The sequence below is a fragment of the Simochromis diagramma genome, unplaced genomic scaffold (genome assembly GCF_900408965.1).
Source record: "Simochromis diagramma unplaced genomic scaffold, fSimDia1.1 OVJJ01000304.1, whole genome shotgun sequence".
In the NCBI taxonomy this organism is placed as follows: Eukaryota; Metazoa; Chordata; class Actinopteri; order Cichliformes; family Cichlidae; genus Simochromis; species Simochromis diagramma.
In genome coordinates, this window is record NW_024387030.1 from 21,054,286 (window position 1) to 21,114,462 (window position 60,177).

Sequence of the window (60,177 nt, forward strand, 5' to 3'; positions counted from 1 at the left end):
CTGTATTTATTCTTTTAAAACTGTATTTATTTTTTTAAAACTGTATTTATTTTTTTAAAACTGTATTTATTCTTGTAGAGGCTGGTGAGAAACAGTATTTCATTTCAGGCTGAGTAACACCATACGAAATGACAATAAACTTCTTGAGTCTTGAGTCTTGAAATTAAGTTAGACTTGTGTTTTTAAACGAACCACCCTATGTTGTGTAGCTTTCTGGATTTTATACTTATTGGACTACATACTTATTTACTATATAGGCTATACAGTACATAAAATCCAAATTTGCATGTTTTATATAACTGAAATGTTTAATTATATGGGCTAAAGAAAATAAGAAAGTTATAGAGTATATTTATATGAACCATGTGTATACTTACTGCATTTGATGTATTTTGACAATATATAATGCATATTACAGAATGTAACACCTGCATGTGTGTAAAAGCCTTTGATTTTGCTACCACATTCAATTTCCATGCTACCCTCATACCAGCCTAAGAAAATTTCTCTGGATCTGCCCCTGGAGAAGAATGTTCACTATTAGTGCTATATGGATTGATATTGCTACTATAGATGCTTAAGGCTGAGCTCATTTTAAATATTTCATACTCCTAATCAATTCCTCATATTCTATTATTTCAGTGCCTGTAGTGGCTGTTTTGTGAGGACCACATAACTCTGAAAAACAGCTGTTAAATATTTCATTATTGGTCTACTGGAAAACGGAACTTTACTTTGATGATCTGCATTCTTTCTTGTATTCTCTGTTAAACAGCACCAGAGTGAGACCTCTTCACTTTCTACTCTTCTCTGACGTGTGAGCTGACGTCGAGCTGGTGCCACGTCATCAGTCACTCCGTAACTAACAACATCAAACATGGCGGCGTCTGTCCGGGAGAAGCAGACAGGTTTGTTAAAATGTTTTCTTTCCTTCGTTAGCATTATATCAGGCGAAAGACAGCAGCGCTGACGGTCTGTGGAGAGGTCCACCAACCCGAAGTCTGACTGAGATACCATTCCCCCTCTTAAATAGCTGACAAACTAAACTACGTGCTAAACTAACAGGGGCTGAGCTACTTCATTAATGTTCCTGTTTCACTATTTATAGCGGAACTCGTTCATTTTTCCTATATTTACAGACACGTTAACTTGTCAACCACACTGTTAAATTATTTACCCAAAGTTAACTCGTCGTCCTGTCAGCTATCAGTGCTGCTAGCTCTACTACGGTAGAAATAGCTACGGATAGCTAGCCTCCTGCTAACTGTGAAGAAAGCCTTCAGCTATTTCTAGTTTCTAGCTGGATGAATCCTCTCGTCATCATGTGATTATACTCTTATGGTTTCAGTAAGCTTTGTTGTTTGGATCAGTTTATTGTTGTATTGCTTTTTAATATTATTTATTAATATTAAATATTGGATGGACAGGAGAATGTGGATGTCTTATTCTTGCATATACGTTTTTTTTATTCAAGTACATTTATTGAATATTTTTGTGGGCAGTCTGGTCAGTGAATAAAGAGATTTATCAATGTGTGATCTAGAGCTGCAGTGATTAGTGGGATTATCAAATCGATAGCTGGCAAAAAATAAAGCTAGCTGTTTACTGCAGTCCCAGAGGACCGCATCAGTAGTCTAGTTTCAAGTTAATAAATATTTTGTCTATGAAATGCTCAGAGAAATGTTTCCACACACTAAAATCACATCCTACAGAATTTCGTTTTTATTCAAAAGTGCAACAGTTAGTCAATTATGATTATCATAGCAGATAGTCATTATTGATATTTTTAAGAAACAAATGTGACAAATAAAGCCTAAAATGCAAACATTTTAGGCTTTATTTTGTCATATGGCATGCCATATCCCAAGGCTCGTTTCATTATTTTAAAAAAAAGCATGTTAAACCCTTGACATATTTGTTGAGATGTCTAAAACAACATTTTGATTACAGAAACAACTGCTTCTCAGTTAAGCTAGTATTAATGGAGCAGTATTTATTAGCCATGTGGATACTGATCTGGTTGTGTGTGCCCTAATGTAAAAGTTTCTGTGTTGCATTTCTGCAGTCGCTTTGAAGCGAATGTTGAACTTCAATGCACCTCCTCTGAAGAACACTGCAGCTGAGCCAGTATGGAAGGTAAGTCACTTTGACAGTGCAGTAACTCAACAGGTGTCAAGGAAAAACATCCAGCCTGAAATCATGACTTAAATACTGAGACTCATACTCGCCGTGCATAAAAGCTCAATGTCTTCAGAAAATGCAGTGTGCTGCATTGTGTGTTAAATCTTATTTAGGATTAACTCAGCCTCTTAAAATCCACATCCTGTGTTTCTAAGAGGAGTTGAAGGGACAGTGTACGTGCTTACTGTGTAATGAAGAATGTCATGCTTTTCAAGGTGAAGTCAAAGTTTAATAAATAAATACATAATAATTCTATAGTTCACATAGGCCATGTAGTCAACCTAAGCCACAATGCTGGTAAATCAGCTGATGTCAGTGCCAGCCCACATCCCCAACTCATTCTTTCATGCTGTTAATCAGTGTATGTATGTATCAGTAGTTCACCCTCAGATCTGCATTCCACTAGCAATCACTGCTTTCACATGCCAGACTTTTCACACAGTGAAAGCAGTCACATAAATAAGTGTTGTGTGGTTTATCAGTAAGACTTTGTATTTGTGATTTCTGCCTGGGTCAGAAAAAGTCTTTTGATCTCTGCCTTTTCTGCAGGTGTTAATATATGACCGGTTTGGCCAAGACATCATCTCCCCACTGCTGTCTGTCAAAGAGCTCCGAGACATGGGCATCACTCTGCATCTGTAGGACACACACACACACACACACACACATAGAGCTGTTTTAAGAGAACAGCAAAACAAAATATTACATAATCAAAAATAATCATAATCATCGGTAATCACCACAAAGCCAGCTGGTCACATGCTCCTCTCAGAGAAGGCACTGGAGAGTCACCTCAGCTGTTTACCTCTGTTGGTTTTGGCACCAAAACTTTCACACACTTTTTCTGAAATCAGTTGTGTATAACAAAAAACTTGCTGTTATATAATCATTATAGAAATTCATAAATAGATTCAAAATATGAATGAATTAATACATTTCTTCAGTTGAATCTGTGAAAATGCCAATAATAATTGCTACAAATGTTTCATTTTCCTAGCAAAATATAAAGAAACAAGAGTTTTGCACAACATTGTAGCAGTTGATTATGGGGCAGCTGTTTCACAAATTTTACTTTTGTTTTGTTTTGCAGTTTTTAACAGAGAAAAATTTGTGTGTGTGTGTGTGTGTGTGTGTGTGTGTGTGTGTGTGTGTGTGTGTGTGTGTGTGTGTGTGTGTGTGTGTGTGTGTGTGTGTGTGTGTTCAGGCTGCTTCATTCAGACAGAGATCCTATTCCAGATGTTCCTGCTATTTATTTCGTCATGCCCACAGAGGAGAACATCGACAGGATTTGTCAGGTGATCGCACACAGTAACTCATTAAGCTGCACTCAGCTCTTTGCCTGAGTGCGTTTATCTACTCTGGGAATTACAGAAGAGTTCCTTTCAGAAGTTGCAGGACCAAAACCATGAGCTAAAAGATGCTAAAAGCTCAAATCATTTTTCAGTTATCTCGTTTAATTTTCATCTGTCATTAAAGTTTGGTAAAAACATTGACAATCCCAGCTTTATTCGTTTATTCGTCTGCCTTTCTGGAGCTTGACCTTTCCTTTTTATTGAGAAATGATTTATCATTTTTCTGTGTTTGTGTCATCTGTGAGGAAAGCTCACAGCTTTCCTTCTCAAATTTAAGCCCAAGTTTCTGTGTTTTTGTGATTTGATGAGTTCATTAACCTCCTAATGCCTCTTGAACTCTTTAATTGCATGAATCTTTAATTTCTCTTTGCTATTTGGGTTGATTGTGCAAAATGTAATATTGTGGTCTAGACATCCCAAAATGTGATGTCCACATATGTGGACGACAGGTTCTTAGAGGTTAAAAATGCAGCAGCAAAATATTGTTATTATCATTTATCATCTTTTAGCAACTGATGATACTCAGCATCCCACACTGGAATATTTTCTGGATTTTTGTTGTCAGAATACTCTAATACAGAATTTTCTTGCAATAAAGAACCAAGTACTGCTGCTTGGTGTGGAGGGAAAACAGAACTTGATGAATTGATCCCGATTCTTAAAGGATGTCTTGGTTCTGTTGTGTCATGTCATTTTTTTAAATTGTGGCACATATAGTGTGGACACTTAGGGATGATCTTGAGCTCAACATTTTTGTTGATTATTTAATGATCCAATAATCAGTACTTGTCAGACTGAGATATTTTGGCCTACTACGCACTAATTTTTAGAAATGCAGTGTTCATCATATTCGCAATCTCATCATTGTATTAAAATAATATTAAATATTAACTGTAATTTCATGTCTGTTCTCTGTGTGTGTAGGACTTGAGGAACCAGCTGTATGAGTCATACTATCTGAACTTCATCTCTGCCATCAGTAGAAGTAAATTGGAGGACATTGCCAGTGCCGCATTGGCTGCTAACGCTGTTACCCAAGTCACCAAGGTTACGTTCTTTCTGTGTTTATGAAGCACTCCTTTTTGGTGCAGTGACAACTAAATAAATGTTTAAAATGCAAAAATATTTCAATAAGGCAATGACAATTTATTAAATAACAAAAAAATTAGCAACATTTGACAAATGTAAATATTAAAAGGTTTATTTGATTTTTTTTACTTTTGCTTTTATTACTATCATTATTATTATTATTGCTAGATTGTGGTCATTATTTTTGCTTCCTTCTCTTTGCAACCTTGCGGGATAATTTATATCAGCTCAGTAACACAGGTTTTGTAATAGATTCACCGAGCAGGTGTAATATTATTGTGTTCAGCACTAATTAATCAGGCTGATATCTGTTTGTGTTTCAGGTGTTTGATCAGTATCTAAACTTTATCACTTTGGAAGATGATATGTTCATCCTCTGCCATCAAAATAAGGAGCTCATTTCCTACCATGGTAAAACAAAGACACACACACAAACACACACACACACACCTTTCTGTCTTTGTGATCTAAATCTACAGTTTCCCGTTATTTCTACAACTCTGATTTTCCTCTGACAGAGTGATTGGAACAGATACTCTTTTGTCACAAAAAACATTCATGAAGTTTGGTTCTTTTATGACTTTATTATGGGTTAGCAGAAAAAAGTGATCACATCTGCTGGGTCAAAAATATACATACAGCAACATGAATTAGCAATTTTGGTGACTTAGAAAGTTGTCAGTGAAATGAGCTTCATAGCATAGCCTCTTAACTTCTTGTGAGTGATTATGAGTGACTACAACTGGTGACTTCTCTGAGGCCAGTTAAATAGGGCTCATTGGATACAAATGCCCACAAACGCTACAATGGGGACAGTCAAAGGAGCTCAGCATGGATCTGAAAAAGCAAATTATTGACTTGAACAAGTCAGGAAAGTCACTTGGGGCCATTCCAAAGCAGCTGCAGGTCCCAAAAGCAACAGTGCAAACAATTGTTTGTAAGTATAAAGTGCATGGCACTGTTTTGTCACTGCCACGATCAGGAAGAAAACGCAAGCTATCATCTGCTGCTGAGGGAAAAATGGTCTGGAGGGTGAAGAGTCAACCGAGAATCACCAAAAAGCAGATCTGCCAAGAATTAGAAGCTGCTGGAACACAGGTGTCATTGTCCACAGTCAAACGTGTTTTGCATCCCATGGACTGAGAGGCTGCCGTGCAAGAAGGAAGCCCTTGCTCCAAAAGCAGCACCTTAAGGCTCGACTGAAGTTTGCTGCTGATCACATGGACAAAGATAAGACCTTCTGGAGGAAAGTTCTGTGGTCAGACGAAACAAAAATCTAGCTTTTTGGCCACAATGCCCAGCAATATGTTTGGAGGAGAAAAGGTGAGGCCTTTAACCCCAAGAACACCATGCCTACAATCAAGCATGGTGGTGGTAGTTTTATCCTGTGGGGCTTTTTTGCTGCCAGTGGAACTGGTGCTTTACAGAGAGTAAATGGGATAATGAAGAAGGAGGATTACCTTCAAATTCTTCAACATAACCTAAAATCATCAGCCCGAAGGTTGGGTCTTGGGCGCAGTTGGGTGTTCCAACAGGACAGTGACCCCAAACACGCATCAGAAGTGGTAAAGGAATGGCTAAATCAGGCTAGAATAAGGGTTTTAGAATGGCCTTCCCAAAGTCCTGACTTAAACCCCATTGAAAACATGTGGCAAGCCATCAAATTTAACTGAACTGCACCAATTCTGTCAAGAGGAGTGGTCAAAGATTCAACCAGAAGCTTGTGGATGGCTACCAAAAGCGCCTAATTGAAGTGAAAATGGCTAAGGGACATGTAACCAAATATTAGCACTGCTGTATGTATATTTTTGACCCAGCAGATGTGATCACTTTTTTCTGTTAACCCATAATAAAGTCATAAGAGAACCAAACTTCAGGAATGTTTTTTGTGACAAAGTAGTATCTGTTCCAATCACTCTATCAGAGGAAAATCAGAGTTGTAGAAATAACAGGAAACTCAAGAGAGCCTTGATATTATGTTCTTTACAAGTGCATGTAAACTTTTTTTTTTTTTTTTTATAAATTTTATTTTCAGTCACAGCAGCATGTTAACAACAAAACATTGAACATACAGTAGTTTGCTGTTCAGTATTTACAATACCCCAAAAGATAACAGAAATAGAGAAGGAAAAAACAAACAAAGAAACCCCTACAAAACAACAAAAAACAAACAAACAACAACAAACAAATATAAAAATAAAATGTATAAGGGACATTCAGCGTACAGTTAACTATGATAGTGATATAGAGATATGGCATCCGGTCATGATAAGGTGGTCATTTTAAATGTTTCCATGTACATCAGGAATGGCTGCCATGCCTTAAGAAATTTGGCGGTTGAACCTGCCAGTGTATATCTCATCTTTTCTAAATGTAAAAACCTCATGAGCTCCGCAAGCCACTGTTCATGTGTGGGAGGAGCTTCCTGCTTCCATCTTAAAAGTATAAGGCGCCTTGCGATAAGTGAAGCAAAGGCAATAGAATTCGAATAGCATTTTGGCAAAGTGATGTCTTGAGGTATCACCCCAAAGATAGCCGTTAGAGCAGAAGGATCATATTTAACGTTATACATCTCTGACAGAGTGTTAAATATAGACACCCAATAGGTATGAAGATTGGGGCATGTCCAAAAGGTATGAAGGAGCGAACCTGTTTCTGCTTTACATCTGTTACACAGAGGGTCAGCTCCTGGATAGAACTTGGCTAACTTTTCCTTGGAGATATGTAATCGGTGTAGGACCTTAAATTGAAGGAGCCCATGCCTGGCACATATCGAAGAAGAGTGTACCCTCTGGAGAAAAGATTGCCAGAGCTCATCTGTTATAGTCATCCCAAGGTCTTTCTCCCACTGTGCTTTAAGGATGAAGAGAGAAGGAGATTGAAGATCTAATAGTATAGCATAGATTTCTTTAATCGCCCCTCTCTTATGAACGTTTATATTAATAATTTTATCCAAAGAAGTTTCCTCAGGTAGTTCCGGAAATGAAGGAAATCGACTCTTTACAAAGTGACGAATTTGTAAATAGCGGAAAAAATGTTGCCGAGGAACATTAAACTGCTTCAGGAGCTGCGTGAATGAGGCAAAAATCCCATCTACAAAAAGGTCTTTGATATTTCTAAGGCCATTACTTTCCCATATTTTAAAGGCAGAGTCCATCATGGAGGGTGGGAACATATGATTTGAGCAGATAGGTGCTTTAATTGACATTAAGTGTAACCCCAACCTTTTCCTACATTGCACCCAGATTCTGAGCGAGTCATACAACAAAGGGTTACGTTTATAGGTGTATAGTTCTAATGGGAGAGCTGAACTCAACAAAGCTGATAGGCAAATTTTGCCACAATTGGATGACTCAATTTGGAGCCAAGCTGGAGTCTCTGTAGTAACATTACTCATCCAGTACAGCATATTACGAATATTTGCTGCCCAATAATAAGACTGAAAGTTTGGCAAGGCTAATCCACCCATTGGCCTAGTCCTCTGCATGAAATCTTTACGAATTCGTGGACTTTTGCCATTCCAAATAAATGCAGAGATATGCTTATTCAGTGTTATAAAATACTTATTGGGTAAGTAGCATGGGATACATTAGTGCATGTAAACTTTTGACCACAACTGTAAGTTGAAGCTTAAAACCAAATCTGAAGCGTCAAACAGCATTTTGATGTTGTGAGGTTTTTAGATGTATATTATTGTTTTCTGATAAAAAAATTTTTTTGTATTTATTCATGAAACATTTTATTGAGTCACGTTTCAAAGTGCTTCACGGAAGAAGCTAAATAGGAAGATCAGAAAATCAAGTGACAATATAAGAGATAAAAGTATATGATAGTGATGTACACACACAAAGAAGTCCTTCAAAAGTACTTGGCAATCCATAGTTTTCATGCCAGACTTAGTGGGCAAAACAGTTCAGCAGTTCTTTATTCTCCAGCCCTACTATAGGAACTTTTTTCTAAAAGTCCAAGTCAACAAAATGTAAGATTTACGTGTGGCAGTTTGTTTAATCTAGCTATGTAGCACTTACCTGTGTTTTAATGATCAACAATTTAATGCTCCTCACCCCCCACGTGGTGGCATTATTTCATCCAAATATACATTTACAGAAACCAGAGAGCTCCAGTACAGCACCCACAGCCTGAGGACAAGATGTTTTGACAACATAATTTTTCCCCTCCCTTTCCAAACCAGTGAGCACTGTCAGTAGCAGATGTCACAGCCACAGCAATTGTTTTTTCTCCAGCACAGTTTGCAGCAAATTGCAGACCGCAAACCTTAGTAAATTGGGTTTGTGCGATTCATTTATACTGTTCTTCCAAAAACTTTTGCCCTCTCAAGCGGAAACACATGTATGGAAATACATGGAATTAAAGTACAAAATACAATGTGTTGCTTTAGGAAATTCTGACAGGACCTTTTTTTGGTCATCATTTTTGTGGGTCTTGTTTTTTTGAGTTATTATGATAAAAGCAGCCAGGAGATGACAGCAAAGTAGAACAGAGCAGGGTAAGGGCAAATACTACAAATAACCCGGAGCACATTAGAACCTGGACCGCTGTGTTCACTTCATGGCATATACATCACCTGCTTGGCACACTGAGCTAAACAATGACCCTAACACTAAAAGAGGGTTACATGCTGGTGCAGACCATTAGCAAATCTGTCCCTGAGACTACTGAGGTGCCTTCACCTGCCTCGTCTGAAATCATTATTTCACTTATCCATTTAAATCTACTTAGATTTAATTGAAGTGTAATAATATTTTAATTTAAAGCTTCTGCTAAAATATCAGCAGGATATTTCACATTGCAGAAGTAGTTTGTGATGAACTGATCTAAGATTGTGACAAATGGTGGTTTATTGCACATAATTCAGTATAAACCTGAAATCCATGTATTAAGAGTTAAGCTATCAGATGTGTAGATTAGCAAAAGAACACAACACATTATGTGTCATAAAACCCTGATGGATATGTATGTGTAAAGAGGAGTATCTTGTCTTGTATTTCATATTATGTGTACTGACATTTATTGAATTCAAAGGAAATAGTATGACATACAGACAGCTTTAGTCACTGAAACTTGAATGACCAACACAAACACACTTATATATATGGTGAGTATAGCTTCCTATACTAGACGTAATATAATGACTAGAAGAGACATGTTGTTTTAGCTGCCACCTTTTCTACTTAAATAAACACAGAGTAAGTGTTTCTGCTTTGCCTGTTTTTTCACTCCTGTGCAGCCATCAACAGGGCAGACATCCAGGACACAGACATGGAGGCCATCATGGACACCATTGTAGACAGTCTTTTCTGTTTCTTCGTCACTCTTGGTGAGTGTGGCTCATAGAATGACAGCCAAGGCAAATATCTGATATCTGTGTGCTTACAAATTCACCTGGATTTCACAATGTTTATTTTTTTAGCTGAAGCATTTTTTTCAGTTGGGTGTGTTACTGTTACAGTCCACTAGATGGTAATGCAATCTTTTTTTATTATCGGGGTAAAAACTCCTCAACTTGTCAAACTCCCTCGACTCTGTCAAAACCACAGTAGCTTTGCTAGTTTACAGTAAGGACAAATTGGCACAATACCACAGTGGCCAAAGTATGTAGATGGGAGTGGAAATCTCTTAGTTTTCTGTTAACAATTTATAATCACAAATGCAATCAGTCCTCTTCACTAATGTAGTGTATACAGTAATACTGTTTCACACATGGCAATTTAGATCAGTGAAAACCAGCCGAAGAAGAATGAATAAGCTTTTCATGTAATGGTGAACTCTTTGGTCAGAATTTTCTGGGGATTGTGTGTTGGTCTGTAGGTTGGGACAGCTATTCACTGGGTCGATCTGAAAGTTCAGTTAGAAAGTTAGACTAAATCTCTGACTCTGTCAGTAAAACTGACCTTTTAGAATCAATTTTTATTTGTAAAGCTGGTCTCAACATTTTTAGACCACAATAATCAGTATAGTATTTGAAGTTTTTTTTTTTGACAACCTTAAGTTACCTGTAACTCACTATTTGCACATCATTCTTATTAAATAGTGGCTCAACATTGAACCAAGTAGTGATGCTTCATTGGAAGAAAACATCTCTCTGAATTCTATTTGTCTGTAAACCATTTTAACCTTCTAATTTAGGGATTCTGTTGATAAAGATGTGTATCTCTTTGGCAATTGGCATTATTATTTTTTTTGTTGTTGTTAAGTTTAATGAGACTTCATTAAAGTGTATTGTTGTTGACCAGGTGCGGTTCCGATCATCCGCTGTCCTAGAGGAAACGCAGCAGAAATGGTTGCTGTGGTGAGTCCACTCTAACATGTAAAAACTGCTCATTGTATCTCAAAGTATTCCTTCCACTGCCCACCTATGACCTCAGTTGAGACTAGCAGAGTCCCATCCCCACTATATTGCATGTTGATGGGAACCTGCTCTTCCTCTCCTGAGTCGTTTGCCAGAAACATTTCAAGGCCGACCAAAAGTCTTGCTCTGTGACCTCAACGAACTCTTCCCACACCCCAGTTTTTGCCTTGGCTGCTGCCTTGGCTGCTGCCTTGGCTGCTGCCTTGGCTGCTGCCTTGGCTGCGCTCCGCTTAGCCGCTTAGCTTACCCTTATACCTGTCAGTATCCTCCGGAGTCCCTCAAGTTAACCATGTTTAATAGGACGACTCCTTTAGCTTGAAAGCTCTCTTCACCTCCAGTGTCTACCATCTGGTTTGGGAGTTACCACCACAACAAGCACCATCCCCCTTGCAGCCGCTGCTCCGTACAGCCATGTCAGCAATGGAAATACAGAACATGTTCCACTCAGATTCAGTGGCCTCAAGTACTAGCCCAGACTCCTCCTCCACTAGCTACCTATTCCAGTTATCCAAAGCAGAGTTTCAGCAACTGGGGATCGGACCATGGTCTCTGGCTTCAAATGTTACCAAATCCACTTTCCACTGGATCTCTATTACCCCTTCTACAGGTGGTGGGTCCATAGAAGGGGTGGCCCATATGGCTTATTTAGGCTGAGCCCTTCCAGGCCCCAAGGGCTAACACCCAATCACTATATGCTCGTTGATCCCCCTGGGCCTAGCTCCAACAAGAGGTTGCTCGGAAACCCAAATCTGGTTGTTTTGTTTTGTTGTTTTTGTGAACTGGAACAACATTTAGGTGAATAGTTTGTTTTAAAAAAAAAATCATCCCTATGAATACCAGCATCCAAGATTTCCAACAAAAATAACACATTGGACAGAAAAATATTAAAGGCATTTACTTTAGTCATTATAATTTTGTGGAAATATGAATGCTTTGTGTTGAATTGTGTACTTGTTTGTGTAGAAACTGGACAAAAAGCTCCGTGAGAACCTGCGTGATGCCAGAAACAGTCTGTTCACAGGAGACAGCATGACTGCTGGACAGTTCAGGTCAGCATTCTTAACGAATATGTTCGTTTCTGCAAAATTATAAATATTGGGAATATAAATCAGGTGATGCCATTTTTTCTTCTTTGTTTCAGTTATTATTTTAGTCTGTACCATTCTCATTCTGTAGTGTTGCTCAACTAGCATTAGCATGAGGAGTTAAATGGTAGAAAAACACACAGTATATACTGTATGCATTTATATTAGAGGAAGATCTAGATCGACTTTCAACATGTTAACATTAATGTTAACATTGAGAATATTGCCTTAGATACCCACTGAATAAAAGGTAATCAGTATGGTTTACTTTAGTTTTTGAGTCCATGTGAGACTCTATCTCCCATCATGCAATATTTTTTCTCTGCCAGTTTAAATATTGGCCCTGTGTTTAACTACACTCAGCAGTATTATACTCTCCCCTCTAGCTTTCAGAGACCCCTGTTTGTCCTGGTAGATCGTAATGTGGACATGGCCACGCCCCTCCATCACACCTGGACCTACCAGGCGCTGATTCATGATGTGCTGGTAAGAAGTCAGTCACCTGTCTGAGAATGACCAGAAATACTTCTGCTTTTCCTTTTGTCTTTGAAGCTGCAAAACCATGTGGTACACAACAAATTTCATGGTGCCATCAGCATCACAAACACAGTAGAGTCCATTTCATTGGCTGGATTCAGTGAAGGCGATTCCTAGCAGACTACAAACAGCTACAGCTTCTTTTGTTAGCACACCTGTCAATCAAAGAAGCCACTGCCATAACTTTAAACTTTCCAATATTCCATTGGAGGAGTTTTTAAAAAAAAGAAAGCAGTTATCCATTATTCAATTTTTAAGTGGGAAACTATCTATAGAGACCAAAACCTTTAACAAGTACTGGGCTGAAAATATTCTGTTTTTTGTCCTGAATTTGGACATTTTAAGATGGGGATTGGGGTCTGTGGGGATTAAATCGCTTCTGGAGTCAAACTCAATTGACTTTTAGAGAAACAGTAACTTTTAGCATGTCACTGGCCTCATTTTTCAGTCTCTGCTTGGTCTGTGACAAATGCTTCACAATTAGGGAAAATAAAAATGGAGCCGTTTTGCTTTCGGTTCTCAATGGTCATTTGAGTTTTGATGCTACTCAGTGCAGCATGTCAAAAGATTCTGTTACAAAAGAAGATTAAAGTTGTGTTAAGTTTGGGAATTCTAATTTCCATATAGTATGGAGAAATGAATGGACGATTCTTAGATTTCGCTACTGCGCTCATAGCTCTCATGGGTTAGCGACCTACCATCATTTTTCCTATGCTCTGTCCCTCCTCCTTGATACAAGCCCACAACACAAAGTCTGAAACTGACAAAAATCTAATTTGTAGCCGAAAAAAATTGAAACTGTTAAAAAAAGAAAGAAAAAAGATTAGCATTAAAAAAACATTTCATTTTTTTCATATTAAGTGCACTTGATTATCTGCCCCTGACTATTATTTACCCCTTTAATTTCTATGGAAGCAGAAACGGTGTACCTAATTTCTAATATACTACTTTGGCATCTTGGCTTAATTTTTGTTAAATAATAAACGGGTGTAGTGTGTTGTATTTTTCAGTGGCTGTATTTAGCTGATTTTAAGAACTGCTAAGGACTGGATGCTTTTATTAATGTCCTCATATATAAAACCTTAGAACTGAAGGAGGGTGTATTTTGTTTTTCAGATGACTGTACGCACATTATGGGGGCTTGCTGAATCATAGTCACATTTATATGACTGTCAGAAACAAATCAAATCAAAATTTATTTATATAGCACATATTAAAACAACAGTGTTGACCATAGTGCTTCACAGTCAATAAAAACATGAGACAGTTAAAACAAACAATAAAAGAGGACAACAAACAATAGGTAACAACGCAACAAGCTAAAACAGCCAACTAGACAGAATCAAAAGCCAAAGTAAAAAAATAAGTTTTAAGACATAATTTAAAAGACTGGATAGACTCGGCAGTGCGAATATGAACGGGGAGGTTATTCCAGAGTCTGGGTGCCACGGATGCAAAGGCCCGGTCGCCTCTCGACTTCATTCGAGTCCTAGGTTGTGCTAGGAGCCTGTGGTTGGACGATCTAAGTGCTCTGTTGGGATTGTATGAATGGAGTAAATCAGAAAGATAACTGGGCGCTAAATTATTCAAAATATTAAAAGTGAACAAAAGAATTTTAAAATCTATACGATATTTAACAGGGAGCCAATGTAATTTGGCTAAATTATATCCCCATGTTCCCACAATGCACACAAATTCTCACACTAATTCTTGCCAGAGTGCTGTCAACTAGTGAGGTGTTGAGGTTAATACTGACAGCACTGGAATGTAGAGGTGAATGATGTATTATATAATCAGCGCGCGCGCGCGCACACACACACACACACACACACACACACACACACAAATGTGCTTGCTCTCATAAAAGTTCAGCTTTTGCAAATAAAGCCCATAAACCATCACTCTTAAGGAGTCATTTGGTCTCATATTTGTTCTTTATCACTTTCTCTTCAGAAAGTGTGTTAAGATTTTTAGAAAGTCAGATTTTTACATATCTGGTTAACATAGCACAAATAAACTTCTAGATCTGATCTGATTAATATGGGTAAGGCAGACCTCATTGCTGGATAGTGTAGGCGTCTATGAAAGCTGCTAGACAATACAAATAAAAAGTGTATATAAATGATAAAAGTAGCGTCTGAAGTTATCTCATCTAGCCTGCCTGACTTATGGATGTTATTAGTCAATTTTAGCTTAGTTTGTGTGGGAGTTATTTTGAAATTAGCATCTTGAAAGAAGTCTGAATCAGACACTTTACTATAACTTTTGAACATACTGATTTTTTGTTGGAAGATAAAAAGAAAAAGTGTCAGCCTGCTTTAGGATGGATTTCTGTTTATGGCCTTCTTTTGCCAGTAAGTGCTGCATCAGTCCAGATGGCAGCATTGCCGACTCCACATCTCCGTCTCTATTTCCTGTAAACGTGACCACGCCCCCCCAACAGGAGACTGGATTGTAATACCAAGTGTTTGTTACTATGCCTCCTCTGTTTTCATGGTAACAATAATATTATGGTTCTTCTCAGCGTTTGGCGCCATTTAGTGTACTGGAATTAGCAACGATGTGCTGTAGGAAAGATTGTCTTTGCTCTGTAGCTCATTCCAATTATCTTTAGCACACCAATACTTCTTCTCGGAATAGCTTTCCTGGATTCTTGATCAGGTTTTATTATGAAAAAATATATTCCAGAAAACTGGATTAGTTTTAGTTCTGTGATGAGCTCTAACATACCAAAATAACCGACTAACAGCAATAATCATAGCACTTGGACAAAATATTAGCCAACAATACTTAAAAAAAAAAAAAAATGTTTTCCTGTGTCCACCAGGACTTCCATCTGAACAGGGTGGTGATGGAGGAGGGTATGGGGGCAGAGCCATCAGCTGGTGCTAGACCAAAGAAGAAGAGCAGGAAGACCTATGACTTGACTGCTGCTGACAAGTTCTGGCAGAAACACAAGGGCAGGTCAGTTCCCAAAGAGGTGGTGTTTTGTTTCAGTCTATATCATCATCATTTAGAGTAAAAATGCTAACAACTCTAAATTAAACTTCATTCTTAAGAGGACAATAATATTATGGTTCTTCTCAGCGTTTGGCGCCATTTAGTGTACTGGAATTAGCAACGATGTGCTGTAGGAAAGATTGTCTTTGCTCTGTAGCTCATTCCAATTATCTTTAGCACACAAGTGCATCCTTGTTTTGTATGATGTTAAATGAAATATCTTTGACTTTTATGACATTTTTAGTTTAGAAATTTTTTTGGGCTGTTTTCTGGCACCTGTTTTGAAATCTTTTAACAGAATAATCAGCAGAATAATCATAGAATTAAATTACATGTTGTTTCCCATATATTGGTTGTTCATTCATCTGTGAACATGTGAAAGCCTCTTTTCAGATTTTGCAAGTTTAAGTGCAACTAATATGTGTTAGATATAATTGAATGCATCCTTATAGTCCTGGTATTAAAGCTCAGTAACCGCTGAAAGTGCTTTTTACTGAACAATAAAAGCTAGGGCATTGACCAAATATTGAATGGACAGATTACCGCGTTAACGTGTGCTAATCCACCATCACGATTAACACGCTTTAAGTTTTTAACGCAATTAACCCATCTGGAGCGCAGAATAGACAAACTGCCCGAAATGCGTTGACAGAGACATTTCAAGGATTTTGAGTCATTCTGCACATAAAAAATTTTAAGGTGACGGATTAACGCAAGTTAACATTAACAGCCCTACAATTTATCTTAACTTGGCACAGAAATGTGGGATTTGGGGCTAAATATTATTTGGACTAGGCATACCATTCCAGACATGTTTAAGGCCAGGATGCCACACTTCTTGGCCGTATTGATAGTGTTCATTTTAATCTCCTGGTTTTCCAGTACAGACATGACTTTTAAGGAAAGTTGATAAATTTTCAGTAGCGTTGGGAAGGTTAATATTCCCAACGCTTTATGTCCCATTTTTACTTTTCTAAAATCTGTATTTAATTTAAACAGACGACAGCAAAAACCTTTGTGTTACTATTTCTGGAGTCACACTGGAATAACTACAACAATGTTCAAACATTTTGCTATTTAAATTTGTATTGAGGAAGTGCTTTATTAGGTGCCAAACAGTAATAGGGTGTATGGATGTGTGTGTATCAGAACATTATAACATTGGTCTCTATGCTGATGATGTCTAAGTTTATCTGACTAACCCTTCATCTTCTTTAGTGCCTTTTTCTTTTCTTTTTATTATGCTGAATATCATTATAATATGGTTATTATAATTGGTTGTTTGCTACAGTCCATTCCCAGAGGTTGCAGAGTCAGTTCAGGAGGAGCTGGACACGTATAGAGCACAGGAGGATGAAGTCAAACGGTTGAAAAGTATCATGGTAAGACTCACATATACAGCATGAGACTCAGTATGGTACAATCCAGCTCCAGTTTCACAGTGTTTGAGGCTTTGTCTGAGTCACAAAGTTAAGTCATATTCAGAGGTCAGTCACATCAGTTTTGAGTTTCAAGTCTAAGGTGATAGGTCCAAGTTTATGTCCCAAGTTTTCAAGAGAATTTCCAGATCCCATGTCTAACCATCTGCTGTTGTACTTCAAGAAATTTAAGATGATATTGCATGGCAATCAAGGTTATAATCACAATACCTTACATGAAGACTATATGGCAGATTATGCAGTCCTATTTAAGGCGGTTGTAAACACTACAGCATGATTTTGCATGCTACTTCTTGTGATGTCTGTTCTGACTGCAGGGCTTAGAGGGGGAAGATGAAGGAGCCATCAGCATGCTTTCAGACAACACAGCGAAGCTAACCTCTGCTGTCAGGTAATGAACAACACAGGGTAATTTAAATATATACACAATGTACGCAAAACGACTCTCCCTCTGAACTGCATCAAAACAAGCATAGGTCATTTTAAAATCAGCCCTTTCAAATATAAACCTTACATGAATGACATTCCTCATCATAAAAACGAAACAAAAAATATGTGTATTTACAATGGTTCTTTGGGTTTAAGGTGCCCCAGTGTTTTATTGCTCAGACAGACAGGCTGATATTTTATGGCCTAAAAAAAAAAATCATCGTCGTACTGGCTCCATAGTTCTGAGTGGAAGAAAAGTTTACACCACAGTGCAGGTTGTCCCTGAGTCATGCACTCAGTGAATGAGGTGAAATTATGGTTAAATGGTTCAAAAGTGAACACAGAGCTTTTTATTTAACCCCTTTCACTGAATGTCTTTGATTTTGCGTCAGTCTGTTTCTCAACAACAAAGAAATTATTTCCATGAACTTAAGAGGACAGATGAGTACTGAGGCAGGGAACATCTGATTTAAGTTTTGGTTTGTGAGATTTCCATAAAATAAAGCTGTGTGTGTGTGTGTCACACTGTCTAAAACAGCCTTGTAGTTGCAAATTCTTTACAGACTTGGGTACAATAAGAGTTTTGACCATATGATAGGTAATAAATGCAGACTGAGTTTTATTTGTCTTGTTTTTGACATTTTTTGTACCTTCTGCAGCTCTCTGCCAGAGCTGTTGGAAAAGAAAAGACTGATTGATCTGCACACCAATGTTGCCACAGCAGTGCTTGACCACATCAAGGTATACAGTAGTTCCCAGAAACTGAGGTTCAATTTAAGTGCCACACACCCAAAGACTATGTACTATAAAATGAGTTCATAAAACTCTAATATTACATTGGACTTGAAGTAGAGCTGGGCAATATGAGATTTTTTCATATCACGATATGTTTTTTTCATTTCAGGCGATAACGATATATATCACGATATAAGCCAAATAACTATATTTGTAAGATTTAAATGTGCCGTTGCTCACAAGTAAAATGTGAAATAATCAGCAGCTTGTTTTTATTTAAATATTTATTTCCCATAATAAGTTCAACAGGGTAGATGTACTTAAGGAACATGAGACTTTTTCAGATAAATAAAGGCAAATATTGCAAACTACACAAAAGGCAGCCGCTAAAGCGTTTAAGTTTCAAAATAGAACAAACGAAACAGACTACTAAATTGTCAATTCCACTTAGAAACAAAATATTAATTCTAAAAATAAATCTTAGTTTGTTTTACAGAAGAACAGACAAAACTGACTAACTTTTGTCAATATCAAATAAACTGAGAACTAAAAGGAAATTCTCAATCTCTCCTTGTTGTATAGCTTAGCTTTTCAAACAGTTTTAACAGTTACTTTAGTCTGACAAAAGCCGAATGACGAATTAGCGCTTCCAGTCAGAGACTGAGGCTACGTCCACACGTACACGGGTATTTTTGAAAACGGAGATTTTCCGTTTTCGTTTTAAAAAATAATCCCGTCCACACATAAAGGCAGAAATGAAGGAAAACGCTGCTATGAACATGCCAAAGCAGCAGGTGGGGCTAGATAAATGTTGGCCAATCAGAAGTCTAGAAGCCTCGGTGGGAAAAAGTAAACAAAGCTGGGGCATAGAAGCAGAACCGAGTCGTATGTGTGGAGGGACAGTAACTGTGTGTATATGTAAGCATTTAAACACTGCAGAGAGTAACAGTAACAGTATTGTAGAAATTCATTTCACCGAAACAATAACGTGGCGCACAGTGTGACGCATGCACCAGTTTATTGTATTTCCAGACTTGCTTTCGGCACAATTTACAGTGCACGCTACTCTGTTTTTTGTCAGACTTGAAATAGCCGAAATACCTTCACCCTACGGAACTTCTTTGGCTCTTCCGTTCGACAATCTCTCCGGCATTGGAACCATCATCTGTTTTCTCTTCGGTCACGCTCGGTTGATTTTTCTAGTCGGCACACTCATTTCCTCCATTACGCGCTGGCTCCATTACCCGCTGGCTGCTTCCCAAACAAACACACGTGCGGCTTGGCACTTGTGCTGTACGTAACAAGTCACGTGACGTGACGCTGCGGCTGTGATTGGTTCGGCTCTGCGCCACTTAATTTGGATTGGCTGACCTTTTTTTTTTTTTTTTTTTTTAAGACGACAAGAGCGGCGAGGTCTATCGCGATAGCTTAATTTCTCTATCGAGTAAAAGTTATATCGCGATACATATCGTTATCGTTCTATCGCCCAGCTCTAACTTGAAGGTTGACAGTTCAGTTGAGTTGAAAAACTGATTGCTTGGCTTGTTTAAACAAATGGGAGCACTGTTGTCACCAGATGACAGATTGCAGACGTGGCTGGGTCAATTACTGGAGCTAACCAATCACTAGCAAGTTAGTTACTAGCAAGAATATAATGAAGCAAGGAAAAATGTTCTTTTAGATAATATTTAAAAACAAAGGGCTCTAGAAATTTGAGAACCTCTGCTGGATCATATAGGAATGGTGAATAGTCAGAAGGTGGAGTATTTGTGTTTCTTGTTATCTTGAACATAACTTATTCTCCATTAAAAGTCAAACATAAAGTACAGTGACATCATACCTTTGCTAAAAGTCATCCACCCTTTGTAATACGGGTTGCTTGTTAGGTGGACCCAGTATCACAGAAGTTTCTCCTCAAATTACAGTTACTTCACTTTACAGGCTAGGCCTGCTAGCATTGGAAACACGTTACCATTACAAAACAGTGCACTAATATGTATAAAGATAAGAAGTGTTTACTGGATGGTTTACAGCAGTACCAGTGCACTGAAAATACAATACAGAGTGTGAATATAGTGTTTGTTGTACTGATTTTATGCTCTTTGTGTCCTCAGAGTCGGAAATTGGATGTTTACTTTGAATTTGAAGAGAAACTGATGAGCAAGTCAACTTTAGACAAATCCCTTTTGGACATCATCAGTGACCCAGATGGTACACACACAAACACACACACATAAACACACTCACATGCAGGTACTTAATTATCATATACCATACTGGGATAAGTGCAAAATCTGTAACTGCAGGGTTATTTTAAATGTTGTTTTAATTGTATTTGTTTATATTCAGCAAGCATGTATTACAGAGACAGAATAAACTGAATAAGCTGTGTGTAAACGTGTGTGTTTGTCAGCTGGCACTCCAGAAGACAAAATGAGACTTTTCCTCATCTACTATATCACTGCACAGCAGGCTCCTTCAGAGGTAACACACCCACCGACACTAATTCATAAAATGTCAGGGTAAACACTTTAGTAGTATTAAAAGTTTGGGAAAAGGGGGGGGGGGGGGGGGGGGTGTAAAACGTGCTGCTGTAAAGCTCAGAAAACCAAGTTATTTAAAGTAGATTAGACCTGAGTGTCCTGGCCTATTTGTTCTTGCCTGAATGAGGTTAGCGGAAAATTAGGATTCAGATGTAATGTCATGCAGCTTGTCCCATTTCAGTGTGTGTTCTTTCATTTTAAAGGTGACTGGTATTTCTTTTTGTTTTTATTTGCATACGTACTTGTGTGCAAGTGAAGCAGCTTTGTTATAAATGTGTTATAACGTCAATTAGATGATATGAATTTGATAGGACTGAAAGATGAATATAGAGTCATTAACATACATAGACGCCCAAATATTTATTTACTGAAGGAAGAGGTAAAGCCACATGCATAAACTGTGGAGAGCAGACTTCTGTAAGGATTACAATTTCAATTGCCATTACAAGACTGAACACGGAGAGAATTACAAGAACTTGATTGATGCAGAGTGGGAACAGACAGATGTATTCTCATTTCTGGAAATCGTTTGAGTGGTTTAAGTGAGGATCATTTATTCAGGAGACAGCGCACAACAGCGACTCACTCGCCACGTAATCACCTCCTTTATTCTCACAAGTATGTCAGTAGGCCTCCCAAGGACTTTGTGCTCAGGGGTTAGAAGTTTAAAGACTGTTTGTCTGAAACAACTTTATCTGACATTTGTGCTCTGACATGAACTTCCAGTCAGGCAATAACTAGAAAACAGCTGCAGTTCATGTTTGAAAGCAGCTTAAATGTTGTGAGGTAGAAAATCAAGTGTCATCAAACACCAACTTTTCTCATACGTATTTTGAACATCTTAAAGGTGAAAAATGATTTAGAAAAGCTCCTTCCATATTTATTGTAGGAACATTCAGTGAATTGGCAAATGTGTTTTTGTTTTTTGCCAGCACACCAAGTCTAACTAATAGTGTCAATGAGAAAAACGGCCTCTGGTTTCCAGAGTCTAAATGTTTTCCAATGTCTAAAACGTTTTTCTCTCCAGCCCTACTCTGGTCTATTTTTTATTCACCAAAAACCATCCAAACTTTTACCAGAACAGAAATCCAAACTTCTATTCTGGTAAATGTCAACAGACCATTTTGAAGGTACCAAAGTCATGATCAACATGAAGTCCCCAAATCTTTCCTGCAAAACATCTCAATTATTCTTGTAGTGGTTTATTAAGATAACCGAGTTGGCAACAGGAACATAAACATCTCAGCAGGGATGAGCCTATAGCAACAGAAGAACACACTCAGAGTTGGCTATTCATCCATCTGTTTGGTGTGGAAAAAGTGCTCGCTTTACAGAAGCGTTAACCTTACCTTTCCTGATGCAGCTGTAGAAGAGAATTCAGTTCAGATGCAAATGCTTAATGCTTGACTAGATCAGGATCATTCAAATCAGTTTTATTTATATAGAGCCAAATCACAACAACAGTTGCCTGCAGCCACTTTATATTGTAAGGTAAAGAGCCTAAAACAATACAAAGAAAACAAAGAAAACACTGGATACACTTTGGCGACAGTATGGTATGATTGCCTTTATTTAAGATTTCGTTAAGATCATAGATGATGATGATAATAATAATAATAATAATAAAAAGATTTATAAAGAAGATTTATTTAAATATATTTATTGACACAATTTATACGCTATCAGTCAAAGGTTTGGACACACCTTCCCATTTCATTTTCCTTTACTTTTACAGTGTAGATTCTCACGGAAGGCATCAAAAATATGAACGAACACATGCGGAATTATGTAGTAAACAAAAAAGTGTGGAATAACTCAAAACAGGTTTTATATTTTAGATTCTTCAAAATAGCCATCCTTTGCTTTGCACACTCTTGGCATTCTCTCGATGAGCTTCATGAGGTAGTCACCTGAAATGGTTTTCCAAAAGTCTTGAAGGATTTTCCAGAGATGCTGAGCATCTTATTCTGCGGTTCATCTCATCCCAAACCATCTCCATTGGGTTTAGGTCAGGTGACTGTGGAGGCCAGGCCAACTGTTGCAGCGCTCATCACTCTCCTTCTTGGTCAAATAGCCTTTACAAAGCCTGGCGGTGTGTTTGCTGTCATTGTCCTGTTGAAAAATAAATGATGTTCCAACTAAACACAAACCGGTTCGGATAGCAAGATGCTGCAGGATGCTGTGGTAGCCATGCTGGTTCAGTGTGCCTTCAATTTTGAACTATTTCAGCATATTTCAAACATGAACACACATTAATTGAGCATATATAGAAATATGTGCTTGTGATTTATACCATTGTTACCAACAGTAAGCAGGTAATGAGCAGAATATTTAACAGGCATAATGTGCTGTATTGTTGTTGCTGCAGAGACACAAAAGGCTGGAGTAAACTCAAAAAGAGTATTTAATGCTAAAAGTCCAAAATATGCAGAAATAAACTGAGCAAGGAAAGCAAAAATTGTTTGAGTTAATTTGAGAAACATTTTCAGTCTTCAACACAGCTTTAAGTGAAGAAATTCTGTTTCTTACTAGATTTACAGTTGCCTTTTGGAGCCTTCATACCATTGTTACAGATCCTTTTCTATTGTGTGCCTCTCTCTTATTTTGTATATATTCTTCCTGTTTCTTTGTTTTTTCAGGCATATTTAGTGTAGAGCACCTAAAATTTTGTTCTACAGGGTGGGCCATTTATATGGATACACCATAATAAAATGGTTGGTGATATTAAAGTCCTGTTTGTGGCACGTTAGTATATGTGAGGGGGCAAACTCCTCAAGATGGGTGGTGACCATGGTGGCCATTTAGAAGTCGGCCATCTTGGATACAACTTTTGTTTTTTCAATAGGAAGAGAGCCATGTGACACATCAAACTTATTGGTAATGTCACAAGAAAAACAATGGTGTGCTTGGTTTCAACGTAACTTTATTCTTTCATGAGTTATTTACAAATTTCTGACCACTTATAAAATGTGTTCATTGTGTTGGATTGTCAATGCAACCCTCTTCTCCCACTCTTCACACACTGATAGCAACGCCACAGGAGAAATGCCAGCACAGGCATCCAGTATCCGTAGTTTCAGGTACTGCACATCTCGTATCTTCACACCATAGACAATTGCCTTCAGATGACCCCAAAGATAAAAGTCTAAGGGGGTCAGATTGGGAGACCTTGGGGGCCATTCAACTGGCCCACGATGACCAATCCACTTTCCAGGAAACTGTTCATCTAGGAATGCTCGGACCTGGCACCCATAATGTGGTGGTGCACCATCTTGCTGGAAGAACTCAGGGAACGTGCCAGCTTCAGTGCATAAAGAGGGAAACACATCATCATGTAGCAATTTCACATATCCAGTGGCCTTGAGGTTTCCATTGATGAAGAATGGACCCACTATTGTTGTACCCCATATACCACACCAAACCATCTCTTTTGTTGTTCCAACAGTCTTGGAGGGATCCATCCAATGTGGGTTAGTGTCAGACCAATAGTGGTGGTTTTGTTTGTTAACTTCACCACTCACATAAAAGTTTGCCTCATCACTGAACAAAATCTTCTGCGTGAACTGAGGGTCCTGTTCCAATTTTTGTTTTGCCCATTCTGCCAATTCTGTGCACCGATCTGGGTCATCCTTGTTGAGATGCTGCAGTAGCTGGAGTTTGTAAGGGTGCCATTTGTGAGTAGCTAATATCCGCCGAAGGGATGTTTGATTAATGCCACTCTCCAGTGACATGCGGCGAGTGCTACACTGTGGGCTCTTGCTGAATGAAGCTAGGACAGCCACTGATGTTTCTTCATTAGTGACAGTTTTCTTGCATCCACATTTTAGCAAATCAAACACTGAACCAGTTTCATGAAACTTAGCAAGCAGTTTGCTAACTGTAGCATGGGAGATGGGTGGTCTCGTAGGGTGTCTTGCATTGAAATCTGCTGCAATGACCCGGTTGCTGCATTCACCAGATATCAACACAATTTCAATCCGCTCCTCACGTGTTAACTTCTTCAACATGTCAATGGCTGTGAACAAAGAGAAACTTGTAAATAACTCATGAAAGAATAAAGTTACGTTGAAACCATGCACACCATTGTTTTTCTTGTGACATTACCAATAAGTTTGATGTGTCACATGGCCCTCTTCCTATTGAAAAAAACAAAAGTTGTATCCGAGATGGCCGACTTCTAAATGGCCACCATTGTCACCACCCATCTTGAGGAGTTTGCCCCCTCACATAAACTAACGTACTATTACGGTGCATCCATATAAATGGCCCACCCTGTACATGTGCAATAACAATAATGGGCTATTCTAAACTATCTACTAGCTTTTACATAAAATTAAAGTCAAGATTAGTCAAAATTCCAGCAAATCAGCGGAATTCAGTGCTAGCACAAATCAGCTTATACTTTTCTACACATCCAAATCTCATACATGATCCTTCTTTTAAATTGTTTTGGTTTCCCTCTAATTGCTAGACATTCCAGATTTGTCTTGAATGCTGTTTCTTGATTTGTCACTGTCTGATCTGTACTTGTCAGAGGCAGAGATATTGTTTTTGCTACTCTCACTACATCTGGCTGTCCATATGCACTTGGAAGAGCAGGGAGGTCTCAGAACAGAGTGGCACCCTTAATTGTAAACGCATATTTCTGCAAAGGAAATTGGGAATTTTAAAAATACCTTCTCATAAACACGTAATGAACTGCAAGAAGTGCCACTATGAGATAAATGGTGAACGATACCAACTGTACTTTACTGATACTGTAGGAGAACCCCTAAATAAAATCGAGATGGAAATAAGAATCTTTTCTGGCTCCTTAAAATTTGCCTAGATGTTTACATTTTTGCCCTTTTGGGAATACAATGTTGATGAGGCTGTGAAATTTGCACTTCGGAAAAAGAAAGACAAGAATATCAAAAGCCGGTATAGTAGCTTATTTCTCTGTGATGGTTTCCACTATTTGACTTCAGCTCTTAATACCTTTCTCTGAGAGAGATGTGTTAATAGAATGCAGCATATACAAATAACATGACATTACAAAGTATTTTTAACACGTGAGATCATAACGAAATTTTCATGTTTGTTCATAAGGAAATGTAGTGTGGTACTGCCACTGCAAAAATCCAATGAATGTTCTGTAATGGGTAACTGTTTCGCAAAGAAGCGAGTCAACTGTCTTGACTTTTTGCCAGTGTACAAGCCAAAATAATATTCTATTATGGGTTGTACACATTATGGCTATTCTATTCTATTCTATTCTATTCAAAGCTAGCAAAAACTAAAAAAAAATTATAAGACTACTCATTATGCAAAAAGGCACTTTTAAAAATGGTAGGCGTTATTTTATAGGATCACAATTATGATTGAACAAGAGATTAACTAGATTTATTCTCTTAGTTAAACACTCTATTATAAGTTCACTGATTAAATAAAACTCCTTCCGTAGTGATCTCACTGTCTCTTCCATGTTTTGAAGTGGAAGCTAACCCGGCCAAGTCTCAGCATCTTGTTTCAGACTTCTGAACCAAACAGAATTTAATTTGTCATCTTAGATGACAGTGCTCTAGATCATCGCTCAAAAAAATGGCACAGAGGAGACTTGCAACACCAGCTGTGGTTTGGCAAATAATAGAAATGGTTTGTGCAGATGGCTTGAAGTAGGTTGCGCTCTTGTGTTCTCAGAACCAAAGGATATTGATCGATAGCCACATTTTGGATGTGCTGTATGAGAAACATCTTTTTGGCTGTACCGTATTTATCATTTCATTATGAGCCACTGACAAATGGCTGAACCAAAGTTTCTCTCAGAAAAAAAAACTGACTTGGTTAGATTAGAAGACACCAAGAGCTACCTGTCAATTGAAGCGTCCCATTGCCCCTAACTTTAAGCCTAGCCAAAAATCAATTTTAAGATAGGAATATTTGGAGAGCCAGCCTCAAGTGGCATCAAGAGTAAGTTCAGTTATGTTTTGTTTTGTTTTTCTCTTCACTGTCTGTTCTCATCCACACCTATTTTCCCTCCACTGGATTCTTGAAGAATGGATCTTTGATTCACATCTTGTCCGTCACAACCATTTCCAGATGACAGAAAAGTTTTTTTCTTTTTCTTGCAACCCTTGGATGTTGTTTTATGAAAGCATCCCATTTTCCGCAATGCCTGATAAGTTTAAAGTACACTGGGGGAGGTCACATTACTGATTTGGCTTTCTTGATGCATGCTTAATCATCCAGGTAAGTAAATCCCAAAAGGTTGATTCTGTTCATCTGGACGTAGCATTTTCAGTGGGAGAACTCATCCAAGTGACTTTTTCACTCTCAGCTGAATGCAGGTATCCCCAGCCTTATAAACAGTACCTTTGCACAATGACTGAAAGTAGCCCATTGATTCAGCTATGAAGAGTATAAAGCAAAACTCTTGAGCAACCCTTCATTTCTTTGTATTTTGCTTAAAAGTCGATATTTGGGAAGAAACCTTTATTCTTTACAGTCAGAATTCTCTCAGGCAGTCTTTTTTGTCATTTGTGTAGTAACGTTGGGCAATATGTAAACATTTCCAACTGACCATTCCACCTGATGAAAGGGTGGCAATTAATGAGGCTGTTGACGACGCTAAATGTGACCGTCAGGTCTCAGTTCTTAAAGACATGACTTTCAGATACTGTTCGTCTGCTCTAGATAGTTTTTTAGGCCTGGCACTTGTATTTCTTAAGGACACACTGCACACCATGCTGAGCTATGGTATAGTTTATTGGGATTCAAACTTTTTAGTGTAAAAATACTGTATATTGTCTCTCAAACTGTGTTATTTTTGGCATTTTTAGTAGTTTGAACCAGTATAATTCTTATTGTTGAGATGATATGTACCAGTATGTTGTGGATAATGCAGTATAGTATAATTCTAAGACATTCCCATTTCAAGGAGTGATTGGTCAGGTTTGTGAAGGAGATCATGTCTGGAGTTGTCTGTTGAATCGTCTTTTTCGGCGAAAAGTTTCCCAAATGTGAACAACAGAAAGGAGACTGTTTGATGGTTGTTTAAGATCTCCACTTTGAGCTCTGTGATTCTCAGTGTCATCCTCCATTTCCTCTGCTGTGAGATGGTGTGACTGCTCGCCCCTCTGCCAAAATGTGAGCCTCACTCTTGCTTTCATCTTTCATCCAGCTGAGAGATGTTCCCCATTGGGAGTACCCTCTCAGCCCCCTCTCCTCCACCCCCTCTTTCACTCTTTCCCCTCTTCCTTCCTGTCATCTCCGGTCATCCCTCTCCCTCTGTGACCAACTCTTGGCCTTCTGTCCATGTCTTTTTGTCTCTTGCTCTCTTTCCTCTACCTCCTGTTTTATATCTCACAGACCTCGCTCTCACCCTTTTCCTTACTCTCTTCTATTTGCTTTAAGGTTTCTGCGACTGCTGCTGGATTTTCATTAGTGTAGATTAGATAAATATCAGATAGCTACAAAAACAGTTAGGCACACTTTTGTGCGCCCTCTAACATGGTTTGGCATTTTAATAATGCCTGGGTGGCTTCCACGAGCTGCTCATCAGAGTAAGCTATGTGTGGACGATCCACACTGCATCATATTCTTTCAGTAAACTGAACTATATTACCAAGTATATACACTAATGTCTTACTTTACTTGGCAGGACTCTGAACAGCTAAATTCTGTGTTATGATTAATGCATAATGAAATATTTGACATGGGGTGGCTTAAGTGATGTTTCATTTATTTTTGTTTCAATCAGAGTGCAGGCTAAATAAATCCCACATGTACATCAGTGATAACTGACAATAACTAAGACTTTTTTCAGACAGAAACACATCACAGAGCACTCCTCTTCCATTAACCTCCTCTGCTCTATTGTGAATGGCACCAGCTTATCCAAAATTAAATTGGTGCACAAAATTCAATCATTCCTATTATGATATGCCTTGGCTGACAAACTCATTTTAGTTCATGGGCCACATACATTGCAATTTGATCTTGAATGGATTGGACTGTTGGATAACCTAAGAAAACACCTTTTGTATTTAATGAATGAAACAGGTGGTGGACGTTTTGAGAAGTCCTAAGAAAAATATTTATTTCAGTTAAAGTTTTTTATACATTCACACTCATAAGTCAAAGAAACTTGTTCATACAGTTCTAGAAGAAGGCTTACGATAATGACCTCTTGGTCACTTAAAGTGAAAAGTATTGGTTTCTGGTGCAAAGTCAAAAAATTATGCCTTGTTCCTCTGTCATTTTTATAGTGTAAAACAAACTCCAGTGGGTTGGATTGCCACAGTTCAGCAAACCTATGTTTGACACTGCTGGTGTAATATTCTGCCACGGTACAGTAAGATTTACTAAGTGTGTGAAAATTAGCTTGATGTTGCAATCACAAATATGTGCTGAAAGTAAATTTGGGGGTCAAAAATGAGCAGACCTGATAAGGGAGTTAGTAACATTATATACATAATACAGTGTAAGAGCAATCTTTAATATATTGAGAATCAATGTTTTTCGTATATTTGCAAACTTTTCTGCTAGAAATTGATTGGGACTGTGTGCAGTAGAATAGTTGAGATAGCTGTTCATTCGATAAATCTGACAGGTCAGGTGGAACATAGGGTTTATGCACACAAACCTGAAATCCTTGTATACAGTATTGCCTTGTATTGCATATAATAGCACTGTGTGCACACTGCTGAGAAAAAAAGACGCAGAGATTTTTGTATAGAAATGGGACTAAAAATCTGAAACACTACAAACCAGTCATTCGCTGGAAAAAGTGTCTTGACTTACTTGTTCATGTAAGTTCTCTCTTTCATGAATATAAGTGTTGCTGTAGACCAAATCTATTTGGTGCTCAACTCTAAACATTCAGGGTAATGACTCAATGAAGAGTTACGAGACACAGCCAAGTTTTGGAACGCGATCTACAGCTTTGATCATTTTGTCAGTGTCAGTTACACACTTGTTTTGACAGCATCTCCCTCTCAATTCTAAATAAATAAACACCCCCAACAGCACCTATCACAATCGCATCAAGTGCAAATAAGATGTACGTTTTGCAATATTCAAAACAATTTGTGTTAATTTGTGTGCTGCAAACTTTTGTGCTGCAAATCATAATTATATTATTTCCTTAAATGTTCTCCTCCCAGAACTTTTGCCAGTACCTTTTAGTCGCAAAGCTGACACTGCACCTATTTCAAAATACTCACAGTGTCTGTTTAACTTTTTATTGAATATACAGACAGTGGAGTACAGTCACTCTTTTATTATTTTATTATTATTTTCTGTTATTATTATTGTTGTTGTTATTTTCCACCTATTTTCTAGCCTTGGTCGTCTTTATGTGTTAATATTAGATGACTGGGATTTTGTTTTTGTGTTTCAGTCTGATTTGGAGCAGTATAAGAAGGCTTTGTTGGATGCAGGCTGTGACCTTTCACCTCTAAACTACATTAAACAATGGAAGTAAGTTGTGTTTTTTCCCAGCAGCATCATTTAACTGCTGTCTCACTTAAATGTTGATGCCATTTAAGGAAAATTGAGCAAATAATTCAAAATGAAGAGAAATACAATGTTTGCTACAAACTATTTCCATAGCACATTAAGATGACATCATAACACAGATGGCTGTGGACACCAACTAATAATACGTAAAAACCATTTCAGTAATGAACCAACCTTTTTCATTTTTCACATGAAGACTCATCATCAGTGCCAAAATAACTGACAATTAGCAATTTGTTTAAATTCTTGACTAATTCGTCAGTATGCTTAAGTCTTTGTGGTTTCTTCTCATGCTTTCAAGGGCCTTTACCAAAATGGCTGCCACACCAGCCAATTATGGCAACAGTGGAGTCAAACCTATGGGGTAAGTAAATAATATTATTAATTTGTACCTTTTTAACATAGTTCTAGAATTACGAACTAATAAGTGAAATGACAAGTCTAAAATGATGTTATATGACAATTTAAACATTCTTTTCATTGAGTAATCAGCAGTGAATTAAACAGCTGGACCAGCTTTATGTATTAATTTTGTAAGGTTTTTCCACTGAGATTTAGCAGCTTTAGAAACTGTTTAGAAACAACATAACCACATATTACTGTGCCTTAATTGCCTCTCAATGGCTGTGAAATATAACTGGAGCCTACTATGATTACTCTCCTACTGTTATTGTTAGTCACATATTACACCCTATTTCCGTGTGTTATTGAAGTCTAATATGTCCAAATTTAAGCTCCAAAGGAATGGCTGCTGTGTGTGCTTCATTCATGTAGTGAGCTGTTCCTTTCCTGCCTCTGCCATTAGATACACTAGTGAAAAATGAGACAATAAAATAGTGGGTCATACCTTTTCACTCTGTGTATATACGTCTATATTCGTAGCCCTCTAAGAAAGTGGTTCTCTGTCTGTAGGCATACAACCAAGGTTGATGGTGATAGCAGGCACACTGGTACCATAGTGTGACAGCAGTTATGATTTTGCTATAGTAGAGGTAGAGTAGGGGGTGGATCCAGGTGGGACTAATTAGGTGCTTGGCTGTGTAATTGTGACATCACAGTGGAACACAAATACTGAAAGTTTGTTTTCCTGAGTGTAGGCTGTGGTCATTTCTCCGTGGACTGAGTGTTTTTTACTACTCTATCTTTGTAAAGTCAGGGACATCTCACTCTCTCCTTTACTTTAGAGTTTCTTAGACTACCAGCCTAACCCTGTCCTCCTGCCCTCCGCCTCTTGCTTTCCTCCATCCTGTCTCTCCTCCCATCCTGGCTTTTCTTCATCTATTTCTCCTTACCACCCCCCACCCCCCACCCCCACCCCCCACCCCCCAACTCCATCCCCACAGACTGTTCTCCAGAGTGATGAATACTGGCTCCCAGTTTGTCATGGAGGGTGTGAAAAACCTGGTGCTCAAACAGCATGTGAGTAAAACTCCTTCTGTTACCATTTCAATTCCAGAAAATGAGCTGAAACAATGAACTACTACCAAAATCAACACAAGAAAAGTAATTAAGAACTTGTCTAAAGTCCAGTCCATCAACCTGAACAGTACCCAGTCTTATCTGACCAAAGATGCCTTACAGCCTTCAAATTAAAGTGATAAAACTACATTTAAAGCCTGCCACATAACTGCTGCATATTTACATCATCAGAGCTACACATATTTATTATAATGTGCTGTATTTATGGAAACTTTGAAAGCTGTTTTACATCACTCAGGCTCACACATGTGACACGTGTCAGAGTTTTTGAGGACCTTTTAGCACCTCAGAAATGGCATTCGTTTGTAAGAAGAAAAAGAAGAATCATTTTAGTTTAAAAATAACCACAAATGTCACAGAGATCACATTTTTTCTCATTTATATGAAGATTATCTGAAGATTTTTTTTATTTAATTGTAGTTAATAAAGTGCTAGGTTGGAGGGACAGGGCTGTAATCAACAGCACTTTTCCTTCTTTTTCTGTTTTTTTCCTTTTCTCACATTTTTGTTCATGTTTGTCCATGTAACACTTGGGAAACTTCCTTGGCATATGTTTTCACCTGAAAACGAGATCATTTTCTTTTTTTAAATTATATTTTTATTTAAGAAAAAAAAAGGACTTGTTACAATAAAGTGCATTGACATTATTTAGTCAAAAAAAGAAGAAAAAAAAAACTTTTTCTTAGTCCTTTTGTTTTACATTCTGATAGCAAAAACAATAAAATTAACTCGTTGGCTTGACAGTATGTTACATAATGCAGCATGTTTAACTTATTTACAAAGACTACATTAGGTACATATTATGAAGTTGAGGGTCAACCTGACATTGTACGATACATGGGAGATACACCAATTCAGGGCTGGTCTTACCTAAATTCAGGGCGGATGGGGGACACAAAGCTAATCCATTTATTCCATATTTTGTAGAATTTGTCTTTTCGAATTTTTAAAAAGAATGTCAATTTTTCCATTTTAAATATTTCGAAAATCACATTAAACCAATCCTCAAGTGTTGGCGGATTGGATTTAACCACTTTCTGGTTATTGATTTTTTGCTGGCCGCTAATAGCGCTTGTAAGAGCTTTGTGTCCCCTTCCCGGACCGAGCCAGCAACCAAGCCCAAGTACAAATTTACAAAATTGATGTCATATTTTATCTTAAAAACCTCACACAAAGTTTTATGAATTCCCAGCCAGTAATTTTTTAAGTTAGGGCAGTCCCAAAAGATATGATAATGACGTGCCTCTTCTGATCCACATCTTCTCCAGCATTCCGCTATCCCATTTTTATATTTATATATATATATTTATATATACGAGATAATTTTGAACTGCATCTGCACATTGCATTTAACAGCCTTTGCACAAAAGCACCATCCTCCGTCTGCTTGCATCTGGCAGAATATTAAATCAAGTGCACACAATGTGACGACGTTCTCATTCCTAGACAACAGGAATATGGATGAGCACGATGACGATGACAGGGTGTTTCAGACTAAAACTGGCACAGACAAGAAAGTCATTTATAATCATCACACACACACACACACACACGTACACACAGGGAGGTGGCGTCTGTTTTCTTCATACTGAAATTGGACCCGCTGAAGTCACCTGCTCTGCTTCGCTGCCAGAACATTATTAACAGTGAGAGTAGATTTGAATGCATCTTTTGATGCTCTGTTAGGGAAGATATTTGAAGTTATTCTTGTTTTTTGTTTTTTTTTCTTCACTTGCAACTCCAGTTTTCCAAAATAGCTACTTACCAAATATCTAAAAAGAAAAAAAAGTCCAACCTAAACACAAACTCATGATTCTTATGAAATATCATAAAAAGTAAATGAATTTATTGTAAGAGATTCATTATTGTTTGTTATGTTTAACCTCCTAAGACCCGAACTCTTCCACGACGTGCTGTTACGCCCCCAGTCTAGGCGGGTAGGGACGCACATAAGGTTGGAGGAGAGAGAGACAAATCCCCGCCCTGGTTCCCAAGCCAAACATCCAAACCAGTTGTGAGTGAAAAGGTGTTTTTATTTAAGGAAAAGAAGCATAGCTCCAGGGTGAGCCCAGGCCAAAATAATAAACAAAACCAACTAAGTCCCACCAAAGAAAACTAACTAAACCCTAGGAAAGAAAAACAGAACAAACAAATGACAGAGCTAACCCTCGCTCCCTACCCGGAAAACAGGAGAAAACGATTCCAAAAGAAAAGGCAGCTCACCCCTTCCGCTTCAACCCAAGAGTGCCTAAGCGCTCAACTAATTCACTAGGAGCGGCTTTCACAATTTCACACTCTCACAAATACACAAGATAAGCACGGGCTGGGAACACCAGGGTCAGGGTCAGGGCCGCGACGGCTGGCTGGCTGGCCGGCTACTCGCTCGTTCCACTCTCTCTCTCCCCCCTCTCGGAGCTGTCAGAGCGGCCTTTTGAAAGTAGTCAACCGCTCCATGGTCCAATCAGTCGCTCACGACTCCTCATTAGGGGAGGGACCTGGAAAAGTCTTAAGCACAGTACAGAAAACACAGACAGAAAACAGCCCACACATGGCCACAGCCGTAACACCCCCCTTCCCAAAATCAAAGACATCTCCTTGATAGATGTTTTGAACAGTTACTTTTAAAGGAAAACACGGGATAAGGCGTCTGCTAGCACGTTCTCAGTGCCCTTCTTATGACGGATTTCCAAATTGAAGTCCTGCACCAGGAGAGACCACCTCATTAGCCTTTGGTTCGAGTTCTGCATCCGCATGAGGAATACCAAGGGATTGTGGTCGGTATAAACAATCACAGGCGAGGGACTGCCACCGACATACACCTCAAAATGTTGCAATGCGAACAGCAGAGAGAGAGCCTCTTTCTCAATCGTACTGTACCCCCGCTGATGGACATTAAATTTCTTTGAGAAATAGCCGATCGGGTGATCCACACCATGATGGTCTTCCTGCAGCAATACGGCACCTGCCCCGTTTGCACTGGCGTCCACTTCCAGCTTGAAAGGGCGTGCAAAATCAGGGGCGGCCAGCACTGGCGCACTGCACAGGAGAGTCTTAACTGCTAGAAATGCACTCTGACACGTAGAGGTCCACACAAAAGGTTTCAACACACTAGTGAGGCTAGTGAGGGGTGCGACGACTTCCGCGAAGTTCTGACAGAAACCTCGGTAGTAGCCCACCATGCCGAGGAAACGGCGAAGCTCACGCCTAGTCTGAGGGGCAGGAAAGTCCAGTATGGCCTGGATTTTGGCCGAGATAGGGCGCACTTGCCCCTGACCCACCTGCTTTCCTAGGTACGTCACCATGGCTTTACCAAAATCACACTTGGCGAGATTGAGGGTGAGGGATGCCCTTTCCAAGCGATGGAACACATCAGTGAGTGTCTCCATATGCTCTGACCAGGTGTCTGAATAGACGACAATGTCATCCAAATACACTTCACACTTGCAGACACCGCCCAGCACGATGTTCATGAGCCGCTGGAATGTGGCGGGAGCGTTGCGCAACCCGAAAGGCATGACAGTGTACTGGAGAAAATGGTCAGGAGTGACAAAAGCAGAGATTTCGGCCGCACGTGATGTTAGGGGAACCTGCCAGTAGCCCTTTAACAAATCCAGCTTAGTAACAAACGTCGCAGAACCGACCCTGTCAACACAATCCTCCATCCTGGGAAGAGGATAGGAGTCAGGTTTGGTGACGCTGTTCACCTTCCGAAAATCTGTACAAAACCGTGGGGTCTTATCCGCTTTAGGCACTAGGAGACACGGGGAACTCCACGCACTAGAGCTAGGGACAGCAAGACAATTTTCCAGCAGATAAGAAACTTCTGTCTGGAAAAGAGCACGTTTAGTGGGATTCACCCGGTAGGCATGCTGTTTGATTGGAGGATGGTCCCCCACATCAATATCATGCTCCAACACGGTGGTACAGGATGGAGTGTCCGAGAAAAGATTAGGATGATTCTCAATCAACCGACACACGTCATTTCGAACATCACCATCTACCTCAGTTAAATGTGACCGTAAATCACGTAGGATTTCAGAGTTCCTAAGTCGTGCGCAACCCGCCGCACCACCGAAAACCAAATCGTCATCCACAGGGTCATACCGAGTTCCAGAAACTGGCACCACAGTCGCAACTGTCGACACACCGCCAGCAAAGTAGGGCTTCATCATATTAATATGACATACACGACACTTTTTCCTTCGTTCTGGGGTGTCGATGACATAATCCGTGTCACTCAATTTCGCCTGCACCGTATACGGACCACTGAACTTGGCCTGGAGGGAAGATCCAGGGACCGGTAAAAGTGTTAAAACTTTATCACCAACCTCAAATTTTCGCTGCACAGCCTTCACATCAAACTTCCTCTTCATCCTACCTTGTGTTGCAATGAGAGCATCACGTGCAATTGCACATGCTTTATGCAAACGCTCTCTGAAAGAGCTCACATAGTCCAACACATTTTCCTTAGGAGCAACAGTGTCGGACAGGAAGTTCTCCTTAAGCAATCGCAACGGGCCACGCACTGTGTGACCGAACACCAGCTCAGCAGGGCTAAATCCTAACGACTCCTGCACACTTTCTCTCACTGCTAAAAGAAGCAGCGGCAACCCCTCATCCCACTCCTTTTGAGACTCAAGGCAAAACTTCCGCATCATCGATTTCAATGTCTGATGAAACCGCTCGAGCGCACCTTGCGACTCTGGATGGTAGGCACTAGATTTCCGATGTTTAATGCCAAGTGACTGCACAACTTGAGCAAAAATCTTAGACATGAAATTAGAGCCTTGGTCAGTTTGAACAGCTTTTGGTAAACCAAAGATAGAGAAGAAGTTCACCAATGCTTTAACAACTGGTTTCACCTTAAGGGTGCGCAATGGAATTGCCTCGGGAAAACGGGTAGCAACACACATCAGAGTCAAGAGGTACTGGTGACCCGATTTTGTTTTAGGGAGTGGACCAACGCAGTCGATGAGGATGTGTTCAAAAGGTTCCCCTAAAACTGGAATAGGGTGTAAGGGAGCGGGTGGAATGACTTGGTTAGGCTTACCACTAATCTGACAGGTGTGACAAGACCGACAATACTTAGCAACGTCATTCTTCAATCCTGGCCAAAAGAAATGACGCAGAATGCGGTGATAGGTTTTCCTAATACCTAAATGTCCAGAAAAACTGTCATGGGCAAGACTAAGAACTTTGGGTCGGTACTGTTGGGGCACCAGAACCTGTTTAAACACATTCCAACCCAAGTCACCAGCTGTAGGCGGATACCAGGTACGCATCAACACGTCATCCTCGACACTATAAACACGAGGGTACTGGTCGCTAGAGTTGGCAGCGGAAAAAAACAACTCACAAGAGTCGGGTCACTCTGCTGGGCCAAAACTAAATCCTTTTTGTTGATTTCCAAAGACAGTAGAGGTGTCACTGATGGGCTAACAGACAGCATCGCCTCAGAGTCGCCCGTCAGTGGAACACGGGTTTCAGATTCAGACTCCGGCCCACCACCAGCACAGAGAAAAGAATCAGATAAATCCACGTCACCGTACTTGCGCCTATGCGCACGAGTTACCGCGCAAGCAGGAAAAACAGAGGAGGAACGCTCCTCAGCGACAGGGTTAGATAACAAAGTATCAGGCACCGGTATCTCAACCACTCTCGGAGTAGAAAACACTTTCCCGTTAGCCAAATCATTCCCCAGAATCATCGCAACTCCGGGCACTGGCAACTGGTCGCGCACGCCAACCGGTACCGAACCCGAAACGAGCGGCGATTGAAGAAACACATTGTGCAGTGGCACACGCAGTACATCCATTTTTACACCCCAGACAAGAGCATCCGAACCACAAAAAGAGTCATCAGAAAAAGGTAGAATACCCTTCAAAATAAGAGTCTGCGCGGCTCCAGTGTCACGCAGAATCATGATCGGCACACGATCCTCCTCTTTTTCGTTCAAAGAAACAAACCCCTCCGACACAAAAGGACTGTAGCTCTCATCAAAGCCTTCACTTCCCACTTCATTGCTAGGTGAAGTGGAAGCTGACATAGAACGAACGAAACCCACACTTTTCGGCTTCCTCCCCGTGTTGGCCTGCTCCCTGCGCTGTAGTGATGGGCAAGCAGCAACGAGGTGCCCGATTTCATGACAGTAAAAACATTTGCGATCCGACACAGGAATAGCAGCAGAACGTGTCTGGCGTTTAGGGGAAAGCCTATAACTTCTGACAGGACGAGTTGAGGAAGTGTACTCACGGCGCTCTGTCGAAAGCGCAGCACGATGAGTTAACACAAACTCGTCGGCAAGGACCGCGGCTTTAGACAGTAACCCCACCTTCTGCTCATTAAGATACACCACAATGTTTTCAGGGAGACATGTCTTGAACTCTTCCAGCAGGATCAACTCCTTTAGCTGAGTAAAGTCCTCCGCGTGACTGGCAGCCAACCACTTGTCAAATAAGACAGTTTTCTCACGTGCAAATTCCACAAAGGTTTGACTGTCAAACTTGCGACAGGCACGGAACTTCTGTCGATACGCCTCCGGGACTAGTTCATAAGCCCGCAAAATAGTGGATTTGACAACCTCATAATCCAAGCTGTCAGCAATAGAAAGACTCGCACAGACCTCCTGCGCTCTTCCTATTAACTTGCATTGCAGCAACAGGCTCCAGACATCCTTTGGCCATTTCAAAGTGGTTGCGATGCGCTCAAAAGCAGTGAAATATGAGTCAACCTCTCCCTCCCTAAAAGGAGGTACCAAAACAATCTGTTTGCTAGCGTTAAACTGGTCTATGGCGGGAGGGTCGGGGAGTGTACTTACAGGAACGGGAGCAGCGTCTCTCGCTCGAGAACGATCAAGCTCCATAGCTCGAATACGGAGATGCATGAGCTCGACTTCCTTAGCCTTAGCCGCCAGCTCCACCTCCTTCAAGCGAAGGGCAAGCTTGAGATCCTCCGTCACCAAACCCGCCCCAACCTGGCCACTTGGGTCAAATACAGGAGATTGAATGGCGACAGGAGCTTCCGCCCCCGACGTCATCCGCCCCGTGGAAGGTTTCGGGACGGCCCCAGCAGCTTCCGCCCCCATTGCCGTCTCAAAACTCCCAGACCCACTCGGCGAGGGTTTTTGTCCCTCAAACACTCCCCTGTCCACCAGTCTCTCCACCAAACACTGTTTAATTTCCGCCTTCTTGGCATGCAACGGAACATCCACCCTGAACAAGTTAGCCACTACCAACAAATCTGCTTTTGTGCACCGCTCCAACTTTTCAATGGAAGGGTGTTGCGCAAAATCATCCATGTCAAACGACATCTCGAGCAAAGCAACAAAGAAAAACACAACTCTGCAGACAATCAACCACATCCGCGCAACAGAGCCACAAAACGCACGCCTAAAGCACAGACAAACGAAACTCTCCGCCGTCCGACACCCACCACGACGTTGCCCCCCCACCACAAACGCAAAAAGGAAACGAACCAATCACACGAACGAAAAGGGACGAGCCCCCATTTATGTTACGCCCCCAGTCTAGGCGGGTAGGGACGCACATAAGGTTGGAGGAGAGAGAGACAAATCCCCGCCCTGGTTCCCAAGCCAAACATCCAAACCAGTTGTGAGTGAAAAGGTGTTTTTATTTAAGGAAAAGAAGCATAGCTCCAGGGTGAGCCCAGGCCAAAATAATAAACAAAACCAACTAAGTCCCACCAAAGAAAACTAACTAAACCCTAGGAAAGAAAAACAGAACAAACAAATGACAGAGCTAACCCTCGCTCCCTACCCGGAAAACAGGAGAAAACGATTCCAAAAGAAAAGGCAGCTCACCCCTTCCGCTTCAACCCAAGAGTGCCTAAGCGCTCAACTAATTCACTAGGAGCGGCTTTCACAATTTCACACTCTCACAAATACACAAGATAAGCACGGGCTGGGAACACCAGGGTCAGGGTCAGGGCCGCGACGGCTGGCTGGCTGGCCGGCTACTCGCTCGTTCCACTCTCTCTCTCCCCCCTCTCGGAGCTGTCAGAGCGGCCTTTTGAAAGTAGTCAACCGCTCCATGGTCCAATCAGTCGCTCACGACTCCTCATTAGGGGAGGGACCTGGAAAAGTCTTAAGCACAGTACAGAAAACACAGACAGAAAACAGCCCACACATGGCCACAGCCGTAACACGTGCGTTTTTCATTTCTCTCTGATATTTGGGCTGATTGGGGCCCGATGAATGTAAAAACAAAGAATTAGCAGATTTTTTTCTTTTACCTTATTTTTATTATTTTTTTTAAGAAAAATAAGAGCCACAAATGAGGATATTCGTTTAAAATTTTGATAGAACAGTAGCAGTATAATGTCCTCGTAAGTGGATATCAGGCCCATGTAGAGCAAAATTGAATATTTTAGTCTAAATAACCCAAAATGTGATGTTCACATATGTGGACGCCAGGTCCTAGGAGGTTAAAAGTTGTTTCTTTATTTTTTTCCAGAACCTTCCGGTTACCCGTATCCTGGACAACCTGATGGAGATGAAGTCTCATCCTGTGAGTTTTGTTTTTGTTCATGATTTAAAAAACATATTTCCAATATTAGTTAAAAATATAGGAAGTGTTGTGAAAAGCGGGAAAAGCCCAAGCTCTTTTATAGAAACACTTAATACGAGTATTAAGGGGGGGAACTCTAGTCCCACTGATGTGTCTCTGGTGTCCACTTCTGCGGTACAGATTGGGAAAAGTTTTCCAAAAAGCCACATTTTTACGTGAATCATTTTAAGTTGTTTTCTCTTGATGTGAAAGAAAAGTTACTCAAATGGAACTTTTAATATACAATATAAGTGTAAAGTTGACCGACAGAAAGACACATGATATAAAAGCAGCTTACCATCTACAGTATAGTGTGAATACAAAACTGCAGAGTACTCTATATTACATGTAGAATTTCTCTGCTAAAGAAAATATGAAAGGTTCCTCTGTAAGACCTGCATATCTGTAGGCCTCAACATAACTTAATTGGTGAGAGGAAACTCAGAAGAAAGACACGTTTTTGTGTCACTTCAGCTGTGATTGACAGCTCCACAAATTACATTAGCTTCATATTAACTGCTGTGGTCCATGTGTGAGAGGAAGGAAAGTACATATTCTATTACTCACGTTTGAACCCACGTGAACTAGCAAACACACTTTATCACATTGAACTGAAAGTGCAGTTTCTGACTCTCAGCCTGTGTATTCATTTTGACCATGCGCACAAATATGCATGCAAAGCAAAACCTGAATCTAACGTGAACCCTAAAACAAACTCTGAACTGTCAAAAATTCCTTTTGAAGTTAAGTCCCAAATGTCTCTGCTCAAAGCTTAAACCGGTCCTTGTAGTGACAGACTTGCAAGTGAACACACACACACCCCCTGCAGGTTTCTCAGCGTCTGGAGTTACAGACTACCAACAAAGGTCCTGTTGTTGTGAATAAAAAGGGAAAGGGTGGAGCGGGGATGGAAGTCTGGGATGAAGATAAAAGAAACGGAGCACATTCTCCCTCTATCAGATTGTCCTCAGTGTAAAACTGTTGCATTTTGAGGTTATGTTCTAGTTAAAGTATAGCAAAATGGTGGAGAAGTTTATAGAGGTTATTACTCATTTTTTTTAGTTAGATAAAATATTCATATTAATACTAACATTAATCAGATAAAGCCACGTAATAAAACCATGTTGCTGTTCACAGTGGAGGTTTTTCTACGATTTTCTCTTGATGTGGACAAACTGAAAGCCTTTAAAGTCTCCAACGACTTTTAGAAAATCACAGTTTAACTTTTTCTGCGTTTGTGAGGTCCTCTGGCACAAGTTTTAATTTTGACCTCAAAAACTACTGGTGCCATTGTAGACACCGGCTCAAAGCAGTTAAGGAAATACTTTTTAAGTTTGAGCTAATAAATAGGTTGTGCTGTTTTTGAGTGTCTGCATATGAACTGAGATTTCCTGTAATTAATTTAGGATGGAGTGGGAGACGTACAATTTGCAGAGCTTTGTGTCATTAAAATGAGGAAAATATGAAGATGATAAATCTGACTCGTCTTTGTTTTTCATGGTCTGCTTGGGCTTTTACATCACTGACAAAAACGATCCTTCTCCAGTACAAATACTACTTTGAACTAAACCTGTACCCACCTGCATCTAGGTCATGTGACAGTAAGCCAAAAGACACAGTGCTGTGTCATTCTGTCTGTGTTTAGTCCTTGGAGCTGAGAGACAACGCAACCAGGTCAACCTGTGAAATAAATCTTTTGCCTTTGTCGTGCTTTCAATTTGGTTAACTCTGTTTTTGTTTATTTGTTGTTGTTGTTTTACATTTTGACACCAGCAGGTTTTTTTTTGTTTTTTAAGTTACAAATCGGAGGCTCTTCTTCATCTAATAATATCAGAAAAGCCAAACCAATCTACATATCCCTCTACCATCTACATTATTTAGGGTTTATTTTTGTGGCTGTTGAGTACAAGTGTGTCATGTGTAGTACGTCTGACTAAAAAAATTTTTCTATCTGATCCTTAAGGAAACAGATGATTATCGATACTTTGACCCAAAGATGCTGCGAGGCAGTGAAAGGTATGAAAACAAATCCAAAATCTCATCTGTAGCTTGGCAGAGCTCATCTTCTCGGTGGGTAAAATACACTCGAAGATGTCTCATCATCCTTTCCTTCTCTTTCAGCTCCATCCCCAGGAACAAGAACCCGTTTCAGGAGGTGAATTTGTGTATCTGGACCAAAGTTTGACTGATGAGATTCAGTTCAGGTTATTTCCAGGATAAACAAAAGTTGAAAGGAAACACAAGACAGACAGGAATTTCTGTTGCCGCACATGATTCTCTCATAACGCACAGTTAACTGTTTCTTAGCTGTGATGAAAGTTGCAGAGTTTCAAATCTGGAATTTTTTTATGAGATTGAATTTGATTTGGACTTTTATTAATCCCGTCACCACACAATCACATGTAAAACAACAGTTATGCGAGCAAGTCTGTGGTAGATCATAAAACAGTAACTGTGGGACTAGTAATTACATTACTATTATTACTACCAGGGAAAAATAACCTAAGTAATTATAGATGTGAAAAAATAAGATACAATATCACAAAATTGATTTCTTGAACAAGTAAAAACATATCTGAAATTAAATGCATACATAAGTATAGTAATGAAGTAAATAATTATAAATCCTGAATATTGGAATAAAACTTGATTTCCTGCATACAATTAGAGGCGTCTACCTCTTTCAGTTCATAAAACTTTTGTCTTTGGCAGTGTTTATACTTGAAATTCATTCTGTAAAATCACTTCAGCAGCTTTTTTTTAATCATATGCAGTCTTTCTGTCCATCACCTTCAACATATCCTCTGATATAAGCTTGATTTTTTACCTCCTGCTGTTTCAGGCCATCGTCTTCGTAGTGGGTGGAGGAAACTATATCGAGTACCAGAATCTGGTGGACTACACCAAGGTACGGTAGTACATTTCAAAGTTCTTTTCCATATTTTAGTCTGATGTCTCTTTAGATGAATACAGTGTAGTTTCATATGGGATGGGTTAAATATCAAACTAAAACTCTTAAAGTTTAATGACACTAAAACAATTTAGGTCCTTCAGTGAAAACACTGTCACATTATATAAAATAGAAGTCAGGAAAATGTACTCAAAGTCAAAGTAAACTTTATTGTCATTTCTGCTATATACAGTACTGTATATAGAGAGACGAGACGACGAGGCTGCAGTTCCAGTCAGTGCAAAAGAACAACAATAAATATAGGAAGAGTAAGAATAAACATATATATACTTTGAGACTGAGGTAAGGGGAGTAAATGTACACTTTGGAGTAAAAAAGGGTTAATAACAGTCTCAAATTTACAATTGAGATTTAAAGGGACTTTGAAGTGGTTTAAAATGACCATCGAAGCAGCTTTACAGTTTACAGTGTGAAATAAAGTGACCAACATGAGCAAGTCATAACTGGGATACTAATATTCAAAGTTTGTTGGACCAAACTTACAACACATACTAACATAACAAAATGACATGCAGACTCTTTATATCATTTTTGTTATTTGCAAAGTTCAGAGCTTTATTTTTACCAGTAAGTGAAAGCTTTGAGATTGAAGTGTTACCTCAATCTCAATGCTGCCTATACCTCCTGATATAGGCAGCATTAACCTAGTGATTTTGATGGTAGGAGAGACCGTAGCTCCCACGGAAAAACCACGCAAGCACAGGGTGAATATGCCTATTCCAAACAGAGGGGCCCTACTGTGCTTTGAACCCAAAAACCTCTATTCTTGTGAGGCAACATTACCACCGAACAACCAGCTAACACCAAAGGTGTTAAATACATGTAGATTGGTAAAAACAACAGTATTTGTGTGGAAGTGTTACTTTCTCCCTGCAATAATAGGTTCAGTAGCAAACTTCATTTTATTTTTCTGTATTTCCAGTCTAAGCAGGGGAAGAAGATTGTTTATGGCTGCAGTGAGCTCTTCAATGCGTCTCAGTTCATCAAACAGGTGAGGAACCACACAGCACCAGTGAGGGGATAAGCCAATAAGCCCATAGACGTTTCATTGTGTCTATTTAAAAACCTGTTGTGGTCTTCATTTTCACAGCTCTCCCAACTTGGCCAAAAGTGACACGGACACTGACAACATGTGAATCTCCCTCTCTCATTGCCGATATCTTTATTCCACTTTGTTTTATCTACTCTGTTCTGTTAATGGACTAAATATTTTCTGTCTTCACTGTAATTTCTGTTCCTCATACTAAGCGCTACTAATAAAGCTCAACACTTCCAACTCACTGTCTCTGGAGTCACGCATTTCTTCATATTTTAGAGCATTAAACATTACTTCCTGCATACATAAACATAAAACTACAAAATCATCTTTAGACAAGTGTGTCTTTAACTCATCTTTAAAGAACCTCCTGCTATGTGAATTTGGGCAACTACCTAAAAATTTCCTTTTTAGGTTTTGTGCATTAAAACCCCCACGAAATTTCAATTGTAGCTATCAGTAGCTAATACTTTAAGGTATTAGGTACTTTAAAGCTAAATATATGGAAAATTAGAAGTAGATACATTACTTTCGATTCCTCTTGCAATTAATGACAATGAAATTGATTATGTTTAAACACAGTATTTTAAACAAAATTCTTACATGGGGTTAATTTGTGGACAGGAGACCATAAAATATTTGTTTTATAACTCGTCACTAAGTGCTTTATTGTATTTTATACTTATTATATAATTATAATTACACGTGTCTCCTTCAGTTGAAGCTGGTAACACTGGTTCTGTGATAAAAGTTATTGTGCATTGAAACAGAAACACACCTCAAATCTATACTGCAGGAATAGAGACAGTCATCACTGAGCTGTTTTTATTTTTTCATTTGTTCTTTTAAAATTATTATTTGTGTTACTCTGTGTTTACCTCACATTGTTTTATATTTTTTACATTTGGATTCTTTCTGTCGTTTGTGAAGATGGCTCTCAGAAAGTACACACTGATTAAACTGATTCTGGTCACAGGTGATATCGGTGTCTTTAAAATAACCAGTGGTGTTGGAAAAACCCAGATGTGTGTTTAAAACCACTGTTTTGAAGGGATTTCCAAAATCCCTAATGGAGACATTTATTAAAAGTGGACTTTAACTTCTTACTTTGGCTTCTTTCCCATGTAGTAACAGCACCAAATACAAAGAATTCACACTGAGGATTATGTCAGCATGGCATTTTAATCTGCGTGTGTGTGTGTGTGCTCGTTTAATTGGCTAGGTGAGGACAAGTTTGTTTTAGAGCTTAGAAACAAGGACATTTTGCAACCTCAAAGATGTTCTGTCTTCATTTTACTAAAACAGTTAAAATCTCATTTCTGCTTGTAGGTAATGTCTTTCAGTCATATTCAGATATACTTATGTTGTGGGGGCTTCAAATATTATTATCTTCATCAGAGGCTGTTTGTGTATTCCTGAAGCTATGTAAGAACACATTTACAACATTGGATTAGGGGGTCAAAGTCGATGAAAGCTTCTGAACCAGGTTATTGTATGGGCCTGAGAAGAGAGCTGGGGATTGTTTCAATAAGTGTGCCTTCATTTGGTTTTGTTAAACAATATTTCCACTCCCTCCACCTCCATCTTTCACTTCTAATTTCCATGGATTACTAAAAACACCCCCGATTTCTGAGATGGCCATACAGTATATCTAATAGTTAGTAATTATCTTGTATCTAATTATAAACTATTTGTCTTAATGTCTTGAGAAACGTTTCATCACTTATCCAAGTGACTTCTTCAGTCTCACCAGGTTATTACTTAATTAATTAATGACAATTGATACATGGCCATAAGTACCATTCACAGAGAGTTGGGGAAAGACTCAGATCTTTTGGAGTGAAGGGCCCAGTCCTGAAGACCTTCTAGAACTCTGTGGTGGTCATCTTTTACAGTATGGTCTGCTGGGCGGCAGCATCTCTGGATCAGCCTGTTCATTCTCTTCCCGTCCCCAGCAGAGGGCCAGCTCTGTTCTAGGATGCCCTCTGGACCCATTGGAGGTGGTGAGTGACAGGAGAATGGTGGCCAAGCTGTGATCCCTGTTGGACAACATCTCCCACCTCATGCAGGAGACCCTCACAGCACTGAGCAGCTGCTTCAGTGGCAGGCTGCGGCACCCGCTATGTGGGACGGAGAGTCTCCGGTCTTTCCTTCCAACTGTTGTCAAACTCTACAACATGGTCTCTGCAGATGACCACACATGTGCAGACAGACACACACACACACATCCCATACACAATTGTAACTGTCTCCCTGATGTGCAGTATTACCAAGTGCAATTTTTCCTACCATAATAAAGCATTTTATTCTATTTTGTATAGTACTATTGTAAATAGTATTTTATTCTTGTTGTATAGTATGTTATTCTATTTTTTTCTTATCCTGTTCTAATGTGTTTTTCTTAACTTTTACTTCTCTTCAACTTGTTCTTTCTGCCGTGACCAAAAAATTTCCCATGTGTGGGACTAATAAAGGTTTGTCTTATCTTTCTCCCACTGAAAACGCTACATCCAGATGAACAGAATCAACTTTTTGGGATTAGTAACTATAAGCTACAGAGGTAAAATTTTATTTATTTAGACGCACTGTTATTTTCAGGGTTTTTTTTTTTATATCAGATGTGTTTTTATTTATTAAGCTTGTTAAAACATTTCAATAATTTATGATGAAAGCAGATGTTCAGCTGAATGAGACAGACTGCCTCCTTTTAATGTATTCATTCATGGCAGTTTGTTTTGATTTTGGTGAAGTGCTCTGCTCAGTGACTTTGTACCACAGAATAAATTAAGTCATGGATTTTTACATATCTGATACAAGTGAACACCTTTGCTGTTTAAGCACAGTTCTGCAATCTTTTTAATGACAAATTATGAAACATTAAACAGAGTTTACATTTTGTAGGAGACTTCTTCTAAAACAAATGGAAAAATAACAGAAATAATAATAATATTAGAAATTAAGTACTTTCTGCCACAGCATTGTCATCCTTTTGACCAGAACAAAATAACCACTTGATCCATACTCTGCAGTTAGAAATTTGCTGTGAATCCTTATTGAAATGTGACAGATCCCCATGTTGTATGTCAAATAGTTCACCAATTTGCTTGAACCAAAATCGTGTACGTTTCCGTTTTAATTTTTTATGCTGCAGACTTCCACCCTCACACACTACCTAAAGGTTAGAAGTGCTTAGAGAATAAGAGAATAAGAATAATAAAAGAAAATGGGAGAAACAGAAAATAAGGTTTTCATGAAATAGACAGAAAAGGAATTCACGAGGTTCAGAGAAAGAATTTTGCATCTTGTATATTATCAGATTTTTTTTCTCTTGATCTTTAACATTTTGTTCCCAGACAACACATAATAGCTTTATTTAGGGAAAAATCAACTAGTCAGTTTAGAAAGTTCTTAGTTCTTAACAGTGTCACTGTCTTATATCATATACAGTGGGGCAAAAAAGTATTTAGTCAGCCACCGATTGTGCAAGTTCCCCCACTTAAAATGATGACAGAGGTCAGTAATTTGCACCAGAGGTACACTTCAACTGTGAGAGACAGAATGTGAAAAAAAAATCCATGAATCCACATGGTAGGATTTGTAAAGAATTTATTCGTAAATTAGGGTGGAAAATAAGTATTTGGTCACCTCAAACAAGGAAAATCTCTGGCTCTCACAGACCTGTAACGTCTTCTGTAAGAAGCTTTTCTGTCCCCCACTCGTTACCTGTATGAATGGCACCTGTTTGAACTCATCATCTGTATAAAAGACACCTGTCCACAGCCTCAAACAGTCAGACTCCAAACTCTGCCATGGCCAAGACCAAAGAGCTTTTGAAGGACACCAGGAAAAGTATTGTAGACCTGCACCAGACTGGGAAGAGTGAATCTACAATAGGCAAGCAGCTTGGTGTGAAAAAATCAACTGTGGGAGCAATCATCAGAAAATGGAAGACATACAAGACCACTGATAATCTCCCTCGATCTGGGGCTCCACGCAAGATCTCATCCCGTGGGGTCAAAATGATCATGAGAACGGTGAGCAAAGATCCCAGAACCACACGGGGGGACCTGGTGAATGACCTGCAGAGAGCTGGGACCAAAGTAACAAAGGTCACCATCAGTAACACACTACAACGGCAGGGAATCAAATCCCGCAGTGCCAGACGTGTTCCGCTGCTGAAGCCAGTGCATGTCCAGGCCCGTCTGAAGTTTGCCAGAGAGCACATGGATGATACAGCAGAGGATTGGGAGAATGTCATGTGGTCAGATGAAACCAAAGTAGAACTTTTTGGTATAAACTCAACTCGTCGTGTGTGGAGGAAGAAGAATACTGAGTTGCATGCCAAGAACACCATACCTACTGTGAAGCATGGGGGTGGAAACATCATGCTATGGGGCTGTTTTTCTGCCAAGGGGACAGGACGACTGATCCGTGTTAAGGACAGAATGAATGGGGCCATGTATCGTGAGATTTTGAGCCAAAACCTCCTTCCATCAGTGAGAACTTTGAAGATGAAACGAGGCTGGGTCTTCCAACATGACAATGATCCAAAACACACCGCCCGGGCAACAAAGGAGTGGCTCCGTAAGAAGCATTTGAAAGTCCTGGAGTGGCCTAGCCAGTCTCCAGACCTCAACCCCATAGAAAATCTGTGGCGGGAGTTGAAAGTCCGTGTTGCTCGGCGACAGCCCCAAAACATCACTGCTCTCGAGAAGATCTGCATGGAGGAATGGGCCAAAATACCAGCTACTGTGTGTGCAAACCTGGTAAAGACCTATAGTAAACGTTTGACCTCTGTTATTGCCAACAAAGGTTATGTTACAAAGTATTGAGTTGTATTTTTGTTATTGACCAAATACTTATTTTCCACCCTGATTTACGAATAAATTCTTTACAAATCCTACCATGTGGATTCATGGATTTTTTTTTTTTTTTTTTTTTTTTTTCACATTCTGTCTCTCACAGTTGAAGTGTACCTCTGGTGCAAATTACTGACCTCTGTCATCATTTTAAGTGGGGGAACTCGCACAATCGGTGGCTGACTAAATACTTTTTTGCCCCACTGTACACTGTTTTGCAAATTCAGAACAAATGTGAGTAAGTTCATGCTTGAACTTCGTGTTGTCTTATCAGTGGATTTAAACTAACAATCAGCAAAATCTGTTGTTATAGTTGTGCTCTAGGAAAATGTAGGCAGACTCCCCTGTATACAAATGTCAGCTCATGTATCAGCAGCCTGCAGTGTGAGGGGTGTTTTTTTTTTTTTTTTTTTTTTTTTTTGTTTTTTTCTTGTCTCAGTCAGATGTGCTAATAAAGGCATCTGTAGTTTAAGTCTGTCTGATCTGACTTTCCAATCTGAACCCCTCCACTATGATTGTGGTGTCTTCTGGAGCCTTTTATATTTACAAGTAATATTCCCTGCCCTGTGGAAAATTTTGCTTTAGGCTTTTGGTGAAATAAATTCGTACATTTTAATTTCCTTTACACTAATTTGTACTAATTAGCCCGGGTAAGGCAAAGTTGACTAACCTAGCTGATCTTAGCAGATAATTTGGCACTTCATCTTGTGGCCCTAAAAACTCATCATAATCACATTGCTCTGGAACTGGTTATCTCTTATTATCCGGTTATCGGAATTTTCCTTGTGACAGTCAGCAGCCTGTTGTCAATGAGGAAATGTCCAGAAACACTCACATCGACGGTAATGTTCTTATTCCAGCCTGTTGGACCTCAAAAGCAACCAAGAGCACTTTAAGCACTTTTTAATTCTGCTTTAATACAGCCACAGCTCACATTGAATTAGGGTTTAACTGTTATGTAAAAAGGATGTTCTGGGATTAGAGTGGACTAAAAGCCTCAGCAGTGTCCCCTACAGACTAAAGTCTGTCTTGATTATGACAAATCAATAATTTTTCTGCTGCTTGTTGTGTTTGCATGGTATTTCCAATGATGCGTTGTTTAAATTCAAATTGCTAAATTGTATTTGGATTCAGCTTGTGGTCTTTTTCATCTTTTATCACCTCCATCCATTTTTTCAAGCATCTGATTAGTTCCCATCTTCTTCCTGTTTTGGCAACTGCTGTCCATTAGACCTTTTGTTTGAATCATGTTGACACTTGACAAACTCGTCCTGATCTGATGTCTTACAGTAACATTGGTCCCGTAAGGTTTTTGGCAATAGAGACATGGAAGACTCATACAAAGAGCTATTTGTTCTCAGAGGACACTGACACACATAGATCTGGTGTCTGCAACTTTTCCACTCCCTCATAGTTGGTTCTCAGATGGAAATGAGACCTGTGCTTTTAAATAAGGGGGAAGTTATGTGTAACACTTACACTAATCCAGGAGGAAAATGATCCAAGTGTACAAAGAACTGCTTCACTTGGCCAGATTGCGGATTAATTTTCTTCCTTTCAGACAGCTTGCTTCTTTTCTTCAGAAGAAAAGAAAAGAAGTAGCCATTTAGATTTTCTTTTAACAAATCTGAATCTTTGTGGTGCATTCAAGGACACTTGTCCCCAATCTCTGTTACCTTTTCTGTCAGTTTTGCTCAACAAATATTCAGAGTCACACTCGGCAAAACCTCTTAACTGCACAAATCACAAGTGCATCAGAGTTCCTGTCCTCTTTTTGTTACAGTTACACACATGTGCCTTTTTCTTTTCTCACTCAACAGATATGGTATTAAGTGCCAGTGACTAGTTTGCTGTCTGTAATAACTATGGCATTGGTTAGTCAGTAGTAGTAGTTAGTTGTATGCAGACTCTTGAAGAAATTAGACCAGACCAGAAGTTTCTGCTTTCCATCTGTAGTCCTCATCAGTTATTAAATATGAGTTGAATGCCATTAAGCAAATTCATGGAGAGACTTTATTTATTTATTAAGATATATTTATTATTATTAAATATTTGAGATCACTGTAAAACCTTTTCTTAGCCAAATTTATAAAAAGATGAATGTTGTACAGAACAGTAAGTTTGAACTGGATATCTTTCATCTGCTATTTGGATGTCCTCGTTACACCAGAACCTCCACGTAGCCTTTGGGGACGTGGATATTTTTCCTTGTTGGCAGATTAGCTGCATTGCCAGACTATTCTGTCACAACAGTTTTAAATTATGTGGACAGTGGCAGTAAGATGGTCCAGCCACATCCAGACTGTGCTCTTTTTTAGTTTTTTATTTTATTTATTGTTTTGTTGCATATTCTAAAGTCAGCTTCTCTCAGTGCATTGCTGTGCTAACATGGCACAAAACTCTTTAACATTCCACTCGCACAATGCACATTTTCAGATTTTTAATTTCAATTTACTTCTTGTTTATAATGTCTGCACAGGTTAGGACACAATTCATTGTGTGTTCTACTTGTATGACTATGCATGTGACAAATAAAGAACCTTGAAGAAAAACAGTATTAATCTCCTGTGATGCCAGGGTCCCATAGTATGTTTTCTCTCGTCATGTTTTGGCCCTCCCCTTCAAGCTTGGCAAGACCTCTATGGGAGATGATATACACAGATCTCATTCCTGCTCCAGACATTCCTCTCAAGGAGCCCATCTGATAAAAGATTTACAAAGAAACTAAGATCTGTTTGAACTCTGCCAGGCCTGGAACAGGTATAAAGCTAATAACATCATGCCCGCCCATTAAACCACAGCTAATAGGTCTATCTACATCTCAAATAAGTCAGCAGCCATGGCTTCCGTATTGAGGAGGTTTTTCATTTGTACTGGATTAAACTGTGGAAGCAGCTCATCTTTACGGACTGTGATTGGTCACTGGCAGTATTGCTAGGGTGGAGCTAGGTTTCACAGTGGGTTCACCCGAAACCTTGGCTGATTGTGACCAACACCCGTTTTCACACCTTAGCTCGTGTGATTAGGTAGAAGATCAATAGGCCCTATTGGGGACACTCCCATAGCGTTTAAAATCTGGGACTCTCCACCAGTTGCTCTTGGAACTGAAGAAGCTTCTCGGATGAAATGTCTTAAAGGAAAGACTATATTCTTGTTTTAGGTTTTAAGGAGTTTCCCCACTCAAAAACACCAGATAGTTGCAGCACATAATACCCAGTTGGTCATCAGAATCAGAGTACTTTATTGATCTCTGAGGAAATTATTTTTGTTTGAATCAGGTGTGTTGGAGCAGGGATTGGGATAACTTTCTGAGAGCACTGAGTGATGGGATGTGTAATCAATCAAATTATCCACTAAAATGAGCACAAGAACATTTCACAGGAGGATAAAATTTGACTGGACAAAAGCAATACATGATGTGAAAAAGTGTTTGAACACTTTCTGATTTTCTGAAAATGTTTCAGATCATCAAACAAATTTAAATATTAGACAAAGATAAAAACAAGTAAGCACTAAATGCAGTTTCTAAATGAAATTGTTTATTATTAGAAGAAGAAAAATCCAAACCTGCATGGCCCTGTGTGAAAAGTGATTGCCCCCCTAAACCTGATCAAGCATTTTTAATAACTGGCAACAAGTCTTTTATAGCTTTGGAGGGATTTTGGCCCACTCATCTTTGCTGAATTGTTGTAATTCAGCAACACTGGAGGGTTTCCAGACATGAACCATCTTTTTAAGGTCATACCACATCATCTCAAATGGATTTAGGTCAGGACTTTGGCCATTCGGAGGTGGACTCGCTGGTGTGTTTTGTATCATTGTCTTGCTGCAGATCCCAAGTGCACTTCAGTGCACATTCTCCTTCAGGTTGTTTTGGTAGACAGCAGAACTCATGGGTCCATTTACCAAAGGAAATCTTCAAGGTCATGAGGAAAACAGCCCCAGACCATCACACTACCACCAACATATTTTACTGTTGACACGATGTTCCTTTTCTGAAATGCTGTATTAGTTTTATGACAGATGCAACAGGACACACACTTTCCAAAAAGTTCAACTTTTGTCAAGTTGGTCAATTAAATCATCATTTAAAAACTGCATTTTTTTATTTACTTGGGTTATCATTTTCTAATATTAAAATGTGTTGGATACCACAAGGAAAACAGGAAGGGCGCAAAAAATGTTAGATACTTATGTGGTACATGTATTTTGACTTTTGTTGCCATGATGCCAGGTCTCTCTTGGAAATGAGATTTTTAATCTCAATGAGATTTTTAACCTGGATAAATGAAGGACTAATAAAGATACAAACTTTTATGATACACTTACAATTCAATGTTCACAATTATAACAATCATCATTTTACATGTTATTATTCACTTAAAAGTAACACAAAATGTAGCTGAAGCTGGTAGGAATATTGTTTGTTTTGCAGATATTTCAATGTGAAAATATTTTTGACCTGACTGAGAAAAGTTAGATCAGTGGAGTCTTGAAACCAGACATTCAAAGCACATGCAGTTTGAAAATGAATTGTTCTTCTACTCTCAGCCTTGCTGTTAATCTTGCTTGTCAGAAATAACCACCGTCTCATATCATTTTACAAAAGCACCTGTGAGCTGCAGGCAGGAGATTTCATACAACGATGCTGCTGATAACTCAAAGTCTGCCTGGCAACAGGACTGTTTTGACTGAAGCTTTCATCCCATGAGGTCCTGAGATGCAAAACAAACCTACTCAAAGTGAATGAACAAGAACTAATAAGTCAAAAGCTAAAAAAAAAGAAAAGTGAAGTCCAGGAAATTGATTTTCCATCAGAAATAATTTAAAAGACCTGATCTGATGACTTTGGCAAGAGGAGTGGTCATTTTTACATTTTATACGCTACCTCTCTGGAGGTATGAATACACATGTGACGTGACACACAACACGACACATGGCACAGTCCAAAAGAATTTCATCTGCATCCAGCAACAATATCAATATAACTCATTGGAATTCTCTTTATGATAATCTGGAACTGAGAACATTTCGATACACAGACCATAATGCTCTAGACTTAGAAAAGGATATAGACCCGGAAAATAATTTCTTCTACAACATCAGCAGTAACTGCTGCTACTTCACTGATGAACAGTTTAAGCACACCATCAACACGGAAAATAAATTATCAATAATCCATTTTAATAGCAGAAGTCTGTATGCCAACTTCAACAATATAAAGGAATATCTAAATGAGTTGGCAAATCCATTTGGAATTATTGCCATTTCTGAAACATGGATCAATGCGGAGAAAGGAATGGACTTTGGACTGGAGGGATATGAAGTGAATTTTGTAAATAGAAGGAACAAGAGTGGAGGGGGAGTAGCTGTGTATGTGGATAAAAACCTAAATTACAAGGTGGTAGAAAGTATGACAACTGTAATTGATAATTTACTAGAATGTATAACAATTGAAATTTATAAGGAAAAAGAGAAAAATGTAATAATTAGCTGTATATATAGAACACCTGGCTCTAGTATTCAAGTATTTAATGACTTCATAGAAAAAATATTCTCTAAAACAAATCAAAAAGTTATGTTTATCTGTGGTGATTTTAATATTGACCTGTTGAATCCGAAAAGGCATAAAATGACCGACGAATTCCTAAACACTATGTACAGTTTGAGTTTACATCCTAAAATAACCAGGCCTAGCAGAATTACACCACATTGTGCCACCTTACTTGACAATATTTTCACTAACAATATGGAAAACAACATTGTGAGCGGAATATTAATTAATGACATCAGTGATCACCTACCAGTTTTTGCAGTTTATGACACTAATTATAAGAAAAATCAGCATGAAGAACAACTGAGATACAGACGTGTAAGGACAGAAGAAACTATGAATGCACTTAAGAACGATCTATTAAATCAGGACTGGGACAATGTGTACAAAGAAACTGATATTGATATTGCATATGGCATATTTTTAAGAATATTCATGGAGTTATACGATAAAAACTGTCCAACAATAAAATACAACAGAAAGCACAAATATTCAGATAGACCATGGATCACTAAGGGTTTACAAAATGCATGTAAAAAGAAAAATACACTCTATAGGGAATTCCTAAAACAAAGAACAAAAGATGCTGAAAATAAATATAAAAAATACAAAAATAAGTTGACCAATATTATACGTGTATGTAGAAAGGAGTATTATAGTAAAATATTGAACAACAATAAACATAATATGAAGGGAATATGGAATGTTTTAAACAGTATCATTAAAAATAATTCTGGACAACAAAGTTATCCTGAATACTTTATCGACAATGGCAATATTATGGAAAACACTGCTGATAAGGTCAACAGCTTTAATCATTATTTTGTAAATATTGGACCAAAACTGGCAGAACAAATTCCTGAGTCACTGCCATCAGTAGACTGTAGTGAAAACCGGATTGATAGGAACCCTAACTCAATGTTCCTCACATCAGTGGAGGAAAAAGAAATAATTGACATTGTACACATGTGTAAATATAAAACATCTACTGATTGTAACGATATTGACATGAAAATCGTCAAGAAGGTCATTGAAGGAATTGTAGGACCTCTAACATATATTTGCAACTTATCATTTCAGACGGGAAAAGTGCCAAACAAAATGAAAATAGCTAAAGTTGTGCCGCTGTATAAAACCGGGGATAGACGCCACTTCACAAATTACAGGCCTGTTTCTTTACTACCACAATTCTCCAAAATCCTAGAAAACCTGTTTAATAAACGATTAGACAAATTCTTAGATAAATATAAATTACTCTCTGACAGTCAATATGGATTCAGATCAAAAAGATCAACATCTCTGGCATTAATCGAATCAATTGAGGAGATTACAAATGCTATAGATCAGAAACAGTATGCAGCTGGAGTATTTCTGGATCTCAAGAAAGCATTCGACACAATCAATCATGACATATTAATTAATAAACTGGAACGGTACGGGATCAGGGGGGTTGTACTGCAATGGGTGAAAAATTATTTAAGTGACAGGAAACAATTTGTGAAGCTGGGTGTCCATTCCTCATCATGCTTTGACATTGCTTGTGGTGTTCCACAGGGCTCTGTACTGGGTCCAAAATTATTTATTATTCATATAAATGATATTTGTAAGGCATCTGATATATTAAAATTAGTATTATTTGCAGATGACACAAATATTTTTTGTTCTGGGGGAAACTAAAGGAGCTGCTGGATACAATTACTTCAGAAATGTGCAAAATTAAAAAATGGTTTAACAGGAACAAACTATCGCTAAATCTAAGTAAAACTAAAATTATCTTATTTGGGAATTCCCTTAGAAATGCACAAGTGCAGATTCATGTAGATGGTGTGGAAATTGAAAGAGTACTTGAACATAAGTTTCTTGGTGTGATTATAGATGATAAATTAAACTGGAAGTCTCATATAAATCATATACATAACAAAATTTCAAGAAGTGTCTCAATCTTGAGTAAAGTAAAACACATTCTGGACCACAAATCACTCCACATTCTCTATTGTTCCCTGATTGCACCGTATTTGAATTACTGTGCAGAGGTGTGGGGCAATACTTACAAATGTTCGCTATCATTAATCTTTATATTACAAAAAAGGGCCTTAAGGATAATCCATAAAACTGGTTACAGAGATCATACAAATCCACTATTCTTAAAATCAAAAATTCTAAAATTCACAGATCTGGTTCATTTTCTCACAGCACAAATTATATATAAAGCAATAAATAACCTGCTTCCTGACAATATTCTAAAAATGTTTTCTAAAAGGGAACGGGGATACAATTTGAGGGGAGAATTAAATTTAAAACATCCTCGTATCCCTACAACATTAAAAAGTTTTTGCATCTCTGTGTGTGGAGTGAAGCTGTGGAACAGACTAAGTAAAGATATGAAGCAATGTCCAAGCATGGCCCAGTTTAAAAAGCGGTTTAAGGATATGGTTTTTACAGGGTACAGGGAAAGGTAGAGATTTGATAGGGTGTTCTTGTCTAATATTTTCATGTGTGTGCGGGTGCCCCGGTATGTTGGTATGGGTATATATATATATTTGTAGGTTGTGTATCCTTGAAGTGAAAATGTGTATATGTGCATATGTGTATATACGTATGTATGGATAGACAGAAACATATATGTATATATTTAAAAAAAAAAAAAAAAAATTACACATGACATATAATGTAATTGCAAGGAGGTATTTTTGTAGTCTATTGATACTATATAGTAGAAAAGGGGTGGGATTAAATAAGCTTATGCTTCTTCCTGCTCCTTTTTGAACATGAACTTTATTTGGAGTTGTGGTTGCTCGTTTTCCTTTTGTTTTGCTTTGTTCATTTGTCTCTTTTAATTCTATTTTGTTGTACTTTTTCAACATGTTCAAAATAAAGATTCAATCAATCAATCAATCTCTGCCCTTCTGTTTTTCTATCTGAACCGGCATGAGTTTGAGAAAATGTTCATCTTTGCTTCAGTTACCTTCCTCCCTTCGCCCTTCTCATTTTACAAGGTGCATGCTGGGAGTTAACCAAACAGAATTCCTGACTATTGCTGTCTGGTCTGCTAGTATACCGACACACAGTTCTGCTCTTTTGTTACCTAGATGATTCTGGACTCTGCTTGCCCCATGACAATAACCAGAGCCACAGAGATGATAAATGAGACTGACATTAATTGATAACAGAAATTATGATGACACAAATTCTGGATTCTGTGATTTTGCTATTTTGCCCTGTTGCTAAAGGTCCATTGCTACAGAAAAACCTTTTACTTTTTATTACTGATCCCCTCCATGTTTATATTCTTGAACTTTGAGTATCTAATACTTCAAACTCATCTTTATTGAGCCTTTGTGCAGCCTTTAAATTCACACATCATAAACAAGCTGCTTATTTTCCTTTAAACCACCTTTCTTCTGATTATTTCCGCCTCACAAACAAAAGATTGAAACATCAGGGCTCACAGTCAGAGGTGTGTGTCTGAGACGGTCATACTACATCTGCTTTTAGTGTCATTCAATTCAATTTTATTTATACAGTGCCAAATCACAACAGCAGTCACCTCAAGGTGCTTTATATTGTAAGGTAGACCCCACAATAATACATAAACAGAAAAGCCCAACAATCATATAACCCTCTATGAGCAAGTGCTGCGGTGATAGTGGGAAGGAAAAACTCCCTTTTAACATGAAACCTCCAGCAGAACCAGGCTCAGGGAGGGGTCGGCCAAATGCTGGGACAGGTTGGGGTTGAGTAGATGAAGACAGGACAAAGACATGCTATGCAAGAGAGACAGGAATATATAATAGCATATAATTAATGCAGAGAGGTGTATGAACACATACTGAGTGAAAAAGGTGACTAAAGAAGAAGATCAATGCATCATGGGAATCCCCCAGCAGCGTACACCTATTGCAGCATAACTAAGGGAGGATGAGGGTCACCTGATTCAGCCCTAACTATATGCTTTAGCAAAAAGGAAAATAAAAAGTGAATGTAGAGATAGTGTCTGTCTCCTGAATCTAAATTGAAAGATGGTTCAACAGAAGAGGTACCTGAAAACTGAAGGCTCTGTCTCCCATTCTACTTTTAAATACTCTAGGAACAACAAGTAAGCCTGCAGAGCGAGAGCGAAGTGCTCTAATGGACTGATATGGTACTACAAGGTCATTAAGATAAGATGGGGCCTGATTATTTAAGACCTTGTATGTGAGGAGCAGGATTTTGAATTCTGGATTTAACAGAAGGGAAGCCAATACAGGAGAAATATGCTCTCTCTTTCTAGTCCCTGTCAGGACTCTTGCTGCAGCCTTTTGAATTAACTGAAGGCTTTTCAGGGAGTTTTTAGGACTTCCTGATAATAATGAATTACAGTAGTAGTAGTAGTAGTCCAGCCTGGAAGTAATAAATGCATGAACTAGTTTTTCAGCGTCACTCTGACACAGGATATTTCTAATTTTAGAGATGTTGCGCAAATTGAAGAAAGTGGTCCTACGTATTTGTTTAATATGTACATTGAAGGACATGTCTTGGTCAAAAATGACTCCAAGGTTCCTCACAGCATTACTGGAGGCCAAGGTAATGCCATCCAGAGTAAGAATCTGGTTAGATACCATATTTCTCAGATTTTCAGGGCCGAGTACAATAACCTCAGTTTTAACTAATACATCAAAACTGAAGAGTGCAAGCATTAGTCCTGTTTTATACTTAACAGAACTATCTTCCAGCATCCATTTATATCTTAGCATATACACTAAAAGTTCTTATTTATTATATTTAATTATATCGGATGGAAAAAGTCCAAAACACGAGTGTAGACAGAGGTCAAATAAAATTTAATGAAAGTTACACCAAGGTTGTGGGACGGGCCCAGACAAGCAGCCAGGGATGGCTCCATAGGGGGTGGGTTAGCTAAGCCAGTCTCCTCGGTGCTGTCCAACTCCATGTGTTGTCCATAGCCGGGCACAGTGACAGTGGTTTACTCCATGATGCAGTTAACTCAGATACAAAGTCTGGGAACATGGGAAGGCAATTTTTGGTCGTTCTGGGCTCCGGTGGGAGGAAAAATCCTGCAACCCATGACAGCTTCTGAGCTGACAGAAGAGAGGGCCAGTCCACCTGCAGCTTCTCAGCTGTACGGTGAAACAGCACCGTACAGCTGATGATGGCTGATGATGGGCTGACGATGGGTTCTCCTCCTCATCCTCCAACCAAGTACAGATCTCCAGACCAATGTCCAGCACGTCATTGTCTTTCCACATGGTTCTGACTCATCTTCGGTTAACCCATGAATATATCACATGTGGTCAGCTAATTGCTGGGATTCTCCTCGTCTTCGGACTCAGATGAAGCCAAGGCCCCAGACTCAGAGAGGAGAGTGTCATGCCATGCGACAGCTGTTCGTCTCAGCACTTTCTCCATAAACATCACCTGCCTCTTCGGAGCTGGCGACAAAATGCACAAGCTTTGGG

General features: G+C 39.0%; 1 protein-coding gene across 1 annotated transcript; it reads left to right on the forward strand.

Annotated features, from left to right (window-relative positions):
- Nucleotides 1–783: 783 nt before the first annotated feature.
- On the forward strand, nt 784–44,552 carry scfd1 (sec1 family domain containing 1). Its single transcript, XM_040041788.1, has 25 exons — nt 784–908; nt 2,066–2,136; nt 2,731–2,819; nt 3,386–3,476; nt 4,458–4,580; nt 4,946–5,033; nt 9,871–9,960; nt 10,877–10,932; nt 11,956–12,041; nt 12,464–12,563; nt 15,442–15,578; nt 16,906–16,996; nt 17,371–17,444; nt 18,142–18,223; nt 20,332–20,428; nt 20,631–20,701; nt 30,140–30,219; nt 30,560–30,622; nt 31,602–31,677; nt 40,209–40,262; nt 42,265–42,317; nt 42,423–42,456; nt 43,144–43,209; nt 44,195–44,263; nt 44,363–44,552. The coding sequence occupies exons 1-25, from the start codon at nt 878–880 to the stop codon at nt 44,384–44,386; spliced, it is 1,896 nt and encodes a 631-aa protein (XP_039897722.1). The 5' UTR covers nt 784–877; the 3' UTR covers nt 44,387–44,552.
- The last annotated feature ends 15,625 nt before the right edge of the window (nt 44,553–60,177 follow it).

Excerpts from the sequence above, each read along its gene's own strand:
- scfd1 (XM_040041788.1), top strand. The coding sequence starts at position 878 with ATGGCGGCGTCTGTCCGGGAGAAGCAGACAG. Across the intron at positions 5,034-9,870 it reads GGAGCTCATTTCCTACCATG|CCATCAACAGGGCAGACATC; the intron begins GTAAAACAAAGA and ends ACTCCTGTGCAG. Across the intron at positions 42,318-42,422 it reads ATGCTGCGAGGCAGTGAAAG|CTCCATCCCCAGGAACAAGA; the intron begins GTATGAAAACAA and ends CTTCTCTTTCAG.